We start from the raw sequence: 72,089 nt of genomic DNA on the forward strand, positions 1-72,089 counted from the left end.
CAGATATAGACATGAAACCCTAAGTTAGAAGGGAAGACAATAATGAACTTAACAACAACGACGATGAACTCAACCATGACGATGAGAAATGAAAACGAGAACATGCGATACAGACATGAAACCCTAAGATGAAGAAGACAATGATGAACTCGATCAAGAGGATGAGAAGTAAAAACAAGGTCGATTAACTCACCGGACGTTCCATTAGTGATCGATCGATCGAAATGAAAACGATCTGCTGATTCTTTGTCGATTCTCTCTTTGCCTTCTCGTTTCCACAGACGTTTGGCGTACAGTGAGCTCACGTGTTTGTTTTTTGTAATTTTTGGGCTCGCGTGAGGGCTCGCGTGACGTAAGGGTTTTTTTTGTAAATTCTGGACACAATGTCCTTTAAACTCTAAGAGTAAATATTTATGTCCTTATTATAGTTAAAAACCTTATAGTATGTCCTCCTACTCAATTTATCCATTACAGTATTTTATTGGCAAACGGGTGAACAGTTCCTCGTGTATTTCAACGAGGAACTGTAGCTCTTCTACTTCTTAGGCGAAATCCACGAGCCTGATAACACAGGGTTTTGGGGGATTTTCTTGGAGATGGCTCGTTATTTTAGTTTAGAAGAGAGAGTAGTGAGAGAGATGTGGATGCCCTAACAACCTCAAAATTTTCAAATTCAGATAATAACTCACCGGGGCCCACGTTGCCTCCCTCGTTTTCTCTCCGGCCGGCCGCCCTTACGTCCACGGCGACCCCTCCTTCAACGCCCCCATCGACCCCCCCTCCCTTCTCTCTCTATCTCTTTCTCTTCCCCCAGGCTTCTCTCTCTCTCTCTCTCTCTCTCTCTTCTCGGTGAACGTCATTGCCTGTTCGAAGTTAGCGTTTCAGTCATGAATCCCTCTCATGAATCCCTGTTATTGGCTATGGATTTCGGACTGGGTGAGGTTTCCTAGAGTGTTGGGGTTTCCTCTGATCGTCCGTCATGAAAAAAAACAATCGCTCTTCACGTTCTATTCTAATCTAGGGTTTCAGACTTTCAGTCATCGAACCTTCTCAATCCGGTCAACTGTACGATAAAATCTCTCAGATCTACACGCCCCACAAAAAATCTTACCGTTTTGAATTCGGACGGGGAGTTAGGGTTTTGAGAAAATTTAACCGTTTTGCCTGGGTCGAAATACTTGGGGTTCGGAGATGGTGAGGCCCTCCGAGAACTGGGAGCGGCTGGTACGGGCGACTCTGCGGAGGGAGAAGCTCCGCCACCACGGCCGCGGCCGCCACGAGAGGGAGCCTAGCGGCATCGCCGGCTCCGTGCCGCCGTCGCTCACCCGGGAGACCAACATTGACCTGATTTTGCAGGCCGCCGACGAGATTCAGTCCGAGGACCCCAATGTCGCCCGTATCCGTAAGTGAATTTCTACTCTCGGTTAACGTTCTCTCTTTGATTTGCCGTGGACTCGTCTATCCCTTTGATTTGCCGTGACCCTTACTCCAGCGATTAAAAGTAAAGTTTTGAAACAGCTTTACTTTGTTTCTCATGATTTTTGTGACCTTATCTTTGATTTTTTTTCAGTCGTTTTGCTCAAAACTCTTAATTTATCTTGTGGGAACAGACATTTATCATTAGCAAAATGAGAAGACTATCAAAGGAAGGACTGCAACGTACTGATAAGAGAGTTGGCCTAATGAATGAAATTTTGGCTGCCATGGACACCGTGAAGTATACTATACTGCCATCTTTGCTTGGATTGTTTGGATCTTATATAGAGTTAGAATGTTAGGAGTGATTATCTGATTTAATGCCAAACAATTTCTTTTTTGTTATGCGTGGGAAGAGAATTTCCAATCCAAAGTTCGTGGCGTGAGGAAGGTTGAACTCTCATGGTTTTCGAAAGCACAACTATTGTCAATGGTATGACAGAACTTGGAAACCATCTCTTGGCATTATCATTTTCAGAGACGCCACCATAACATTGCTTTCTTTACTGTCGTATCCATGTCCATTTTGTTGATGCACTATTCTGTTATTACCAGTTATTGACTTACTTTACTTAACACACTGTAGAATTTCCCAATTGTAATGCTATTTCACTATTTATCATTGAATCCTAGACTCAATAGGTGTGATGTACAAAAGATCTCCGTTGGCCCCAACCCATGGTGGATTACACTGAGTGTAAGGGGAGGGGCAAGATCCACGTGTGCAGTGGCTCTTGTGCACTTTACCTCCAAGACTGTTAAAAAATTTGCATCCCCTCAAGTACCTATTTTGTTGAAGGGAGTTGTTCATTTGAGCTTGTGTAACACTGGAAAACAAGATGGTTTCTATCATGTTTACATCTCTCAATGAATCAGAATGGTAAACGTGATTTGTTGACTATAAGCAATTCATGACATTTGTAGTTTCTTGCGAATTGGTTTTCACCTTCCTCTATTTACCATCTATACTACTTTTTCTCTTGATCCATGCCAATGTAGTAAATAAAAGGGAATGTGGTAAATTCAAATAGGATAAAGACAAAAAAAGGAGTGTGGGTATAAAAAAGAAGATTGCAAAAATCACTATCCTAGTTTCTTAGTAAATGCAGAATGTGTATGTTGGCCGTGGATTATACCGTACTCAACTCATTTTCCCCTGACTGCTTTTATCTTATATCTGAGCACGACTGGAAATAGGTGCATGCTACCATATCATGATTGCTTTATCTATGGCTTACTGATCAAGTACAGATTATAATCGACAGGTGCTTTACAGAAGTATATTTAATGGCATTAATGAGCCAGTTTCCCCCTACCTACTATTTGACATGAGGATAGTTCAGTTGTGCATGTAATACAAAATGATTTTAATCATTTTCAAAATCTCTCAATGAAACAACATTCTAAATGGCATTTTTCGACAGTAAGCAATTCATGACATTGATGGTTTCCGAGAGTGAATGTAAAACAGTATGTTGACCATGGAATATACCATACTTGCTTCATCTTTTCCCTGCAGTGTAACAATTTCATACTAAACAGCATTCCAGTTCTCATAAAGGTGATATCATTTGGGTTGTTCACGTTTCTTGGTGGGGATTTGACTCCTTCAAGGGCTTTCACATGCATGTCCCTATTCACAGTTCTACGTATGCCATTAAACATGCTTCCAAACTTAATAACACAGGTCTGTTCTCCTCACCTCTTTTACAGTTAATGCCCTTTCAGCATACAATTTAGACTTAGTTGTTTTGGATCCTTTTTTTTTTTTTGGTATAATTAGGTCAGTAGTAATTGATCGATTTCTTCTAGTGTGGTTATACGATATCATTAGGTCAGCTTGGGAGCTGAATGAGTCACTAAATGATTCAGGACTACATAAGAATGGAAAGAGAAATTGGAAGTGCTTTCAAATGTTTTATACTCACACATACTTTGATGCTCAAGGAGGCTTATATATGACTAGTAATTTTAAGCTGAAAGCTTGGCAGCCACTTACAGTGATGAATATGGAATCAAAGAGAAGATGTTTTATGTAGGACTACAACTGGAACTCAAGATAATACTACAAGATTTTTAGAAATACATGCCATTCATTGCTTCCTTTGTTAATATTTCCCCACAGTTGCCCTGAAGATAGTCTATACAAACTGATCTATCTGAAACTCGTGCAGGTTCAGGCGGAACTAATTGATTTGGAAAGGAAGGCGTTCTTGATGGAGGCAATTATGAAAGAAAGCATAGAGTTGTAGGACTTGACCAGATATCCTTACTAAATTTATATTGTTACTATCTACGTAATGTCCACTTGATTAGGAAGTTTGTGCATACTCTCTTCAGTTCTTTTGTAGATGGAGAAAAGGACATTGGCGGTTGGAGTCTGGACTTCATAAAAATATTTTGAATTATTATCCGGTGTTGGATTACATGCATATGTACCCGAACAAAATCATATGCTTCCAAACCAACGAGCATGTATAAATACTAGGATTTTCCTTTATGCGTCAAAATATATTCCAAAATATGAGTCCCGGGAATTGGAATATATAAATACTAGGATGTATTTATGTTGCTTTTGTCTGAACATGTTGAACTTTTGATTTGCAATTGTAATTCGAGGCATTTTCTCAGTTATGTTAGGGTTTTGTACCGGCCTGGATATTTCTTCCTAGTGCATTTGTAAGGGAGGATATGTACGGACCATCGAGTTTTCCTATTTGGGATAGAAAAAATCATGTGATCTAGGTCAAAGTTCTATAGCTTTACTTATAAAAGAAAAAAAAAAGGTTTATAGCTTTAACTTTTGGGGGTATGTTGTAACTTATGTGCCTAGATTTTGAAACAAAAGTTCTCCATAATTTCCCTTTCTTTCATGCGCTGTAATTTGATGTTAAATTTATAGTGGACCTCCAAACGTGAACTTTGTAATGAACTGAAGTTCTGTTTGCCTTTGATTTTTGGGACTGCGGAACCCATTTAACCTTGAACATCTTCTCATTGTTTTTCATGTTGTAGTCCAAAGTTATGTTTTGATCTCTGAACTAAATTGAAATTCGTGCACAAAAAAAGAGCAATCCTAGAATAGTGCATATTAGGTTTTAGTTCCCAGGAACAAAATTGGATTTTCTTAAACTGAATGCTGGTGAAAACATAAATTAAATTGGTCATACTATAGTGGAGGATTTCATCACATGGGTTTCTTGATTTTTAAAAGATCAGAAAACCTAGCCAAAGGAATTTTATGTTTTTGTAGTCTTTTTTGTTGTATAATAGCAATGGTTCTTTTAATAGGCCCGGTTGTTATTGCTGGATATAGTATGATTGAACATGAACCCCGTGCGTTTATAGTACTCTTTTTTTCCCTTTTCTTTTATCATGCTACAATGTGTAAGCTAGGTCTGTCATTGCCCATGAGACATTTAGTTTTTGAAATTCCAATTGAAATCCATTGATTTTGGGTCATATCTTATTGATGCATGTAACATATATGCAAAAAAAGTATCAGTTCCTCCATATCTCGTTGGGGCAGCTTTACGTTGCGCCCGGGCCGTCCCCTCTGATGATGCTTGTAACATGTTCGATATGTATTGCTTTTACTTGCTGTGGTGCTTATATCCTTATACTGCTCAGGGTATTTATGTGCTCTTCCTGTTAGATAGTTCTTGGTTGTTTTTTTAACTTCATTATCTTCGGGATGCAGGGAGAATTACGGCGGTGAGGTTGTGTGCTTCACTGCAGATGTTGGTCAAATAAGTTAAATGACTCATTGACACACTTCAAGTTCTTTTCGTCCATGTGGTGTTGAAATTATGTTTATTGAAAAAATCAGTTGAAGATGGCGTGATATTTTTAACTTTGTCTAAAACCTGAAGAACACATACCAGTCCCCATTTTCATCCACATGATAGCAATGCTAATTTTCTGTAGGGTACGATTGAATTAGAAGGTTTAGAACAGAAGGCCAAGGCAAGTGGGGCTTCTCAATTAGTCATCTAGGATTTGAAGGAGGAATTTGTGAGAGACTACATATTTCCTTGCTTGAGAGCAGGCACAGTCTATGAAAGGAAGTATTTGCTGGGGATCTCAATGGCCCGCCCTTCTATTGCAAAAAGTGAGCACAAGGAACAAGATGAAACTAAAGAGTGATAGTTTCTTCTTTTCAGTAGTAGTTTACTTTCGTAGATGCATGTCTGCATAATATGAGGTTGCCCCATTCAAAACCATTAGCAGTGTCAAAAAAGCATGAGGCAAAGTTTTCTCATTCGAAGAACAATCCCCTTTGTGGTATGGCGTTGCTTTCCATGATCTCTCAAGTTGGATTTTTATTACATTTGTTGGATATATTTTATAAGTTTTGCACTGATATGAACTCTCATATCTATTTGCAACGGCAGGCCATGGTTGATGTTGCTAGAGAAGTTGGATCTGACGCTGTTTCTCATGGATGCACCGGGAAGGAAATGATCAAGTACACCTTTTAGTGATCAATACTTATTTGTGACAGTTACCATGGCAGTTCTTTAATTAAATGACGGTTTCGTCTGCTCTATCTTGATATATGCAGGTCCGCTTTGAACTCAATGTTGTGGCTCCCTGGAGAGAATGCGAAATCAGAGGGAGAGAAGATGCTATTGAGTATGCCAAGAAACACAATGAGCCGGTCCCTGTGACGCACATGAAGCATGATTGCCCAGCTCCAAGTCACTTTCAACTCGATCTCTTTCTTGCTGCACTTTATGGGGTACACAAAGGTTTAAGCTTCTTCACTTTCTTCTTTGGTTTTCCGATTATCCTACCGTTAAATAATAAGGGGGAGGTTTTCGGTGTCCCAATTTAGGCCGATTTTTCCAATTGGGTCCCTCGCGTCTTCATGGCCGCGTTCTTGTTGCATGGGTATTCTGGTAGTTTCAATTCCACCTGTCCTTCGGTACACCTGGCGTCATCCAGTTCTCCCGTGGGAATCGTGTTGGATTCTGTTCATTGATTTCTACTGGCTTCTCCCACCTACCACTTTATTACTCCCCTTTTTACACAGTGAAACAATTACAGAGCGTTTTAGAGAGAGAGAGGGAGAGAGAGAGGAAGGACGATGAATGCGGCCACGACGGCGATGATGACGATGAAGATAACGATAACGACGACGAAAAGGGCGAAGAGGACGGCAACGAAGAAGGCACAGGACAGGTGATTTTGTTACACTAACTTCCCGCAAATTTCGACGAATTGCTTGTTCAATTTGCACAGATCTGTTATTTGCGATTTGTATATTTTCCTTGTTTTCTCTTCACTTGGATTTTTTCCGGTTGGCATGGACTCTAAAGAGTGATTTGGTCTCTGTTTTTGGTGTTCTGGATATTCTGCTCTGTTGGTGGCTTTGAAGAGATAACTCTTATGATCGACTCTCCTTTTTGATTTGTTGAGTGTTTCTGCTTCGCTTAGTTACATGATCCATTGTTTTGTAGGTTCCGTACTGCTCTACTGGGGGTTGTTGGCTAGGACGCCTTTTCTTGCTCTTCGGGTTCTTTTGTGTGAGATGTTTGGGGGTTATTGTTATGAGTTTTTAGTTCTTTGTTTGTTCGTCACGCATGTTCCATGTTCTGCTGTTATGATAGCTGAACTGGGTTGTCTGTGTGTAGTTTTTGGCCATTTAAGTCTGTCCGTTCAACTATAGGAGAGAAATATAACTCGAGAAAACACAAGTACGGAAATAATCAAGAGTAAGAAGAGATCTGTAGTATTTTGTGTTAGACTTAGACCATCCAGCTGGAGGGATCTTAATCTTTGGATGCGCTTAAATACTAATTTTTGGTCTTTATTGATAGAGATTAGGGGCATCTTTTGAAGCTTAAAGCTAATAAATTTTCTTCCTGTCGTGTGTTGTCCACCGGTCCATCTTTGACAATCTGTTGAGGAGCACACTAATTTTTCTATACATAATTAGAAAATGGGATCTGAGAATGGCTATGGACATGAGTGGAAGCTTCATAGGTCTATCTTTGGTTGGTTTCCTATGCCTTGTCTATTTTGGTTCTATTTTTGTTTGGTGTTTAAATTGCTTCTGTGTGATTTGTAATACTGTTAATGCCTTGTTATTTACGCTTCAATTGGAGTCGAAACATATTTGACTTTCATTTGCGATGTGCTTTGGTTAGATTGTGATAGCCACTCAATCCTGTGGTGAAAAATAGTTCCTGTGCAATCTGGTTTACTAAACATATTGGGTATTGTTTTGCTCAAGCTTGGTTTTCATGGACAGATTGCATGTTTGGCTATTTGGATGTATGGTTTATGTTGTAGGCTTGTGTGAGCACACAGTAAGAATTTCCTTCCCTTGTAAGTTTATTCTATTGATGCAGAAATTATTGAAATTTTATGACGTTAATTCTGCATTTTCTTGACACAGTGCCAGTGTTGTTCGTGTTCCATTTAGCCGCTGGATTCATGCCAACCATGATAGTCCCCCACATGGAGGGTTTTATTACCTTGTCCCTATTCAAGGTCGAAGGGTAATTGCAACTGTGGCAGACCATCGTGCCACTGGTGACTTGGAATATAAAGCTTATAACAACTTTGAAAATGATTATAAAGATATACTAGACCTTGGTGATAATTTGAGATGGTCTTCAACAAGTGATTTGATTATGTGGTTAGAAGCTCTTGTGCACAATTCGTCAATGCTGTAATACTATAGGTTAATGTTATCATTCTTGTAATTTATACAAATCATACTTTACCTGTCTTCTTGCTAATTGAAGTCATACAACTATTGCTCAGTGTTCTAAAACAAGGAATTAATCGGTGATTAATCACCGATTAATTGTTGGCGGGGCCTATCCGATTAGGTCCGACGAACGATTAATCGCTGATTACTAATTAATATGCATCGATTAATTGCCGATTAATCCGATAAATCGCTCGAAGGCGGCAGACCGCCCAACTAGCGCCTAGCGACTTTTAAAACATTTCTATTGCTATAAATGATACTTTGCTTTTTGTTTACTGTCCATTTTAATATGTCTATTAGCTTCCAAATTTATACGTGTTGGCTGATGCTGGTATCTTAGGAATTCTGGACTAAATCAATGGAAAAACTGGTTAAGAGGTCGGTATCAATACGATTTATCTAAGAGTGAGGGGTCTAGACTCTAGATTAAGAGCACAAAATGTGGGAGAAACAATGATGGCAATTGAGGTTGGTAATGTAACAGTTTAAGTGCTGCAGGCTTATTAGATTTACAAAGAAGAATGAATGAGAACATTTTTCCCCTCTTATCTTTTTTCCTTTGCACTTCACTCATCTTTTGGACGCTCAAAATCTTTTCTGAAAGTTCTAAGGGAAGCTATGGATTAGTATGATTGTGTGGGCACTTTTTTACGCTGGCACTTCCAGAGTTGCAATTCTCTTTTCATTTGAATATTTGAATTAAAATCCTTATCCCTTAGTTTATGTTGTCTGCCTTACAGTCAAGTCAGCAATGCGGTGATTTTTCTTGTTCAGATTGGTTGTTCTGTGAAGCTATCCAGGTGATGCTGGGACACTTGTGGAATCCTATATTTCTGAAAAGATAATGCAACACAAGGAGCAAATTGCAACACTTAGAAAACGCGACGAAAGGTAAGTGGTTGATGGAAGTTTCGGCTGCATGGCTTTCAGTTGACTTTAATCTAATTGGTTGAAATTGAAGCTTCTGAATGTGTTCATGGACCAGATACAAAGACTATTTTTGGCAGATAAAATTTTAGCGTTCCTAAGGGCATGCTGTGAGCTTTCTTGTTACAAGGTATTCATCTCTACTCTCTTGTTGGTTCTCCTATAACTGTCTCAACTCTGAAGTATATCCCTATAACATAGATAAGGTCTTACTCTCAAAATTGTGAGCTCTTACTTTTTTATCTCTTCATAATAATGGGAAATGGAAAAGGACCCAAAATCACATTGTACTCTTACAATATTGATTCTTGAAGTAAATATTCTGAGAATAGGCCAGCTAAGAAATGCTTAATAGGAGCTTCTGCTTCCTAACACTGTATTTATGGCCGAATAAGCTTATGTACTCTCAAACTTTTTCCCCCTTCCTGTCTATTTTCCTCAGAGCCTCTGTCGTTTGTGTTTCATGTTGGCTTTTGCCGCTGTCGTGCTGGCGAACCTAGGTTCGTAGGATGTGGGGGTTTCGTGATTTCTTGCATTTTAACTATGCCAGTTGTAGATTAGAAAGTGTTAGTTCTGATTCATTGGCTTTGGTTTTACCTATTGAGGAGTCATGGTGGACTTGAAGCAATCCATGGATTCTAAGGCCTTTGCTTCTCTGCTTAGAGTTTCAATAGCACTGTGGATTCAGAAGGTTTCATTGTCCTTAACCTTTTTCTCCTTTTTTTACAAGAACATTCTATTATTTCATGCTAGAAGATCAGCAGTTGAATTAAAACTGTATTTGTTTCCTGTCTGCTGATTTTCTTAAAACGAAATAGAAAACAAGAAACAAAAGTAATTCTGAGTAGGCCTTCTAGCTCTAACCATATGCTGATTCCTATCAAGTTCGAAATGGATTGCTGAAACTTTTGATACTCTTCTTGCAAATGCGTCGCATCAAGTTGGTATTGGTGCTTTTGTTATGAATGACATGGGGGAGGTACTACAGAGATGCATATATTCATGATCCCTTTTTCATATATCTTAGACAAGAAATCAGTAAATAAGTTCACCCTCTGAATTTTCTATTTTTTGGGTTTGTTAGGTTCTGGTAGTCCAGGAAAATAGTGGCAAATTCAGACACAGGTGTGTGGAAATTTCCTACTGGTGTCGTCAATGAGGTGAGTCCTTGCTTAATTTTCAGTATAAAATGAAAAAGCACTGCTTATATCATTGTCACTGAACTGCAGTCGAAACTGATATAAATGGCCATTGTTCAAGTTTTCAGCTAAGGAATATATGTAGAGATTAAAGCAAAAATATTAATTGGTATACCTGTGATTTTGTGATTTTGTTTCATTTTTGGGAAGATAGAGAGCCTTTTTCGGCCCCATTTTTTAGGTCTTGTGATTGAAACAGTGTACTTGCATATAAGAACAAGCTGTGGGAAGAAATTGTAGAAACAGTTTTTTGATTAATGCAAGTTGAAGTGGGAAGATAAACTATTTATAATGGACTTTTCAGTTAGGTTTGCAAACTTCTGCAACTTGAATCCATATGGGTTCAAGCCATGAGTACTAAAAGTGCAAGGATTGCTCTTATTTGTCAGTCCATTCGCTTGCTCAAACAATATGAACTTGTAATAAGTTCAGAAGCCACTGACATCAAACAGTCTGGGTCAGGGACAATTGCTAATATTTGTTGTGCATATAACACTATCTTTTACATTTTAATATGTTAGATTCGTTTCTAAGACTACTCTGTGATCTGTCATCACTAAATAGGCACGCTGTTATGACAAGAGAAAATATTGATGTCCCAAAACCCCATTGCTTGAAGAAGCATTCTTATCAGTATTCCCAGAATGCCTTGTTGAGCCAAAAGTGCTATTATACGATGCATACTCTGAAGAAGAAATTCTTTCTTGCCTCCCTGATTTTGTGTTGGACTGCATTGATAAAATAGACATGAAGATAGAACACTGTATCTGTTCGCAGTACGTGTTCTCATCCTTGAGTGCTTACTGAAAATGAGTACTTCGCTCAACCTTTTTTACTGTTTCAGTTGTGCTCAGAAGTTTAGGGTTGTAATTGGTTGTTCAAGTGAGATGTGTGTGTATACTTTCTTGCTTGCATTCATGCAAGTGTGTGATAAACGCATGTATCGTTGTTTCCAAATTGCCATGTTTACTTACTTGAGCAAAAGAGCATAATAGCATTAATGGACAGAGTTTCAAAAATTATTGCACTTGCATGTCTTTCCTTGTAATTTGTACCTTACATGATGCATTTTGAGAATTTATGAGTTGGAACTTATGAATGATTAGCTTTCAGCAGAAAAATATTTTATGCTACCTGCAAGTTGTCTTATCATGAGTTCTGATACCTTATGAATATGATACAAGTTTTACTTTTCGATTTATGATTTCTTGATTCCTAATGTGTAATAGGTGGCACTTCTTGAAGCATGTGTGCGTAGGGGCTTGAAAGTTCTGTCTGTAATGGGAGTTGGCGCGAGAACTGACCCTACAAAAATCCGTGTGGCTGATTTGAGAGAGTCAACAAATGACCCACTATCTCGAGCCGTAACTGCCATCAACTTTGCTACAAATAACTACCTCCTCCATTTGTAAATAGTTTATGCAATACATAATGTTTATGTATTGCACAAACTATTTACAGATGGAGGAGGTACTTCTACAGAAACTCCTCTGATTAAGGAAAACAAGAGCGACATTACTGGAACAAGTTAAGATGTGCCCAAATCCAATCAGTTCGACCAGCTTTTGAACCGCCTGCATCCTGGCATGGAAAAACTTCTGTTCTTTATAACTTCTAGACCAAATCTTTTGCTGTCCATATTCTGCAACCTATGAACTCCAAAACTGTATTTCCCTACTTTTGTTTTTGCAGGTTTTACATACCCTGCTGATTTTTTATCATTCTAACTCTTCAATACCGTTATATATCTGTTTGTATGTAGCGCTCATATCTTAGGTTCGTTAGAATTTGTTTCTTCTAAGGGCATGGGCAAGAGAGGATTCAGAAAATGTGGATCCTATTACAATGTTGTTAGAATAAGAGTTTAGACTCTGTCCCACATTGGTTGGTTACGTTATGTAATTAGCTCTCACGTAATATAAATAAAGCTCTCATGTGTTAGGGTTGGTTAACACACCCAAAACACTTCTCTCTCATTCTCTAAATAACATGGTATCAGAGCACAATCCTAACCCACCATAGATTCTAACCCTAGCCCAGAAATCGTTTATTGTAGCCGTCATGAACAGTGTCACGATCTGTGAACAGTAATCAGGAAACCCTAGCCACCATATCTCAGTCAAAAACTCAGATCCAGACATAACCCAGCCACTGTGGCCCTCGCCAGCCACCGGCGCACCTCCGGCGACCCTCGCCTGACTCCGGCGAACCTCGCCTGAACATCTATGACTCTCGCCTGAACCCCAGACCCTTTACCTATTTACCGACAGCCCTCAAAACTTAGACCCAACCATAACCCAGCAACCGTGACTCTCGACAGCCTCCGGCGCACCTCCGGCGACCCTCGCCTGAACCCCTATGACCCTCGCTTGACTCCACGTTTCTTACCCAGCCTTGTTTCACCCTCATCCGTGGCCCAACAGTCTTGTAATTTGGTTCGTTGATGCTTGTAAGTGATGCATCTGTCTCCGACGTTCCTTGTTTCAGGTTGTTCCATTGACAATCTCTCTGTTGGTGATATACAGTGACTTTTTTTTGGCTTACGAGGTAATGGGTATTTGTTGATGATAAGTAGTCCTGTTGTTAAAGCTTTGGTCAGTGGATTTTGATGTTGGATTTCCTATTGGTTGATGTGTAGTTGGTGGTGGTGGTTTACTCGGTTAAAATAGTTTATTCATATTAGTTGTTATCTCTCTATCGTTCAGTATAATGTCTGAAAAGAAGTCTGAGTCTGCTTCTAATTTTGTTGGTACTGATCGTTTGGCTAGCTCTTCTCGGTTTCGTGAGAGGTTGTCCATTACCTCCACCCCTTTGAATGGTAAGAATTATGCTGTTTGGGCTAGAGCTGTCGAGGTTTATTATGTGGGTCAGAAACTTTATCATTATTTGACAGATGATTCACCCACCGCGACTGTTACCACATATGAGACATGGGTATCTGAGGATGCTAATATTCGGTCTGATTTATGGAATAATATGGAAGAACATATTGCTAGCACGCTGGTTTTCTTACCTACGGCTAAACAAGTATGGACACAGGCTCAGGAGATGTATTCTGGTGTTAACAATCTCCGTCGCACATATGATCTTCATCAGTCATTCTTTTCTATCTCACAGGGGGACTTATCTTTGGAGTCTTATTATGCGAAGTTCCGTGGTATCTGTGAGGAGCTTAATATATGTGAGCCGATTTCCTCAGATGTTCAGGTCATGCGGCGCCAGCGTGAGCGTATGCAGGTTGCTCGGTTTATATCTGGTACATCATCCACTTATGGTCCTGTTCGTAATCATCTATTGGGGTCTCGTGATCTACCTTCTCTTGGCGAGGTCTTTAGTCGCATTCGACAGTCTTCTGTATCTGTGTCTGCGCCACCTCCTGATCGTTCAGCATTGGCTTCCATTGTTTTTAATGTTTCTAGTACTTCATCTAGCCGCGGTCGCGGTCGTGATTCTGGGTTTAATGGTCGTGATCGCAACTCTGGGTTTAGTGGACGTGGCTTTGACCGTGGTTTTGGTGGGCGTGATTTTGGTGTGGTTGCTCGTGGTTCTGGTATTGGTGGTTTTGGTCGTGGTTTTGGTGGTCGTATGTCAGGGGGAAGTGGTCGTGGTCGTGGCCGTGATTCCCGATTGTGTACTTATTGTGGGGGGACCAATCATACCGTGGCGACTTGCTATGATCTCCATGGGTTTCCTCAGGCTCATCAGGCTGCTATTTTTGAGGATGTTGAGCCGCCTCCTCACCTTGCTGACCCTGTGGTGACTATTTCTTCAGAAGAGTATCAGCGCCTAATGTCAAATCAGGCTTCATCCTCTACTGCTACACTCGCTCAGACCGGTTCCTCCGTTGCTTATGTTGCCTCTTCTCATTCTTCCACTCATTGGGTTATCGATTCTGGTGCTTCTGATCATATGACTGGTACATCTACTATCTTTTCTAGTCGTCGATCTGTTGGTACACAATCTCGTGTTACCTTAGCTGATGGTTCAACTTCTGAAATTACTGGTTTGGGTTCCGTTTCTATTACTCAATCTCTTACTTTGGACTCTATCTTCCATATTCCTAGTTTTCCATTTAATCTTATGTTTGTTAGTAAACTTACGAAATCTTTAAACTGCTCCATCACTTTTTCTTCTCATGGTTGTGTGTTTCAGGATCTAAAGACGGGGAGGAAGATTGGTGGGGGTACTGAACGTGGCGGCCTATATTACTTTACCAATGACATTTATCCTGCGTCTGTTGCTCTTCAGTCATCCGTTTCTCCCTATCAATAGCATTGTCGTCTGGGTCATCCCTCTCTTCAAAACCTGAAGCGTCTGGTGCCATCATGTAGTAGTATTAAGGACTTGCAATGTGAAGTCTGTGAGTTTAGTAAACACCGTCGCGTGTCTTTTTATTCTAGGGTTGAGCGTCGTGCGTCGCGTCCTTTCCAGTTAGTACATTCAGATATTTGGGGTCCTATTCATGTTCCCACTTTAGCTGGTTTTCAGTATTATGTTATTTTTGTCGATGATTTCTCTTGTATTACATATCTTTATCTTATGAAAACGCGATCAGAGTTGTCTTTTGTCTTTAAGTCCTTTTATGCAGAAATAAAAACTCAGTTTGATACTTGCATTCGTATTTTTCGTTCTGATAATGCACGTGAATATTTTCATAATGCTCTTTCTCGCTTTTTTGATGATCATGGGATAATTCACCAGTCTTCTTGCGCTCGGACTCCACAACAAAATGGGGTTGCCGAACGCAAGATCCGACACTTATCTGAAGTTATGCGTGCCATGTTAATCCAAATGCAGGTCCCTAAGTCTTACTGGAGTGATTTTGTTCTTACAGCTTGTTACTTGATTAACCGTATGCCCTCCACTATTCTTGGTGGTCAGATACCTCATAAGGTTTTATTTTCTGATTGTCCTCTCCACTCATTACCTCCTCGGGTATTCAGGTGTACGTGCTATGTTCATGCACTAGATCCTGACCGTGACAAACTTAATCCCCGCTCGATCCGGTGTGTCTTTCTTGGTTATTCACGCACCCAAAAAGGGTATAAGTGTTACTCACCCTCTTTTCGTCGTCACTTTGTGTGTGCTGATGTCACCTTTAATGAGTCATTGCCTTTTTTTTCGGGGACTCCTGAGTCTGAGTATGTCCTTTCTGAGTCTGAGTATGTTATTCCTATAGATGTTCCTCCTGTTCCTGTGCCACCATTGCAGGTATATGTTCGTCAACGGAAAAGATTAACCGCCCCACTAGTGCCTGCCGCCGCGCCTCCTTCGTCCCAAGATCCCGCTTCACCACCACCACCACCACTCCCTCCGTCACCTGGTCTTCCTATAGCTCCTCGCAAAGGTATTCAGTCCTGCACTACTCATCCTATTACTCAGTCTGTTTCTTATAATCAGCTGTCTCCGTCACTTCATGCTTTTACTCTTTCTGTTTCGTCGGTTTTTGTTCCTAACACTGTTCAGGAGGCCTTATCTGTTTCTGAGTGGCGGACAGCTATGGAAGCTGAGATGTCTGCTCTCCATGACAATGGCACTTGGGAGTTGGTTTCTCTTCCGCCAGGAAAGTCTACCGTTGGATGTCGGTGGGTGTTTACCGTCAAGTGTAATCCGGATGGCACCGTAGAACGGTACAAGGCCCGTCTTGTGGCCAAAGGCTATACCCAGACGTATGGCGTTGATTATGCAGAGACTTTCTCTTCGGTGGCAAAGATTAACTCTATTCGCATACTTATTTCTCTGGTCGCCAATCTTGGTTGGCCCTTGTTTCAGTTGGACGTCAAGAATGCATTTCTCCACGGTGATCTACTCGAGGAGGTGTATATGGAGCAACCTCCAGGGTTTGTTGCTCAGGGGGAGCGTTCTCAGGTGTGTCGCCTTCGCAAAGCTCTCTATGGTCTTAAGCAGTCATCTCGAGCTTGGTTTGGCAGGTTTAGTGATGCTGTATTACAGTTTGGTATGTGTCGCTCCCATTCTGATCATTCTGTCTTCTCTATTAAGTCAGATGGGGGAAAGTAGTGTCGATTGTGTATGTGGATGATATCATTATTACTGGGGATGATCAGAAAGGTATTGATGAGTTAAAACAGTTTTTACAGCGTCAGTTTCACACCAAAGATTTGGGTAAGCTTCGATATTTCTTGGGTATTGAGGTAGCAAGATCCAAGGAAGGGATCAGCTTGTCTCAAAGAAAGTATACACTAGATATTCTAGAGGAGACTGGTTTATTGGGAGCAAAGCCTGTAGAGACTCCTATGGACCCAAACGTCAAATTGTGTGTTGATCAGGGGGAGATATTTTCTCATCCAGACCGTTATCGTCGCTTGGTAGGCAAGCTGAATTATCTCACCAATACACGTCCTGATATCTCATTTGCTGTCAGTATGGTGAGTCAGTTCATGTCAGCCCCTCGTCTTCCACATTGGGAAGCTTGTCTTCGTATTGTGAAGTATCTCAAGGCTCATCCTGGACGTGGCCTCTTTTATCATTCAAATGGTCATTTGCGTGTTGAGTCCTTTACCGATGCTGATTGGGCGGGATCACCATCTGATAGACGGTCCACAACTGGATACTGTACTTTTGTTGGTGGAAATTTAGTTACCTGGAAGAGCAAGAAGCAAACTGTGGTTGCTCGGTCCAGTGCGGAAGCAGAGTATCGTGCTATGGCTCATACTACATGCGAGGTTGTATGGTTGAAAGCTTTGCTCAAGGAGTTGGGGTTTGGCGTACAGTTACCTATTCCTATGTATTGTGATAATCAGGCAGCAATACATATCACTTCGAATCCAGTATTTCATGAGAGAACCAAACATATTGAAGTAGATTGTCATATTGTTCGAGAGAAGATTGATAGTGGCGTGTTGGTTACCCCTTTCGTGTCTACAGGAGCTCAGTTGGCAGATATCTTCACCAAACCGTTATTTAAACCACGTTTAAAGTTATTATGTAACAAGCTGGGATTTTGTGATATATATTTTCCAGCTTGAGGGGGAGTGTTAGAATAAGAGTTTAGACTCAGTCCCACATTGGTTGGTTACGTTATGTAAATAGCTCTCACGTAATATAAATAAAGCTCTCATGTGTTAGGGTTGGTTAACACACCCAAAACACTTCTCTCTCATTCTCTAAACAACAAATGTCATACATATATATCGTGGTATTATTAGGTAACTCTCTATGCAAATACTTGTGCTAGAGTTAAACTTATTATAGACATTATTAGTATTATACTTCTAGGGCTTCCTTTTAGTTGAGAAGGCCTTAGTAGGTATTAAGTTGTTGTACAAACTTGTACATAAAATTCTTCTAGTGAACACAACATAAAAATACTGCGAAAACTATGAGACAAAGTAAAAAGATCTGTGTCGCCTATCAAAATTATAGAAGTGTCTCATAACTTGTCGCATAGAGTAATCTATGTCTCGATGAGTTTATATTACTTTGACCATCTTCTTTTTAATGTTTATTGTGGTGTAGTTTTGCTTTGTTCTCCAAGGTAAAAATCACTAAATTGTCTTTTATGTCAATTTATGTAATGAGAATGGGTGAAGTGCAAACTTTTCCTTTTGCTTTCCAACACCATATCTTGCCCTCAACTAATAAGGACTTTTCAGATGCCAATTTTCAATTTGAAACACATTTGTCCCTCAATTGCTGGGGATGCCTTCTTTACCGGTTGTCCTTGATTGTCATTCTGCTTCCTATATATTGTGGGCTACATGTCGGGATAGGAGAAGAGCTTCTCAGACATTCGCCATCTACCCATCTCCTTTTCTTTCCCCTCCCTTTCTCTCCTCCTCTCACGTAATACCTCTCGCCCACCCCCCCCCCCCCCCCTCTCTCCTTTTCTTACTGTAAATGTCTACCAGCAAAAATAAAAAAATGATGACATTACAATTCAATGGGCACAACACTTGTGCCATGCACGAGACCGGACATAATTTGAGAAGAAATGCTAGACAAACCTATTGTAAAGTAATCGATAGATATGTTACATGGGACGAGGAAATGAAATCAAGGTGAACACAAAAAGATTAACTGGACATTTTATGCACAATATGCATGTAACAACTCCAGGTAATGGCCCATCTATCCAATGTAGAATTCCAAATCACTGTCCCAAAGTTTCCTTCTTTCTTCTCACTTGTGAAAGAAACAAGCGTGAATTTCCAACTTAGAGGAAAACACAAAGCATATCACAGAAGTTTTAATAAGTAGCTGCCACATTCTTTCTTTCTTTTTATTCACAAGCATGTTTAAATAGTTGTCGTCATAATTGCTTTCCTACTTTTGCTAAGTATGTTTAAATAGCTATCATGTTAATTGCTTTCCTATTGAAATCTCAATACTTATTTGAAACCTTTTCTTCATGCAGTTCACAGTCTAGGGTAGATCTATTGACACTTGGTTTGGTTGCAACCAATATACTAGCAGGACTTGTATAGTTGTCAATCCGGCCAAAAACTATCGTAGCGGTGAGGACTCCACATTCTTTTTCTTTCCGATTTAATTTCCCTCCTCCCTTGGTTGAATTTCCACCAATTCAATCTTAGAAAGCTTAAAATTTTGGATGCAGGTAAGTCCTCAAGGCGTGGAGTTTCTAAGGCTAAGTTCCCATCTTCTAGATTTGGTAATTTTTGAGCTGATATGGTATGAAGCTTCTGTAACTCGTGCACTATATCCATCTTGTTTAGTTCCGGTGAATCTTCACATCATTATAGGAAAGTAACATAGAAGTTCGAACACAAAACATAGCTGTATTCTTGTCCATGTGAAAAGCTAGAAATGTTTTTTTTTCTAACTGATGAGTTTCTTTAAATATCATAAGAAAAATAGAGGATCCACGCGTCAACATCTATTTTAGGACGCGAACACATATCACACATAGTTACCCTTCTGAAACTACTATCTAGATTTTTGTGACGTTATGTGCCGATGGATTTTTCTGAGTTTTATTTTGGGAGTTTATAAATACAACTGCAAATTTACTGCATGCAACTTGTTTTTAAGTAAATAATATTCGGACAAAAATGCCATTATAAAAATGGACAAAAATACCCCTACTTTTATTACATACAACCACAAACATATAATCACATATTCACATCCAAAACACATACACCCCATAACCCACATTTCCCTCCATTTTTTTCCATCTTCTTCCAGGGAAATTTTTTTTGCTTCTGGTTCTTCTGGCCGTTCCAGGTCACCACCATTGTTGAGCTCCCACCTCCCACCATAAACCCAGTCGACATCTGCCTCCAAACTCTCACCTCACACCTCACACCTCCTAATTCTCAATGGAAACCTCCATTGTTTCCTCTCCCTCCATTGGTAAAGAAGAAGTCTTTGACCCAACATATGAGAGCAATGTGCATTTTAATTGGGGATTGGAAGGTTGTGCAATGGAAATGGAAGTTGACAAGGAAGAGGGAGCCATGGATGTTGTAATTTTAGAGCCGAAATCACAGCAAGAGGTAACTCAACACTCCATTTTTAGCCTGGTTCTGTCCTGACATTGTCATATTCTAAAACTTGAAATTACGTCACAATTTCAAACTCTAGAGTTTAAAAATTGAAAACAATATCATATTCTAAAACTTGGAATTCTGCCAAAATTTCGAACTCTAGAGTTCGAAACTTGTTGACAATAATCACTCCATTTTAAACCTGGTTCTAGCACGACATTGTCAGATTATAAAACTTGAAATTAGGCCAACATTTCAAACTCTAGAGTTTGAAAATTGAGGATAATATCATATTCTAAAACTCAAAATTTTGCCGAAATTTCAAACTCTAGGGTTTTTAGAATTGGGTTTCAGAAAACAGAGAGTGAACGTTTCAAAATTTTGCCCGAAATACTTGGTTGGAGGAGGGAAGGATAATTTTGGAAGTTCACAGCTATTTTGAAGTTGTATGATAGCAAATTTTTATAAGATTTGTGGTTCAAGTTAGCAAAAGGCTACATGCAGTAAATTTGCAGTTGTATTTATAAACTCCCATTTATTTTATGTTTGCCTTTTTTAAACTAACTTGCTATGTTTCTGGCTCATAGACATGATTTCAACTCATCCCAAAACTGTCTTACAATTGTTCGTTTCAAATAGCTGGATTTGATGAGAAAGTAAAGGATTAAGGGCTAAAAGTAGAATTGGTTTTTTATGGAATCAATTATACTATATGTGGTATTGATATTGTTTATAATGGGCAGATCTCTATGTTTGGTTGAAGCAATTGACATATTTTAGCAACGCATTCTCTAATGGTATGTTAGATGTCGGTTGTTGATATCCTAGAACTGGTAAACTTATTTATCCTTCATTTTTTCCTCTAATGTCATTGTTTGTTGGTGAATTCTAATTTCATTGTCAAATTCCATATAGATATTTCATTTGACCAAAGAGGTGATGAAAAGTCATATTTCTGAGATATTCATGAAAAGTAGCAAGTGTGATCTTAAACTAATTTCCTTCCACTTTTACGTAAGAGTTGTGTCATTTTTCAAATTGCTTTGGTTTATATACTTTAGTTTGGTTTTTTTGAAACGGCAAAATATTATTTAGAAACTTGATAAGGGTACATTAAGTGAGGGGAGAGGGGAGGGAAATCCAATCGAAAGTTAAATAATGGGCTGAGGCTCAAACACCTGTAGGGCACAGCCCAAAAAAATGGGCCAAACCCGAAACACTTATGGGCCTAAAACCCAGTTCAGACATTACAATCAAATAAAAGGCCTATCAGCCCAAATATGCAACAATATCTCAAAAAGTATTGGGCCTGGCCTAGCCCAAAAAAACGGCTGAGCCTAGAGCACCACCCTGGAACCCTAAACTTATGCAGACTCCACAGCTGCTGCACCTCAACTCCCCCCGCAAGCCGTCCACCACCACAAACCCTTCCAGCCGTGAAACCCAAACCACCAAACCTGCAAACACCGACAACCACGACGCCCGATCCCCACACACTCCGAACTCCATGAATGGCCACCGAGAAACCGGCGCTCCGATCCTTATAAACAGCCTGAAAATCTGAGAGCCAGAGATCCATGAATGCTGTAGTTACCGCCGCCTCGCCGTCACCCGTTAAAGCTCCGAGTAGAACCTCTAATCCACCAACCCAACCAAACAAGCCTGCTGTAGATCTCCACTTTCCGTTAGGCCAAACCAGCAACACTCAAGAGTGTTACATGGTGGGAGAACTACAAGAACCAGCCCCGATTGATTGCCACAAACCATGCCGTTAAGCCTACCAGCTACACCCCAGAGTAGAAGTTAGTGGAAGCGGAGACCAAGAGTAGATCAAACCAAGGAGAAATGGCAACCGGTTGAGAATGAAGCAACTGAGAAGAACTTGCATAGAAAATGGCCCAAAAAAAAGAAGAGAGAGGCCCAGGGGGAGGAGGGATAAAGGCGGTGCCTCCCCCCCAGATGGCGGCAAGATCTGAGTAGGTTTTGAGAGGGAGGCGAACAGAGAGAAAGCTCAAATGTTTCTATGTTAGGGGTGGTTTATATACTTTAGTTTGTTATGCTTTCGTTAGAAGCGTTTCCTTATGTCTGAGCTATACCTCCTCATATTTAATTTTAAATTAAAGGTCTGTCATTTTCTTTTGATTCTTCTAACTTATTTAAATTCCTTTTCCAGGCCTTTCTCTTTGGGACTTTAGTACTAGCGTGAGGAATACTTCGCCGTAACCTTTTGTCAGGTAAGGAGTGGGGCAACTATAGCCCATAGCACTTTTAACATGTTATCTGATCGAACATTAAACCTTTACCTTGGGTGTTTATTTTAGTCTATGACAAGAGGCAATGTTGTGAGATGGCTTAAAAGTCATGGGCACCATCTGTTGTACCCATTCACGATATTGAATCATTTATTGAGTTTATAGTGGCAACAACCCAAATGAATGTTTACTGATGGCCCATGAAATGTTTATTATCCATGTATGTATGGGGAGTGGCTTTCCTGGACATGCAATTTTCGTTTACAATGTTGGCTTCAGTCAATTTTTGTGAAGAATTGTAAATCGTTGCTTATGAATTGATGATATTGAGTTTATAGTGGCAGCAACCCAAATGCATGTTTATTGATGGCCCATGAAATGTTTATTATCCATGTATGTATGGGGAGTGGCTTTCCTGGACATGCAATTTTCGTTTACAATGTTGGCTTTAGTCAATTTTTGTGAAGAATTGTAAATCGTTGCTTATGAATTGATGATTGGTTTACATTTCAGCCAGCTATTGATATTTTTCTAGAGCACTCAAAACAATGATATGACTCATTTCAAAAGTTATTCTCTATGATTACCAACCAATGGGCATACAAAAAATATGTAATATGCTGCCATCTGACCCTTTGCTGCTTCAACCAGTGCATGTAATATGCTTCTATGACTATTTCAATTTGCTTCCTGCCTTCCTAACTCTACCATTATAGGCAAAACTAATCTGTAGTAGATCAAAGCCTATTCTCTTTACCTCAAATCAACGGGCATGACATTCGTGCTGTGCAAGAAGCATTTGATCTAGTAATTATGTAGAGTATCTCACGACATGTTGATAGATATTTAACGTCAATCATATAACCTTTAATTGCATACAATAGAGTTTCGGTGATTTGCATTTCTTTTATAGTCATGAATCGCATTGAAGGAAATATTTAGATAATGCTGTTGAAGTTCCAACTTCTAACTGTTCAGATTAAAGCAACAATTCTGTATAGTGATGAACATAAGTAGATTTAATTAGAAACCTTGGCGATGATTATACATGTTCCAACTAGGTGACAAAGTTCGAATCTTCCGGTGATAACTTTTTATGTATGGCAGTAATGGAAGTTCATTTTTTATGTCGAAGGTTAGTGAAAATTCATTATTTGGTTGTAATGCTTTGGAAGTTCTAAGGGAATAAAACATCACTGCCTTTTTTGTTTCCAAGCGGTTTTGTAGTTTTTACTCTTCAAATTATGTGTGCACGTTTGTTAAAGGGAGAGCATTGCCTAGTTTTTCCTCTTCAAGACCCTTCCTTTTGTGTGCTTTGTGAGGAAATGTACTCTTAGACCATCTCGTGGCGCCGGATCAGAGTAAACTAACCTGTCTTCTCCGAAACTTCTCAAACACCTCTTCGGAACTGCTCCAAGCTGGTACGTCTCTCTCTCTCTCATCTGCTTCAAATGCTCATGAACAATCCACACCATATAGGCCCTATTCGGTTTGGATTTTGAGGGAGGTTTTTGAAAGTATAGTGGAGAGAGATAGATAGAGAATTTATTGGGGACCGTTTGGTTTTTGAGATCCCAAAACGAACAAGGCCATAAGGATTTTCGCTTCAGATTGACGATGGCTGTAAATTTCAAGTCTACACTTTCCCTTTCGATTTCATATCGAATATAGGAATGGAGCAACACAACGAATTAGAATGGGGTTTGATTTTTATTTTATCTCAAAGGCTAGGGCTTTCTCTTCCCTTGATATTTCTATTGATTAGTGCGATTTCTGAACTTTGAAATTGGGTTTTTGTTGGTGACTGGTTGGATTTTTTTGGCGTGTATAGGTTTCAAAATTGATCAATTGTGGTTGGGCATATTAGATGCAACTAATAGTTTGTTGTCCCTGTAGTTTAAAGCAATGAGATTCATTTGATGAATATGGTGATTGATGATAATACCTAATTAGTTTGTAAGTCCTAGAAGCATGGCTCTAACTTTGTAGCATCTTTACTATCAAATACTAATTAACTTGGTTGTCACCATTTTTAGTGCCGGAAAATGGATAGGAAATCCTCCAACTTGAATACAATTCCAGATCCTCTAGGCAGTTGACAGGCACAAGAGTTCTGTATCTGGGTTATGCAATCAATCTTTCTCTTCTCTCACAAATGAAGACAATTAATATTTCATCTCATTCTAAATTATCTGCACACAAAGATTTTGAATTGTTGCCTGCTTGTGTAGCCATTCGTGGGGAGCTTATCTAAGTGCCCCAAACATGGTCTACACAATCCATTCAAATCACCAGAGGTTTTTTTTTTGCTATTTTGTTTCTAGATGGTTGATAGTCACAAAAGAGTTCTGTACTGGTACACAAACATGGAATTTAAGAACTTTTTCTTCGTTCTGAAGTAAAAGTTTTGCTATGATAGTCCTGTTACTTGAGAAATTTAAAGTGGAAATAAAATCAAAATTTTCAAGAATCTGATGCTTCGAGATGTATCTATTTATGCAGCTCAAGTGCTTTCCGTGCCAAAGGTAATATTTTGAAAGGAAAAGAAGTGCTCCTTTCTTGTTTTACTTTTTACTTTTTATGAGTGCAGATAATTCCTTGTGCAATGATTTAACCTGCGGTGTGCATTTTTAGGTTTAGGAGTTCTTCAATAGGTTGATACAAAGAGTCTCTACAAAGAGCTATATCAACAAACTATTGTTGAAGTTTACCTTACTCGTAAATTTGTTCATAATTTACATGGTGAGCAGTTTCTGGGAGATATATCTTACCAAAAGATGTGGAGAAATTTTCTCCTACCATAATTCATAACCTCCCCTTTAAAAAAAGGAAGACTTCGGCAATTGGATGGGTTGCCACTTTTTGCCCGATTTTTTAAATTTTACCCCCTAATTGAGGGACATGCAGTGTTGTCTGGTTGGACATATAGTAATTTTGGCCACACTTCTTCTCTTGGCCAGAAGTTAGCCACGTAAACAAGCTTTAATTCAACACTTCTTCTCCTATCAAGATGTACTCACCTCGATAGATCAAGAATTGCTTGAGCACCTCTCACTCTCCCCCCACCCACCCCATTTCTCTCTCTCCCCCTCTCTTCTCTCTCATGAGCTCCTTCCACTTCGAAGCTAACCCTGACCCAAATCCTGAATCAAAGGTTTCCCATCACCGAAAGGGAAATCCGTTGGGCTGAAATCAAGGCCCAGATCAGACGGCTTTAGTCGCGAGATTTCATGCGACAGGTTAGGATCCTAAAGCGTGGTGACAAACTGAGGCTGCCCCCTACGTATTTGCTTCTAGGCCCTAGGACGGTTGGGGCCCGACTCGGAGGCGGTCCAAAAGCAGATTAGGGTTTCCGTTCCCGGCTTTCTTCCATTCACTTGAATCTTTCCGTGTTGTCTGGCCCTTGATCGAAGATGGATGAGGTTCAAATGGCCATAGATTGGTAAATATGCACCTTACTCAGACAAGTTTGTCTATTTCAATTTCATATTTATTGATTGAATCTGATGAAAAAGAGTTGGAAGATTCCTTGGTTCCACCATCTAATTGGGATTTTAATCTTAATTTTTTCGTGCACGATACTTTCCTTCTTCAGATTTTCTGTGTGCGGATGTGCCTTCAATGGTTACTTAATTTTCAAGGTCAAATTCTCTCTCTCTTACACACGCACACACACAACCCCCTGTATGTATATATATAGGCATGTATGTATGTATGTATATTTATATGGTTTGTTCCTCACACACATTTTTGTCTTGCCATTCATAATCCTTGTTTATTTCATGCTTTGTTATAGTGTTGATTTTTTACTTTCCCTTTTCGTTTTCTAATCAGATTGCATTTATCCATTTTTTTAAAGGTATATTATCCCATGGTTTTGGTTTATCTTTAGTTATGGTTCATCATTTCATTTTAAATTTAGAATGTGGCCCAAATTTGTTTATTTGAGTGTTAGGGCTGGTTCAAGAGACATAACAAATAACAAAGTTTTGACACAACATCTCAGCCATCAAAACTAATGGTTGAGATTAGAAGTACTCCTCCTCTATCCTCTCTCCATCTCACCTGATCTCTCTATCCCCCCTCAATCTCATGTTCTGCTCTCTTCCTTCCCCCACCTTATGTGTTCTCTCTCTCTCTCTCGTACATCACCATCTCTGGCGAGCCTCTCCTCTCCGGCAAGCCCATCTCCGGTTTTAATTTCTTGATCTGTTTTTATTAAAGATCGTCTCTTCCCTATTCTGATTAGGTTGTTCCTTTATTTGACGAACATCTTGGGGATTTTTTGGCCATTTTCGGAGGTGTAATTGGGTCTGGTAAGATAAAAAAGAAGAGGAGGAATTTGATTCATAATTGATTGTTTCCTTCAATTTAGGGTACGAGATGCAGAAAACTTGTGAACTAGAAAGCATCTAGACTACCATGAATTTCTGTCTTGACATCACAAGTATGAAGAACCATGTTGTACTAGTTCTTTTGCGTTTGCAATTCCAGCCAGTGATAGTGATTTTTTTTCTTTCTTGATTTGCTTTTTAATTTGAAAATAGGGGGAGGCCGGGAAGGGAAGATGGAGAAGAGAGGCTCGTTGGGATGAGTACGCCGAAGAAAGTGATGTGTGAGAGAGAGAGAAAGAGGGGGAGAAAGAAAGAACACGTGCGATGGAGTAGTAGAACGTGAGATATAGAGAGGGAGAGCACAACTTGAAGTTCTAATCTCAGCCATTCATTTCGATGGCTGAGATGTTATGTCAAAACTTGTGTTTTTTGTTGTGTCTCTAGAACTGCAACCCCCCCCCCCCCCCCGAGTGTTATGTTATGAGAGTTAGATAATGGTGCATAAATGCTTATGCCTCTTACCTTATCTTTTTTATTGGTTGTCTATTTGTGCATGTGTGTTGTTATTCTAAGAATAATGGATGTAGGTGTTCGTCTCCACAAATTACTGGTGTTGATTAAAAAGCATGAAAATTTCTACTATTACGGTATCCGGTTAAGAATATAGGTTTAGTTTTGAAACCAGAATGCACATTCTTCTCTTTATAGTTGGGCTTATCTTATGGGAGTTTGAATGTAAATGATCCTTGGTACATTATGAGTGTCTTATATTGTGTCCTAGCCAATAATGCAGGAGCTCGATTTATTGAGTGCTTAGCAAGAAAACATTTAGATCATTGAAAGGTCCATTACATGAGGATACAACTGCTTTGGTGGTCTTGCTACATCTAGATACATGGACGCATTATTCGGTATATTTATGCAAAAGTTTATTCCCAAATCACCGACTACTGCAAAAAGAGTATTGTCAAGTGTCAACCCTTATATCTTGTGCATTCTCTATTTTATGTCTCCAAATGTTCCATTATAAAACCTATGAGCACCAGCTACTGCGGCGAGGTTGTTGAATTCGCCGATGCTTCTGTCTTTATGGGTCCCTTTTTCAACGATTACAGCTTGGTCGGATATTCTTTGCTGATCAAGAAAGAGAAATCTGTGATAGTGTAGCCCAACCACGTGACTATTGTTAATGGGCCTTCATTGGGTTGGGTTTTCATGCAAGATTTCTTGACTGCTTTGGCCGAGAACCTTAAGGACAACAACACAGCTTATGAGAATTGTCGCCGAATATTTGTCCCTCTTGGCATTGCTCTGAAGTGAGAATAATGAACCTTAGAGTCAACATACTTTTCAAGTACATTCAAATAAGCAGAAATGTGACAGCTGTGTATTTCCTTTTTACCGCTCTTTCTTCTTTCCAAAAGTTCTGTGTAGAGGGTTCTATTAAGGTAAAAGAAAATGCAAAGATAACACAATTTAAATATATGAAATATAGTTCATTTAATTTTATCTGCCCTTCAGAAAAATCCCTAGACAAAACCTTGATCCAAATACAGCTCCGTGTGCTTTACTTAGCATATGATGGTTGACCTTCATGGACATTCCTTAAAAGTATACTTCCAAAACATTGTTACAGTATAACAAAACATGTTTCTTTCAATTTAAATTTTTTGATTTCTTTCTATTTTCCGTCTCCAATCTATGATTGTCGCCTGGAAAGGATTTGATCAGTAATGTCCTAGTTAATAAGACCTCTTTGGTTTGGATTTGAGATAGATTCAGGGCCCGTTTGTTTGTTTGCAGTAAGTAGATGGATCAAGTGCTATCCCAAGGGCTGTTAATCTGTCTTGCCTATATTACTTGCTAGGTGGAGACACTACAGTAATTGTAGAGACGAGGGACTCGTGGTTCAATTGTCAGAAGCTTTGTCTTCCTGAAAATTAAGGTACTGGTCACATTTTTATGTGATACAAAAGTTCTGTTTACTATATTATTTTTGTTCCTTTTCATTTGGCCACAATAACAGCCAAGAAATGTTAGTCATTGGGGCTACGTCGTTTTGTCAAGTGAATGAAATTTAGGGGACTGCATTGATGTTTCATTAAAAAGTTGCTATAATAGAAAGGAACTTTTAAGATGCTTAATTAACTATTCAAAATTTCACATCTTATAGAGGTATTTAAGTCAAATGGCATGTATCGTTCCATTCAGGTACAAATTTCAAATGCAGTATGGATTAAGTGGGTAGTCTATAGGTGCTACAGTCGATTATGATTAGGCTGCGAAAGACAAGCATGTGATTGCTTACATTGATGATGGGAGTTTCCAGGTCTGTTACCCATTGGAGTATCTAATTTCTAATCACTAATTAAATAAATGTTGTAATTCCGTAGCATCAAATGGTAAAATAAGGCTGTCAGTCAATTGGTAAAGATTGAGTAGTGTTTGCCGATGAAAAAGAATTTTCACACTCCCTTTTTGGATAAATGCACTCCAAAAACCATAACTTTGATACATTTCATGATGAAACTCTAAATTTACTTTGTGAAATAGTAAAGTGCCCACGGCCAATGCTAGACTGTCCAAAGCATAATGTTGATAGGGAAAAAAATACATAATCGACTACCAAGATACCCATTTTTACGGAACAGAGGTTCTATTTTATTTTTATCCCTACAATTTATCATATAATATATCAAGCTCATATAAGAACTTTGAGTGTCCCTCAGACCCTGGTGGTTAGATCACGATCTTGGTTGAGTTGGAAGAACCACAAGAACAAACGAATCTGAGTTTTGTTCCCTTTTTGTACAGGTAACAACACTGAATATATCTACAATGATTCAAAGTGGGCAAAGGAGCATTATGTTCCTCATCAACAATAGAGAATATACTATTCAAGTGGAGATTCATGATGTGCCATAAAATGTGATCAAGAACTGGGACTATACTGGCCTTGTGAATGCTATTCACAATGGGAAAGGCAAAGGTTAGCACACATACTTAAACTTACGTAGGATGATTTAGAGTGATTAAACAAGTTTGGGCAGATGACGAATTTTGTTTCTTATACTTTGTAGCGTCCATGAGTGTAGACACACATCTCTAGCCCATCTAAAGAACTACTTAAACCTTCTTGGTGCTATCAACTCCTTTGCCCAAATTAAGTTATAGATTGGGACATTAATTCTAACGTCATGCATAAAGATGTCAATAGTGATTGTGCATTTGCTTTTCCTACATGTCTTATGAACTTATCAATTTCTATTTTCTTTTTGGAGCGAGCATCAAATTATGGATGTATCGAATTTGAGAAACCGAAGGGGGTTGCAATGCCACAAATGGTAAACTAGTTTCACCCTCATTCTCTCCCAAGTACACCAGAAAGGCCCCCCCCCCCCCCCCCCCCCCCCCCCCCCCCGCGGATATTGCACTTGTTTAGTGACGTGTCACAACATACAAAATAGTTGGGTTTATACTTATTCAAATGCTTAAATTATTAGTCATTAATTCTTCCTATGTTTTCCTACATCAAATTCCATGACGATCTCGAGTTTTTCTCTCCACTTCTTTTGTTTCATTTGTAACCTCAAAACTAAAATTTTGAATCCTGTAGATATGTTTTCAATATCTAAAGAAATCAATCCTGTTACTTTTTGTAATCTAGCAGGTTCGTTTTCTGGCTTGGTCTTTGGGGGTACCTGGAAATCATCTTGGGCCACAAAGTCATGATTTTTGTTGGCCTTACGGTCCTGTAAGACTTTATTTTTTAGACTACCTATCTCGTATTGTAACTTGCATGCAGAGGCAAAGAAGTCCTGCAAAAAAAATTGCATGCACAAGCAATTAGGATGATGTTTTCATAAATTATTTAGACAATTAGGGCCATTGAGGATCTTTTGTGAAGGATTGGAAAAAGATCACAGGTGAGGAAACATCCCACCTTATAAGTAAAAATAGTGTTTTATCTGTTCATAACATTCAACCAGCAAAAAGGCTTGTATATTTAGGTACAAATGGTTAGAATGTAATGACTATATTGGGGATTGGTTACAATGTTCTTCCGAAATAACAAGAACCACTTTGTTTGTTTGTGCATTTGTTGTTTTACCTAAAAAAAAGAATCAGATAAACAGATAGCAGAGTTTATTTGTTACTTGAGATCTTCTTCAATTTTTTAGATTTAGTTGATTATTTCTAGTTATATGTCCTTGCTAAACTTTGGTTTTGAAAAATATGACAAAATTGGTTAAACAATTTTGGGATTGATTACATCGCCTTTTAGTGGTTTTCATCCGTGCACCCGGGGTCCTTTTCTGGGTTTTCAATACTTTTACGTTGGTTAATTTTCTTTATGAGTCTTTCAATTATATTGATTCTGCTATGCAGTCCCACCAATCACTCCTTGCATAAGTTGATTAGTTAAGTGAGATATCTATTCGGGTTTCGTATCAATGCTTGTCTATTGTTGATTGTTATGGGATTGCTATATCAAAGCCTTAAGTTTTGGTTGTTTCAATTATAAATTATATTTGAATCTCTTAACATATGATAATTGGATTGTATAATATCACTTCACAGCTTGTAAAAATGGCGAAAAAGGAGTCCTTTGTGACTAAAATTGGTTAATTTTCAAATATAATAATGCTTTAGAAAAGATTTGTTCAATTTGATCTACTAATGACATGCCAATATCTGTCGTGCTTAGAGTTTCCTTGTTGCATTTGTATAAGTTATAAACTTATTTTGGGATTGTTGGCTCAATGTTTATGTTATGATCTTTTGGATGCGAATTGGTGGAGCAAGCGATCAACTGACTATCCGTTTGTTGACCAGAAAATGAGCTAACACAAAGGTCTTTTTTAAAGGATGGCGGTTAGAGCTACAAAAAGCATTAGACCTGTTGACCTGTCACTAAGCCTAGAAGTTCTAAGCCTAGAAGTTCTGTCTCCTTACCTCACAATTTCGCCTGGGCTCAGTCCCACACCCCTACTAGAATCTCTAGCTTTCCTCTCAAAACCACTGGTAAGCTTAAAATTTTTGATACTATGTTGCTAGTCGTTGTAAGATTTTTCTATTGTTTCTTTTTGTGTTTTTGATAGACAAACCTAATGATTTTTTTGTGATGAAGGCCGGTGATTCTTAATATCAATCACCAATTTTCGGGACAATTCCATTTGCAGCTTCTATTTTCCTTTTAGCTTTTATTGGATTTGGGGCGATTCTGGGTTTTTTCATGGGTCATGGTTGTGAATTCAGAAGATTCACTGCTCACTATTACATTTTTTGTACTTTTTTTTCCCTTTTAAGGTTATTTTTTTCTTTAATCTCTAATTACTGATTTTCTTTTCAGCAAGACAAGGACGGTAGTGAATGCAACTGTTGTTTCAAATTACGTTTTGGACCATCCTATGATGAACATAAGGTGAGCTTCTGGTCATTATTATAGGCGTATTGTGTTAATAATCGAGTATGAGTATGCTAATTTATTTTTAAAGATCCCCTTCCTGTCTCTTGGCTAGCCTAAATTTTAGATTATACTGGTTTTGTAAAGTTGAGAGACGACAATATCGATTTGTGGAAAACCCAAAAATTAGGGTAACTTTCATTAAACTGGGTATATATACAATGCAAGATACAACAATTACAATGAGGTCCTAACTAATTAACTATTTACATACTAAGGATAAATAATGAAACTCCATACAACGAACTAATTCAATAATCTAACACTCCCCCTCAAGTTGGTGCGAAGATATCAATCAAGCCCAACTTGAATGCAATAGGGTGGAAACTCTTGCTGCCAAGTCCCTTTGTGAATATATCAGCCAACTGATCTCCAGATCTCACAAAAGGCATACATATCGAACCCTCGCTCAGTTTCTCCTTGATGAAGTGTCTGTCAATCTCAATATGCTTCGTTCTATCATGTTGAACAGGATTATGAGCAATGTTTATAGCAGCCTTATTATCACAGTAGAGTTTCATGGGACCACTGTCAATGAAACCCAAATCACGCAACAAGGTTTGGAGCCACAAGAGCTCGCAAACACCATGAGCCATGGCTCTATACTCTGCCTCTGCGCTAGATCTAGCAACCACTGATTGCTTTTTACTTCGCCAAGTAACCAAATTCCCTCCAATAAAGGTACAATAGCCAGAGGTAGAGCGTCTATCATCCACAGAACCAGCCCAATCAGCATCAGTAAAAGCCTCCAACCGCAAATGACCATGATTAGAGAACAGAATTCCTCTTCCTGGAGCTGATTTGAGATACCTCAAAATACGATAAACTGCATCCAGGTGTGAAATACGAGGATCGTGCATAAACTGGCTAACTACACCCACTGCATAGGTAATGTCCGGTCGGGTGTGAGCTAAATATATCAGTCGCCCAACAAGTCGCTGATACCTCTCCTTATCAGTACTGTTGAAAAATGTATGCATTATAATTTGTGAAAATTTATATGCATCTCTATTAATTATTTTGATGATTAATTCAATGATATTTTTATTCGGCAAATACAAAATTATCGAAAAGTCGATTCCCGAATTAAATATTTTCGTGACCTTGAAATATAGCATAAAGTCTCTTGGATTCATAATTTATATTTACAAAGACTTTATTGAGCTCAATACATGCTTTAACGGTTTATTTAGATGAAATTGTGAGCCACAGGTTGACGAACCGGCTGACAAGCCGGCTGTCTGAACAGAAAGCTGTGACAACCGGACGACCACCCGGATGACCACTCTATCAAACGGCTAGTTTCCAACGGCTAGTTTCAAACGGCTAGTTTCCAACGGCTAGTTTCAAACGGCTAGTTTCCAACGGCTAGTTTCCAACGGCTAGTTTCAAACGGCTAGTTTCCAACGGCTAGTTTCCAACGGCTAGTTCCAACGGCTAGTTTCCAACGGCTAGGAAGCATATGGATGGCTATATAAGGCATCAAGAACTCATTAATGAGTACATACACAAGCTACAACATTCCATATTATTGCAAGAGCAAATTCTCAAAAGATCAAAGCCAAAAATTCTCATTGTTCTTCCACTTTCATATTATTCTTGAGAGAAAATTTGTACAAGTCGTGAGCGATAATTTTCATACCTTCTTCACATACTTGTATTTCCTAAGTGAGTGTTTGAGTCAAACACTTGAAAGCTTAGAAGACCAAATTCGGGTTGGAATTTGGGTGTTATTGTTTTTGAGAAGTTTTCGGAGAAAATTCTTGCGGTTGTGCTAGCTCCTCGGGAAAGCTAGAGGCATTCGGTTCTTGTAAGCACCCGCAAGACTTACAAGTTGTAATCTTTTAAAGATTAGTCTAACCTTCAAGTAATTGCTTGAGGAGAAGTGGAGTAGGGCCGGACCGTGGACAAATCCGGACCGAACCACTATAAACGGGTTCTATCTCTCTATCTCTCTATTTTGATTGCATACTTATTGTTTGCATATATTGTTAGAGATAAATTTTTATTGGTAATTATTACTAGCAATCCTATTCACCCCCCCTCTAGGTTGCATAATTTGGGTAACAATTGGTATCAGAGCCTCGGCTCTTGTTTGTAGATTTAACCATCTAAGAGTTAAGATCCATGGCAACCACTAGTAATGTTTCTTGTATCGAAGGTCAATCGTCCAATAGACCTCCCTTGTTCACCGGAGAAAATTACTCTCATTGGAAAAATAGAATGATGATCTTTATTCAATCCACGGATTATGATCTATGGAAAATTATCAAAAATGGTCCCATTATTCCTACTAAGAAAGTTGGAGAAGAGACTATGCCTAAACCAGATTATGAGTGGAGTCATTTGGAAAAGGCTTCAATAGAAAAGAACTATAGAGCTATGAACCTTCTTTTTTGTGCTATTACTCCCAATGAATATGATTGTGTTTCCGCATGTGAATCGGCTAAAGAAATATGGGATAAGTTAGAAATGTCACATGAAGGAGATAGTCAAGTTAAGGAGTCCAAAATTGATATTCTTGTGCATAGCTATGAGCTCTTCAAAATGAAACCGGATGAATCTATATCTCAAATGTTTGCTAGATTTGCTAGTATTACTAACGGTTTAAAAGCTCTTGGAAAGATTTACAGTCAATCCGAAATGACAAGGAAGGTGCTCCGTTCCATGCCAACCAATTGGGACACTACCACCTCCATCATCCTACAATCCAAAGATTTCTCAACATACACGATGGACAAGCTCATGGGATCTCTCATGACGGAGGAAATGCATCACAACCTCAAGGGTGAAAAAGAGAAGAAAGTTAAGGATCTTGCCTTCAAAAGTACAACAAACAAATCAAAAAGCAATGAGGATTCAAGCAACGAAAGTGAGGATGATGAAATGGCGCTCATCACAAAAACGTTCAAGAAACTCCTCAAAAATAGATCATCTCACAAAGGCAGAGGATTTTCAAGAAAAGATGGAGGCAAAGAAGAAAATAGTAAAAAGGATCCAATCATTTGCTACGAGTGCAAGAAGCCCGGCCACATCAAAAGTGAATGTCCATATGCAAAAAAATATTCAAAGAAGGACAAAAAGAGAGCTATGATGGCCGCATGGGACAATAGTGACGATAGTAGCTCCGATGAGGACGATGAGCAACAAGAGGTCGCTAACTTGTGTTTCATGGCCATCGAAGAAAACGAGGTAGATCTCGACTCATCCTATTCCTTTGATGAATTATTTATTGCCTATAAAGAGTTGAAAGTAGAATTTGAAAAGGTTGTTTCTAAAAACAAATTTCTTAAAAAGGTTGCTAAAGATCTTTCACTAGAAATAGATGATTTAATTGAAGAGAAAGATATTTTGGAGGAAGAAAATGAAAGTTTAAGAACCTCTTTGGAAAAAGAAAAAGAGTATTTGAAGGATACTTCCAAAAACGAATCTTTAGAAAAACAAATTGATGATTTAACTAATTCTCTTTCAAAACTCACTAATGGAAAAGAAAGTTTAGACATTCTTCTTGGAAAACAAATGGTTTCTTTTCACAAGGCCGGAATTGGTTATAATCCCACTCAACACAAAAATCTTTTTGAAAAAGATGTTCCTCCTTCTAGCCATTCTAAATTGACATGTCATTATTGTGGTAAAATTGGTCATATTTCTCCTACTTGTCCTATGAAAGGATACTCATCTTCTAATGCAAAAAAGGTTTGGGTTCCTAAGAACCGTATCAATGCTAACCTTCAAGGACCCAAGATGATTTGGGTACCAAAAGTCAAGAATTGATGTGCTATTGTAGGTATGCTTCAAAAGTTCTCTCAAGGAAGGAAGTTGGTACCTTGATAGTGGATGTTCAAGACACATGACCGGTGACAAGAGGGCTTTCAATTCTCTTTCGTCTAAAGATGGTGGACATGTCACATTTGGAGACAACAACAAAGGCAAAATCATAGGAATCGGTGATATAGGTAATTCTCCTATTATTGAAGATGTTTTACTTGTTAGTGGTTTAAAACACAATCTTCTTAGCATAAGTCAATTATGTGATAGAGGAAATCGTGTTATCTTTGAAAAATCCAAATGTATCATTGAAAATGTCAAAAGCAACAAGACACTCTTCGTTGGACAAAGACTTGAAAATGTATATGTTTTTAATCTCAATGATTTAAGTAATTGTGATATAAAATGTTTTTCCGCTTTGAGTGAAAATAGTTGGCTTTGGCATAGGCGCCTAGGACATGCAAGTATGGATGCTATTTCAAAACTCTCTAAAAAAAATTTGGTAAAAGGTCTTCCTAAAATCAAATTTGAAAAAGATAGACTTTGTGGTTCTTGCCAACAAGGAAAACAAACCAAGGTTTCTTTTAAGTCCAAAAATGTTGTTTCAACTACTAGACCTTTGCAATTACTTCATATGGATTTGTTTGGACCAACTCGCTCTCCAAGTCTTTGTGGAAACTATTATTGTCTTGTTGTTGTTGATGATTTCTCTAGATATACATGGGTGATGTTCCTAGCTCATAAGAATGAGGCTTATCCTAATTTCACTAAACTTTGTAGAAGAGTTCAAAATGAAAAAGGATTTGTTATTTCTAACATTCGTACGGATCATGGAAAAGAACTTGACAATTCTTTATATGAAAAGTTTTGTGATGAACATGGTATTGGTCATAACTTTTCTGTACCTCGTACTCCTCAACAAAATGGAGTAGTTGAGAGAAAGAATCGTACTTTGGAAGAAATGGCCCGCACTATGCTTTGTGAAAACTCTTTGCCAAAATATTTTTGGGCGGAAGCCGTTAATACCTCATGCTATATTTTGAATCGAGTTTTAATTAGGCCTATCCTCAAGAAAACTCCTTATGAGCTTTGGAATGGTAGAATACCCAACATCAATTACTTTCATGCCTTCGGTTGTAAATGTTATGTATTAAACAATGGAAAAGATGACTTGGGTAAATTTGATTCAAAATCGGATGAAGGCATCTTTATTGGTTACTCTCTTACTAGCAAAGCATATAGAATTTATAATAAGCGCACTAATCTTGTTGAAGAATCTATTCACGTTTCCTTTGATGAATCTAATCCTTGTGCTACTAAGGATGTTGTTGATAATGATGACTTAGAAATTACACATGAGATTCATGACTTGAAAATTCAAGAAAAAGTTGATGGTGATACTCAAGTAGAAAGCTCTCAAATCAAAGAAGATGAAGTTATTAATCAACCTCAAGATGCCATGGGAGACAACCAAGATCTTTCCAAGGATTGGAGATTCGTGCAAAACCATCCAAAGGACTTGATTCTTGGAGAAGTTTCGAAAGGGGTAACCACTCGCTCGTCTCATAGAAATTTTTGTGAAAATCAAGCTTTTGTTTCTCAAATTGAGCCTAAAAACTTTCCGGAAGCTCAAGATGATGAAAATTGGATTTTGGCCATGCAAGATGAGTTAAATCAATTTGAAAGGAATAAAGTTTGGGCATTAGTTCCTAAGCCTCTTGATCACACTATTATAGGTACTAAATGGGTTTTTCGTAACAAGCTAGATGAATCCGGAAATATTGTTAGGAATAAAGCTAGACTTGTTGCTCAAGGTTATAATCAAGAAGAAGGTATTGATTTTGAAGAAACTTTTGCACCGGTAGCTAGATTAGAGGCTATTCGCATATTACTTGCCTTTGCATCTTTCAAAAATTTCAAGCTTTATCAAATGGATGTGAAAAGTGCATTTTTGAATGGGTTCATAAATGAAGAAGTTTATGTCAAACAACCTCCCGGCTTTGAAGATCATGTATACCCCGATCATGTTTTTAAACTCTCAAAAGCTTTATATGGTTTGAAGCAAGCACCACGTGCATGGTATGATAGACTTAGTTCATTCTTGCTTGACAATGGCTTTACTCGTGGAAAAATTGATACTACTCTTTTCATTAAAGCCAAAGGTAAAGATATGCTCATTATTCAAATATATGTTGATGATATTGTCTTTGGTGCCACTAATGATAATATGTGCAAAGAGTTTGCTAAGTGTATGCAAGGTGAATTTGAAATGAGTATGATGGGGGAGCTTAACTTCTTCCTCGGACTTCAAATCAAGCAAACTAATGAGGGGATCCTAATCAACCAAGCCAAGTATGCGAAAGAACTTATTAAGAAGTTTGGCATGGAAGGATCAAAGCCAACGAGCACACCAATGAGCACATCAACTAAGTTAGACAAAGATGAGAATGGTAAGGCCGTCAATGAAAAGATGTATCGAGGTATGATCGGCTCATTACTTTATCTCACTGCAAGTAGACCGGATATAATGTTTAGTGTTTGCATGTGTGCTAGATTTCAATCATGTCCTAAAGAATCGCATTTAAAAGCTATTAAACGTATCTTTAAATATGTTGGCGGTTCTCATGACTTAGGATTGTTTTATCCACGTGGAGTTGCATTTGATTTAATTGGTTATTCGGATGCGGATTTTGGAGGTTTCAAAGTTGATCGTAAAAGTACAAGTGGGACTTGCCAATTTCTAGGGCACTCTCTAGTGTCTTGGCATAGCAAGAAACAAAATTCCGTAGCTCTATCTACCGCCGAGGCGGAATATGTAGCGGCCGGAAGTTGTTGTGCCCAAATATTGTGGATCAAACAACAAATGGAGGATTTCAATTTGCAATATGATCATATTCCTATTAAATGTGATAATACTAGTGCAATTAGCTTAACCAAGAATCCAATTCAACATTCTCGAACAAAACATATTGAGATTAGACATCATTTTATAAGAGATCATGTTCAAAAAGGGGATATTGAACTTAACTTTATTAGTACCGACAAGCAATTGGCGGACATTTTCACAAAACCCCTTGGTGAAGAACAATTTTGTTTCATTCGACGAGAACTCGGCATGTCTAATCATTTATGAAAAAGTTGTGTTCTTGATGTCAAAAGTTTTTTTTTGGATTCAATGTTGAGTTGATTGAATTCGTAAATATCATACTTGATGGAGAGTACAAATGATCTTGATAAAGAAATCACCCTCCAAACATTTTATCATATGATTCATTTTCCTGTGTTTGGTATGCAGAAAAACAGTTTTATGGTCTTTAATGCTACTCCTCTTAAACGTTTTCTGGACTTAACCTGCATTTGTCAGTGTAGAGACCCGTATTTTATTTCCATAATTCTTTATGTTTTATTAAGGCATGAGTTGTGATATAAAATGGAGAATGAGTTCGGATGTCGAATGTGCTAGAATTTAGAAGTTCGGGATGCAAGTGTAATATGCATGGGTGTATAAGTGAAGGTGTGTGTAGGGGATAATTCTCCCCCACATATATTTCTTTTCTTTTCCGGGCAGACACACACACGTTTCTCTCTCTCTACTCCCTCGACCGACTCTCTCTCTTTCTCACCTCTCCTCCAAACTTCTCTCTTCGATTTCATCGCCTTAGAATGAGATTTCGGAAAAATCCCAAGTACTAAAGTTGTTCTACGCGACGAGATCTTCCTATTGATCGAAGAAGAATCATGATCGGAGCACTTTGAGGTTTCCTCCATGTTCGGGCTTGCTTCTAACCCTCGAGGTAGGGATCTCCTACCTTCTTTACATGTTTAAGTGTTGGTTAGATGTACAAGAATCAAGTTTGATCATTTATTTTGAGTCTTGAACAAATCTGTTATATGCTGATAATTTCGTGGGTTTTGGAAATCTGTCTTTTGGGAGCCCTCTGCTAGAAATCACTGGCATTTGTCATGATTAAGACCTCAAGGGGCGGGTCAGGGTCGTGACAGTCAGTCGGATGTCCAAGCGGATGTCCAACCGGACAACCGTGAGGTTGAGACTTATTCAAGCTTTTGCGTTGCTAACTCTGATTTATTAAGTCTGTTACACTTAGTTTGTATGAACTTCATGGCTTAGTGCTTAAATTGTCTCTTATATACTTCGCCGATATGAATTTCTTGTCTCTAAGCTTGCAGGGATAATCATTCTCGGTAATACCCCTCGCATTCTTTAAAAAGCTCTCTTTTAGGGGGAGCATGTATTAAGGGGACACAACAATAAACACCCGAACACAATTTTCTTCCCCTATTCTTGTTCTTTTCGGCGCCACCCCTATTCTTGTCCTATTCGGCGCCGCATCCCCTATCCTATCTCTATTCGGTGCCGCATCCCCTATTATCTCTCTTTCGGCGCAGCAATTCAATCAATTCGGCGCACCATTTCAAACAATTCGGCGCAGCATTTCAAACAATTCGGCGCAGCATTTCAAACAATTCGGCGCAGCATTCCAAACACTTCTCTCATACTCTATAAATTCCACAACACTCTCTCTATCTCCTCATCTATCTATCTCTCCTTCTTTCTCGGCCTAAAACTCTCCAAATCTCTATCCTTCAAAATCGAGCAATGGCAAACATACCGCAAGGATTACCGATTGAGTTTTACGAAAGAGATGCCGAACGAGCAGAGTTCAGGTTGTTTATCCAAACCATTTGGATGCAACTCTTTATCTTCATTCTGCTGTGTGCGTTACTTACCATGAGAATACCACCATGGTTCGGATGGAATGTAAATGTGGATACTCTGTGGTATTGGATTGGCATTATAGCTGCCGTTGTAGCAGCCATTATTCGAGAATACGAAAATCAAGGACGCCAAGCTCTCAATGAACGAAGATAGAGTGCTACAGGGCAAGAGCGGCATGGTGCTGGAACCATGGCCCTATTGTTTTTCTCTTTTTAGTTTTTTTTTATGATGTCACAGGGGGAGAAAAAGCCAAGTTTTAATTGATCTATCTTGCCATTTTGGGCAAATTTAAAAAATTGCTTGCTATGATCTGATGATTATTGCTATTACTCGTTGATCATAGATAACTGCTTTGGTGCATGTATTAAGGGGGAGATTGGCATAGCTCCTACTTGAATAAAAACTATCATTTTGTGTCATCATCAAAAAGGGGGAGATTGTTGAAAAATGTATGCATTATAATTTGTGAAAATTTATATGCATCTCTATTAATTATTTTGATGATTAATTCAATGATATTTTTATTCGGCAAATACAAAATTATCGAAAAGTCGATTCCCGAATTAAATATTTTCGTGACCTTGAAATATAGCATAAAGTCTCTTGGATTCATAATTTATATTTACAAAGACTTTATTGAGCTCAATACATGCTTTAACGGTTTATTTAGATGAAATTGTGAGCCACAGGTTGACGAACCGGCTGACAAGCCGGCTGTCTGAACAGAAAGCTGTGACAACCGGACGACCACCCGGATGACCACTCTATCAAACGGCTAGTTTCCAACGGCTAGTTTCAAACGGCTAGTTTCCAACGGCTAGTTTCAAACGGCTAGTTTCCAACGGCTAGTTTCCAACGGCTAGTTTCAAACGGCTAGTTTCCAACGGCTAGTTTCCAACGGCTAGTTCCAACGGCTAGTTTCCAACGGCTAGGAAGCATATGGATGGCTATATAAGGCATCAAGAACTCATTAATGAGTACATACACAAGCTACAACATTCCATATTATTGCAAGAGCAAATTCTCAAAAGATCAAAGCCAAAAATTCTCATTGTTCTTCCACTTTCATATTATTCTTGAGAGAAAATTTGTACAAGTCGTGAGCGATAATTTTCATACCTTCTTCACATACTTGTATTTCCTAAGTGAGTGTTTGAGTCAAACACTTGAAAGCTTAGAAGACCAAATTCGGGTTGGAATTTGGGTGTTATTGTTTTTGAGAAGTTTTCGGAGAAAATTCTTGCGGTTGTGCTAGCTCCTCGGGAAAGCTAGAGGCATTCGGTTCTTGTAAGCACCCGCAAGACTTACAAGTTGTAATCTTTTAAAGATTAGTCTAACCTTCAAGTAATTGCTTGAGGAGAAGTGGAGTAGGGCCGGACCGTGGACAAATCCGGACCGAACCACTATAAACGGGTTCTATCTCTCTATCTCTCTATTTTGATTGCATACTTATTGTTTGCATATATTGTTAGAGATAAATTTTTATTGGTAATTATTACTAGCAATCCTATTCACCCCCCCTCTAGGTTGCATAATTTGGGTAACAAGTACGTTCGCCCATATCTCCACTCAAGTGATGATTTAGCTCAATAGGAGAATCTGCAGGTTTACAACCCAACATGCCTGTTTCTTCCAAAAGATCAAGAACATATTTTCGTTGAGAGATAAAAATACCTCTATCAGATCTTGCCACTTCCATTCCAAGGAAGTATCTCATCGCTCCCAAGTCCTTAATCTCGAATTCTTGGGCAAGTCGAGACTTCAAATTATGAATTTCATTCATATCGTCACCTGTCATTATTATATCATCAACATAAACAATAAGGATAGCAATCTTACCATCACTCCTCTTAATGAATAGAGTATGGTCAGCATGGCTCTGTTTGTAGCCGAAACTCAGCATGGCCTTTGAGAATCTGCCAAACCAAGCCCTAGGTGACTGCTTCAAACCATACAATGCCTTCTTCAATTTGCACACCTTTCCTTCACTTGCAGCGGAAGAAAAACCTGGTGGAATATCCATATACACTTCCTCATCCAGATCACCGTGGAGGAATGCATTTTTTACATCAAACTGTTGAAGTGGCCAATTCAGGTTAGCTGCACAGGAAAGTAGAGTTCGCACAGAATTCATCTTTGCTACTGGAGCAAATGTCTCCTCATAGTCAATACCGTAGGTTTGAGTGAACCCTCTAGCGACCAATCTAGCTTTGTATCTATCAACTGTACCATCTACATTCTGTTTAACAGTAAATACCCACTTACATCCCACTGATTTCTTTCCTCTAGGAAGTGGTACTAGCTCCCAAGTGCCATTCTTTTTCAAAGCTGTCATCTCCTCTACCATAGCTCTTTTCCATTCGGGTATGACAAACGCATCCTTCCAATTCTGTGGAATAGATATAGAGGAAAGCGACGAAACAAAGGCATAATATGAAGGAGATAAACGATCATAAGACACAAATTGGGAGATAGGATGTAGAGTACATGATCTTTTCTCTTTTCGAATAGCAATAGGAAGATCATCAATAACAGGAGGTTCAATAAGAGAAGAATCACTACTAGATAAGTTAGCTGAGAGAGGAGAATCATTAACAAGAGGAGAATCATTACCAGATGAGTCAGCTGAGGAGTCTGGAACTGGAGTAGGCAACGGTGATTGACAGAGCGGTATCACATGGGAGGACTTCCTATCTTTCTGTCTAGCATAGGTCTTCAAGTTACCTTGCAACCGTGCTGGAAGTTCATTAGTGTCATTGCCCATGCCATGTGTTGCCTCTTCAGCAGATACTGTTTCTTTCTCTCCCTTAACATGATTATAAAATAGGTGCTCCCCCTCACCATGATTATACATAGTAAACATCTCTTCCTCCTGATTAGACTCCCCCTGAAGAGATGACTTAGAGAGGGAATAAAAAGACTCTCTTTCCCAAAAAGTGACATCCATGGAGACTAAAAACTTTCTAGAATGTGAATCATAACACTTGTAGCCCTTCTGGGTAGGAGAGTATCCAACAAAAATACATTTATGGGCTTTATGACCCAACTTACCCCCGGAGGGGTGGGGTGTATGGACAAAGCACACACAACCAAAAACTCTAGGGGGAATAGTGATAGCATGATAACTGCTAGGAAGACACTCTATGGGAGTTCTGAAGTTGAGAACACTGGATGGCATACGATTGATAAGATAAGCGGCAGTTAAAATGGCTTCTCCCCATAAGAATTTTGGAACATTCATGGTAAACAAAAGAGACCGAGCAACCTCAGCCAAATGACGATTCTTGCGTTCAGCAACTCCATTTTGTTGTGGAGTGTCAACACAAGTCGTCTGAAACAGAATACCACGCTCATCAAGAAAAGCCCTAAAACCTTTATCAATATACTCAGTGCCATTATCACTACGGAGAATTTTAATTTTTGCATCAAACTGAGTACTCACCATCGCATGAAAAGATCGAAAACAAGAAAAAACTTCACTCTTTGATTTAAGTAAAAACACCCAAGTAGCACGAGAATAACAGTCGATAAAAGTGACAAACCAACGATACCTCTTAAGAGAAGTAACAGGAGAGGGCCCCCAGACATCAGTGTGAATAATCATAAACGGGGACTCACTTCTTTTGTTAATAGGTGCATAAAAAGAGCGCTTATGTTTTCCAAGCTCACAGGCTTCACAAAAAAACTGACTCCGATGACAATGTTTAGTTAGATTAGGAAAAAGTTTTTCTAAAATCTCATAAGATGGATGACCCAATCTACGGTGCCACTGATGTAACATGGAGAGACTTGGACTCGTATCTACCTGCAGAGCCAGACCACTTGGCATGGGTGAAGGAGACGGACGAGGAGCAGACTCCAGATAATAAAGGCCATCACATGATCTACCACTGCCAATCACCTTTCCTGTACCCAGTTCCTGAAAGACACAATGTGTAGGAAAAAAGGTTACTGAGCAATTTAAGGATTGTGTAAGACTACTAACGGAGAGAAGATTAGTAGAAAAATTTGGCACATGAAGAACTGAAGAAAGAGGAAGGGTTGGAGAGCAACGAATGGAACCTTTCCCTGAAATAACACCAGATAGGGATCCATCTGCCACTCGAACCTTATCCTTACCGGAATATGTAGAGTAGGAGTCGAAAAATGAAGAACGACCTGTCATATGATCTGTGGCACCAGAATCTATGATCCACGGAAAAGAAGATGCATTAGCCGGAATACTTGTAGAGAAAGCTGCAGTGGAGGTAGGAGCTATAGTGGATGGAGTATCAAGCCTAGCCAATAGGCGCCTGAGAGCTTGTATCTCTTCCCAAGAAAGAGGGCCAGTTGGAACATGGTTGGGATTACCCGCCATATCAACAGAAGCTAGTGAACAAATACCAGACAATAACAATTCCCAAAAACAACTCCAATCAAGGGAATCAACTCAAAATAAGCAATACCCAATCAATTGGGGTCCCAAACTTCAACAATCCACGAACAATCAACCACCAATAACCAGAGATAGTAGTAACAATCGACTAAAAAATGCCAAAACGCTACAACCAGCAGCAAACAAGAGAAGACTAAACCAGAAATTGCAGAAAAGGTGCCTAAACTCACTGGGTCAACTCAAACTGACTCGGTCAAACTCAAATAGCAGCAGCGGAAGCCTGAAAGTACCTGACCTGAACGTGAAACGACTTGGAAAACTCCGGCGAGCTCTGGTGAGGGAAGGCGACGCCAGAAAGCAGTGGTCGGAGGTCTGAACAGGGCCAGAAGACTGTCGGTGAACCCTAGGTTTCAAATCTGAGTGGCAAATAGGGCTAAAACTGGTTGATATAGCAGAATGCTACTGTTCACGCGACACTGTTCACCGTACTGTTCACACTGCACTGTTCATCTGGCTGATATAGCAGAATGCTACTGTTCACGCGACACTGTTCACCGTACTGTTCACACGCACTGTTCATCGGTTACTGTTCACGCAGCACTGTTCATCGGTTGGTGCAAGGGAAATCCCACGTTAGGGTTAGGATCTCTGCTCTGATACCATGTAAAGTTGAGAGACGACAATATCGATTTGTGGAAAACCCAAAAATTAGGGTAACTTTCATTAAACCGGGTATATATACAATGCAAGATACAACAATTACAATGAGGTCCTAACTAATTAACTATTTACATACTAAGGATAAATAATGAAACTCCATACAACGAACTAATTCAATAATCTAACAGGTTTGTACCTTGTTAATTTGATGGTATGAAGTTTGGGTTCCATCAAAGTGAACATAACTTGTGAGGGGTGTAAGCTCAATCATGGGTAACACTTAGAGACAACATTTTGTTTAAGACTGGCTGTGTCGTTATGTTCACATTTTTCTACTTTTTTGCGCTATTTGATGTAGATATGAAGAAAAACAAAAAAAGAAACAGTTGAAAGATGAAAGATAAGAATATTATAGCCTTGAATATGTTCTTATCTTAATAGTGTTCGTTCTATTGTCATTGAGATTACTTGCAGTTAGTTTTTCTCATTTCTTTTCTTTAGCTTTCGTGTTTCGTATACCCATTTGACTATTTTTTCCTGGTCCTTTTTTCCCTAATTGTTTGGATTTGTGAAAAATTGTTCTTGGCAAAGTGAAAATCTATAGCTACTTGTTTCGGTTTCTATCTCTCTATTGGTGAGGAAATAGTCATATATGTGTGCATTTGTTATTTTAGAGCTTCAAATCTACCTTTTTTCTCAGACTCATGTAGAGTTTTTTCAGGGTCGTAGAGTTCTCAAGTTGGGCATTTCCCCTCGATGGGTTTTGCGTAGCATAGAGTTCTCTACAGTTGTTACCAAGTGAGTAACTTATCACAATAGAAGAAGCCATCATATGCTTTTTATCTATGCAAGTGAGTCAGTGATGATTTTGCTGACTTATTCAGTTAATATGGGTCGATTTACCTAAGGAAAGCCATAGTTGTGGAGTTAGTATCATTTTCTAGGTGGAAGGAACATTTTTCCTTAGCTTGATTGATAATTTGGCATTTGTGTTGCTTCACTTTTTCTTCTTATCCTTATGGTGGATATTCTTTGCTGCAAATTTGTTGAATGCAGTGTGTAGCATACCATGGTTTTTGTTAGGGCTATCATTCAAGCATTTTACAACTTCGATGTTGCATTCTTTCCTCTCTTATCTGTTCTGTCATTTGGTCATACTTAATTATCCCCTTTATACCATCGTGTATTTGTTTGGATTTGAAGTTCTCATTTTCGTTAACATAGTGATTCAACTCTTAAAGGATTTGGAATCATAAATTGTAATTGTCCTAATTTTCGAACAATTCGTTTTATTTAGTTGCATGTTTTTTTAATATATGATATCTCATTAAATTTCATATGCGTACATTTGTGTGAATACATAATAAGTGGGTGTTGCATATCTAGTACACTATAAAGCACCGACACCTCTAGAGGTTGACATATTGCAGTGTCGGACACGGGAACATCGTGTCCCATAACACAGGGACATTGTGTCCCATAATTTAATTTAAATTTTTGAGAGGGACACGGGAGAACAGTTGGGGACACTGTGGGGTCAAAGTGTATTTTTTTAGAAATTTTGTGGGTGAAAGTGTAATTTTTTTAAAAAAAATTGGGTTCAAAATTGTACTTTTTAAAATTTTAGGAGTCAAACTGTAATTTTTTTTAAAATTTAAGGGTCAAATTGTAATTTTACAATTGGGTTGTATTGAACTTATGGATGTTTTGTTTTGTTTAGTTTTGTTTGAATGGTATTGAAACTATGGATTTTTTCGTTTTGTCCACATTTTGCCATTTAAACTAGGGAAAAAATTGAAAAACAAATGTAAATAAAAAAATTTACACGTGGTGTGTCCCCAGCCGTGTTTGCATCCCCATTTTTTTAAAATTTCCGTGTCGGTGTCCGTACCCGTGCGCCATAGCTAGTAGCCTAGTACTTTATGTGTATATATTCATTCATAAGTGTACATAATAAATTGTATATAAATATGTATATGTGCGTTGCTCTGTGTGTGTGTGTCTATATATATATATATTTATTGAGTTTTGTGTATATATATATGTATTGAGTTCTTAGTCAACTACCCCATAGAAACATACTTACCCTGTAGACTAAGACCTAACCACCCTTTATCCTCAAAAGTTAACCTCTTAAGCCTTCATTTTGCCTCTTTGTTTTCTTCTACGTGTAACCCTCCTAGCCAATTCTCCCAACTACCACCAAATCTTCTTTCAAAAGCCTAACCCAAGACACCTCATCTTCTTTCCATTTTCGGCAAAAACTCAAAGCAGAACACTTCCTATTTTTCCTTTAAACATTTCGGGCAAAGTGACCAGAGAACAAACCCATTACTCCTTTTTCCCTTCCACCCAAACCACCATTTCGTTTCCCTTCCTTATCCTTCATTCACGGCAGAGGGGAAGAAAATGGAAACACCCTAAATCACCTCTATTGATCACCACCTTACGCACCCATTCCGGCCCAGAAAAACAGTCTTGAACCTCTCCATTTTGGTTCCAGAACCAGCTGAAAATCAGCCCGAACCGAGTCCCGTTTAAGCACCGAAATAGCCCGTAACCTGAACAGCCACGTAGCAGCTCTGTTTCACTCCCAATACAGCTCCAAAACCAGCTCGAATCGACCCAGACACCATTTGCAAAACAGCGCTGTTTCCGCTGCAAACAGCTCCGAACCAGCCGCAAACGGAGTCCTGTCGCCGCACGTTCAACCCACCAACTTCACCGTCGTTGCTTCCCGATAGAAGTACCAAACCGAGGTAGTTAAAACTTACCTTCCTAAGTATATATTTGTTGCTAAGATGATATTGAAGTGTTTGATGATTTACCCGTGGTTAGATGGAAAATACGAAGTGGAGAACGATGGGCTAAGTAATGTTGATTAAGAGAACCATTTATGATTGATGAAATAATTGGTTAACCCCATTTAGTAATTTTCTAATTTCATGTTCTACACCCATGTCCTAATAGAACCAGTGTGTGGAACTGTGGATAATCATGTTCTAAATCCACGTTTCTCAATGTTTGCTAATATCATCTTAAATGGCCATTTTGTATTCTTTCCCTCACTTGAGATATGTTGACCAACTTAATTTAATAGGGATGTGATCAAATGAAAATATATGTTAGTGCTGATCATTATTAGTATTGATATTCATCCTTATTATGCTTAATGTTTTCATTGGTATATCAAGTTAACATTATCCCTTGTGGATTGATCATCTACTGGAAAAAGGGGAACTAAATGGGTAAGTATTCATTTTTTTTATATTTGTCATTATTAATATTGCCAAAGTTGGTCAATATTATTGTTATTGTTTGTCATGTTTTATGTTAACGCCTGCGAGAACCTAGACCAGACATTAGGGCACAGGTTGGTGACGAGGAATCGAGGGAAAAACATATGCGAACATTAATGGAGAATTAATGAATGAGATAATGAGATGAGTTTTGTATTGTGCGGGCATAGTTAGGTTGAGTCCGGGCTCCGGAGGTGAGTCTCGGTAGACATCTGGATGGGTGGTCACGGGACCCTGGATGTTTGAGAACTGTAACCCTAAGTATGGCACGACTGTCATTAACTTTAGAGAAACAAGATTGAAGCGCAAGGGGTGGCGTACAGCAAGGGGTTGGAATTTACCGTGTTTGTTTTCATTGTGTTAGAGCAAGGGGTGGAATTTACCGCGATGAATTCTACTAAGTAGATAACTTTGAGTCTTTCATCCGGGCACAAAGAGGGAGTTGAATCATGCCATGGTTGTTACTTGGTGGTTAAGGGTAGTATGGATCTCAAGGTAGAGATCCTAGATTTGACGTAGGTGGAAGAATTGTAATAAAAATCAAGGGATGTTATTTAAATTGCATTCTATATCCTATTTTTTTTGTAAATTATGGGTTTCGGGTAAATTTTAGCAACTGAGCGTCAATCGCTCAAGGTACTACGTTACCCTAGTATTCAAACACTAGGTATATGTTTTGAAGGAGTAGGAGTGTCGTGCGATCCGATTGAAGTCAACGCTAGTGAGGAAGGAGCCAAAAACCTTGGTGTCCGTGCGCACGGTCGCTCTGATTAATTTAAGTTGACTTTATTTTGGAAGCTTCAAAGTTTATTTAGGAATTGTATTATTTTGATTTATTCGAAACTTGAATTTAATTCGATACGGTTGTAATATCATGACATATGCTTTTAGAATGGTGATGTAATAAAGTCTTCTGGAAAATTGTTCTAAATGTTTTATTAATGTCTCCGAAATTCAGGGCGTTACATAAATTGTTTGGATCACTAACTAATTAGATTTTGAAATCTGCCAAGAAAAACATAAGATAACGACATTATGACTTTTCTGGTGCATTAGACTGTTCCAGTGTGTTTGACCATATAATTTAGGTTGCTTAATTTTTACGCATCTTAGTGTAGGCTGTTTAAGGTGGTAAGAGGGAGAAGTTTTTGATATGCGATGTTGTTGTTGCCTTGTTGGTGATGTTATACATCTTAAGATAGGTGATCATGGGAGCTGTGAGTGTGGTCTAATTAGTTGGTTTGATTAGTCAAGCATACAAAATTTGCTTTTGCCCAATGTTATTGATTATATTGCCCTTGTTATTGTGGGTTCTGCGATATTCTTTATAGTTGTGAATGTGCAATATCTCTTATTTTAAGTTCATGTGTTCTAGTGGCTTTGTCCTGAATTCTGGTTCGTTTTTGCCCCCTAACTTGGTTTTCTTTATGGACGCTTTAGCCTTGGTTTTAGCTGCTGCTTCTGGAGTGATTTTTGGGAGGTCTTTTAGACATTGCTTTTGTCGTTTCCATAACGTCTTAATTGTTTGTGTTGTGATTGGATGGGTTTGATTCGCCTGTAAGGTTGTTAGCTTTATCCTGTTTAATTCACGACATTGGAAATGTTCGAGATCTCACATTCTATGCATTGCATGAAACTAGGAAACTAAAGAAATTATTGTAATTTATTTCTTCATGTGCAACCACTCTTGCATCATCTCTGTGTAGAGACATCTTATTAAAGTATGGTATCCAATTGGCCAATTAGTTATGGGTACGTAATAACATCAATGACTATCAAGGGAAGTTGCATTTGAAAGACCAAGGTAGTGCATATTGTGGCTTGGTTGGGATATGGAATTTTGATGCGTATAATTTAAGGAGAGTGTATGTGTGGGAAAGATGTTTGTGAACAAATGGAGTCAGGAAGGAGCAGAAGAGCTACATTTTATCTTACAGCTTCAGCTTTTGGGGTTATGACTTGAGTAAGTTTCCATACCCCTGTTTTTGATCAAGTTTTCATCTCTTCTTTGATCATGTTATATTATTTGAATTTGCGATAGATAAAAATAGTACTTGGTTTGTTTTTTTTTTTTTGCTATTTTGTTTCTAGATAGTTGATAGTAATAGAAGAATTTTGTATTGGTATAAAAACATGTAATTTAAGAATTTTTTCTTCATTCTGAAGTAAAAGTTTTGTTATGATAGTCCTGTTACTTTAGAAATTTAAAGAGGAAAAAATCACGAAAGTCAACACACACTCGGATTTGCCCATTCTTCTTCTTCACTGGGACGATGCTTGAAATCCAAGTGGGGTGTTTGACTTCTCGAATGAAACTAGCTTCGATGAGTTTATTGATCTCTGCTTCGATTTTGGGGACCAAATTTGGTCGGAAGCGTCTTTGAGATTGCTTGATAGGTCGGACGCCATGTTTTACCGCTAGATGATGGACTGCGACTCTTGGGTCTAATCCAAGCATCTCCTTATAACTCCAAGCGAAGACGTCCTTATACTCACGTAGAAGCTCGGTGTAGGCAATTTCTTCTTCAAGGGTGAGGAGAGCGCTGATGTAAGTTGGTCGCGGGTCATCTTCAGTCCCTAAATTGATCTCCTTTAGATCGTCGATAGTGGACCTCACTCCTTCTAACTCTGGTGAAGCATCTTCAGCATCTTCTCCTACTTGAATTTCATTACAAGTTGCCGTGATATGGAAGGAGTAAGTGGCAGACTCTTCATCAAGACAACGATCCAATTCCTTAGAAGGTACTCTGGTCAGCACCACAGTTTGTCGACTTACTCTTAGCAATGCATCATCAGTTGCCACAACGAGAGTAGTTTGGGGCTTCATGCGAGAGGGTATTTTACTCTTCAATTTCTTGTCATCTTCTGACAAAAGAGCAGTCCTCCGTTTTGAAGCCTTCTCGATAGCACTGCTTGAAACACCCAATTGACTTTGAACAGACTTTTGTAGAGCGTTTGTTGAAGATATCTCACTTGGTAGACCCAATCTACTTTGTATAGAGTTACACGAGACAGAAGGTGTGGAGCTCTTGCTTTGTGGCCCTAATCTATCTTGAATGGGTCCTCTCATGGAGGTTGGTGAGACAACTTCTTCTTGAGAAGTCAATCTGTCAAAGACTAACCTTTGTGATTTTGGAGCACTAAAGCGATAAAAGACCGATGCCTTTGGTGACGAAGTACATTCTTCCGCCGTAATGTGGTTGTTGCTTGACTTCTTTATAAAGATGCGAGCAGGAGCAGGTGCGGTGTATCCAAGGCCTGCTTGGGACTCCTTGATAGTATATCCCTTCTGCTTGAGCATTTTCTGAGTTGGGTTCAAGCCGTGTATCTTTTCGCCAATCACTTCAGGCAAGAGTCTCCCTAGAGTGGTTGAACTTTTTGGATTATGTCTAGCCTTTGCAAACAGCTTGTAGGCATTGGGATCAAAGCCATTTGTCCGCTATGAAGGCAGGTATTCATGCTCCACTTAAGGGCCATGTGTGGCTCGAACGAATCCTTTTAAGAGTGGAACAATCTTTACCTCGTTAAAGTCGGTGACTGGGAGTGTTAATCCTTTCAAGGCCGACTCTTCATTTTTTTGCAACTTTGGTACATAGCGAAGTATTGGCGTGCTTTTCTTCTTTGATGGATCTTCCACGTGATGCTTGCCACCTTGACTATTTTCCTCCTTTGCCTTAGTAAGAATGTTGGTTTTACCAATTCGAAGGTCATTAGCTTCAGAGGGTTTGTAACTTGATAAAGAGGCAGCTGGCACTAATTCTGTCAACACCATGTTTGCCAAATAGAATTTAGCATCAGCAAAATGGGATTCAACCTCGCTAAAGAGTTTGTCATCGGCTACCACCTTCTTTGTCACACCATTTTTGCAGTACTTGAAGCATTGATGAAGGGTTGATGGGACAACGCCATTCTCATGGAGCCACGACCGCCCTAGCAATACATTGTAAGAGGTTTTGGCATCAATGACATAGAGCAGTGCGCTTGAAGTCACATCATCGATGACTAGGTCTAGACGAATGACGCCAACGGCTCTTTGCCCCCCTTGATTGAATCCTTGGATCATGAGACGGCTAGGTGCTAGATCTTCCATAGAGATTTCGAGTTCCTTCAGAGTATGAAGAGGCAAGATGTTGACCGCAGATCCGCTATCCAGGAGCATCCTATTGATTCTTTGTTCTCACATGTATCCAGAGACTAAAAGCGAACGATTATGTGGAGTTGCGCTCAGCAATAAATCTTCGTCGAAGAGTGTAATGGCTCCAACGCAAGCAGACCAATCTTTGGCACAAATGGTAGAGTCAAGATGGATTGGAGAGTGCTTATATGCAGGAGGCGACTCTAGTTCCGTTTCTTCACAACTCACAGTATTGCATGAAGCTTCAAAAAGACTGGTGTTGCGAATTGACTCGGGCAAGAAGTCCCATAAAGTAAATGGAGTGCGTAGTCTTTGGACAGGGATGCCTTCTTGCAAGTTTGAAGCTATTTTCTTCAGCTTCTTCCTTCCTTGTTGCCTTCTTGTATGCTTCCTTCTGAGACTAGGCTTTGGGGCCACGGATTGAGGATGCTTCGCACTTGGCTCGTGCTTCTTCTTTCTGCGAGTAACAAGGGTCCATCCTTCATCTTTCATGTCATCTACTTTTGCCTTGGCATAGATGCTGCCCCCAAGTTGTTGAACAGAATGACATCGCACTACCTCAATTGGATCGAACGACCCAAATTGAATCTTCACACTTTGTGGCGCTTCAGGCTGTTGAGTCTCATCATGTAAAGTAGCCACAATTTGATTTGTAGCTACGGTTTCTTTTTCTTCCTCTAAGACAATCTTTCCTTGGCTAGCGAGCTCCACTACCTTCTCTTTGAAGACGAAGCATCACTGGGTTGGGTGACTAACCAAACGATGGTATTTGCAGTAGTTTGGATCATTAACATTGTTAGCTTCCTTGGGGTGCTTCATCTCAGGGAGCTCAATGAGTTTCAAATCTAACAGTTGATCAAACATTGAAGGGACCTCTGAATCGGGGAAAGGATACACCTTTTCTTGCATCTCCTTCAACGTGAGTCTTTTACTGTGATTCTGGCCTTTTGAAATACTTAATATTTTCAGGGCAATGTTTTGCTTCAGCATACCATGATTCTGATTGTTACTGTTGTTTGCTTAAAAAAAAAAAAACGAGCTAGGAGCACCATTATTTGAGATGACTCTTATCTTGGGTAGATATTTCTTTTTTAGGCCATATGAGGTAAATCAACTAGGACTCACAATGGAATTGCAATATGGCACCTTTCCAATCTTAATTTCTTTTTTATTTATTTACTTGCTTAAAAAAGAGTTGCCTATAATGTAGGGGAGGATGTGCTTGTTGAATCTTTCCTTTCAAATCTTATACTCCTGTGATCAAGTTTGGGAGATGGAGTGGAACATGAGTGGAATGACACTAGCAACCATTGGAGGTGATGGCGTGGTGAGTTTGTGGCAGTCTAACTTAAAGGGTGTTTGTCTACAAGTAGTTTTTGAATGCACCACTTGGCCCACTTTTCTTCTTTCTTTTGCCATAGCTTACTGTTGTATTCTAGCTTTTTGTTTTTTAACCCACCAGCCCACGTTTCTTCTTTCTCCTTGGCACAACCACCCTTTTAACTTGAAGGCCTACATGTATGATTATGTAGTAATCAACCGATGCGTTTTCACTATCAACTCAATCTCCGACCCAATCAACATCGAAACCAACTATAAAGCTCTAAAGTTAGCTCATCAACATGCTACAACGACATGGAAGAAGATGAATCCGTGAAGCCTCTGAAATATAAACACAAGAAAGAATAGTGCTCCCACCTAATGCCATCAAGTAATCTTAGCAAAATAGACATCAAGGCAAATCTTTTGGTGTGAATAATTTGCAACTATGTCTATTTTAAATGCATAGGCACCATCTAGCATATGTACAAATCTTTTGCTATAGCTATTAGCAGTAGACAACAAAGCAAATCTTTTTGGTGTGAATGATTTGCAATGTTGTTTATTCACCAGACAAAATCTTTTGGTCCAGACAATTTGCTACTGAACTTTGAAATTATTCAGTACTTGTAAATTTCTATAAATCACTTCTATGCGTAGTTCTGCTTTCCAGCTCTCCTATTTTAGATATTCCACGGGCACGAAATCCTCGTGCGAGCATGACGGCCCGCACCTAGTTAGCTATAAAGTGACATGTAATGGGTTTGTACTTATTTAGATGCTTAAGTTATTAATCAGTAATTCTTCCTATGTTTTCCTGCATCAAATTCCATGACAGTCATGAGTTTCTCTCCACTTTTTTTTTTTTTTTTCGTTTTTAAACCTCAGAACTAAAATTTTGAAACCCATAGATATGTTTTCAACATGTAATGAAATCTTATTGCATATTTTTAGCGTTTCGTTCTCTCACTTTTTGTAATTTGCAGGTTCGTTTTCTCGCTTGGTCTTTTGCGGTACATGGGAATCATCTTGGACAACAAAGTCATGCTTTTCAGTGGCCTTATGGTCCGTAAGCCTTTATTTTTTAGACTGCCTATCTCCTATTGTAACTTGCATGCACAATCAGGGCCATTGAAGATCTTTTGTGAAGGATTGGAAAAAGATCATCAAAGGTGAGGAAACATTCCACCTTATAAGTAAAAAATAGCTTTTTATCTGTTCATAAAATTCAACAAGCAAAAAGGCTTGTATACTTTATCTTATTTAATGGGTTATTACTTATTACTTGAGATCTTCTTCAATTTTCGAGATTTAGTTGATTATTTCTAGTTATATGTCCTTGCTAAACTTTGATTTTGAAAAATATGATAAAATTGGTTTAATGATTTTGGGATAGATTACATCTCATTTTAGTGGATTTTATCCGTGCACCTAGGCCCCTTATAATGGTTTTCAATAATTTCCGTTGGTTAATTTTTTTTTGAGTCTTCCAATTATTAGATTGATTCTGCTATGTAATTCCACCAATCACTCCTTGGATGAGTTGATTTAGTTAAGTGAGATACCTATTCGGGTTTCGTATCAATGCTTGTCTACTGTTGATTGTTATGCGATTGCCTTATCAAAGCCTTAAGTTTTGGTTATTTCGATTGAAAACTATATCTGATTATCCTAACATATGATAATTGGATTATATCCTGTGACTTCACAGCTTCTAAAAATGGCGAAAAAGAAGTCCTTTTTGGCTAAAATTTGTTGATTTTTAAATATAGTATTGCTTTAGAAAGATTTGTTCAATTTGATCTACTAATGACATGCCAATAATTGTTGCGCTTAGAGTTTCCTTGTTGCATTTATGTAAGTTATAAACTTATTCTGGATTGTTGGCTCATTGTTTATGCTATGATCTTTTGGATGTAATGTAAATCAGGACTGCTTCTGTTGTATACACCATCGTGATTTCACAGCTGACCTGATTTTGAGCTGATAACTGCTGAGGAGGATTAGAAATACAATGGGTGGATTTGATGACAATCTTGCTATCTTGGGGCGATGTTAATTCAAGCCCCGGACCTTTTTGTCTCAGCTGGGTGGGGTGATGATATCAGCCAAGATCTATTTTAAAACCTATAGCAGAAAACAAAATTGACGAAAAGGATTGGATGCGAATTGGTGGAGCCAACTGACTATCCATTTGCGGACTAGAAAATTAGCTAACACGGAGGTCTTTTGGGATGGATGGCGGCTAAAGCTTGGTTTAATGTTTCAAGGTTGAATTCAAAAAGCTTGAGACATGCTGACCTGTCATTAAGCCCAGAAGTTCGGTCTCTTACATCACAATTCCGCCTGGTCTCAGTCCAACATCCCTGCTAGAATTCCTTGTTTTCCTTACGAAACCACTGGTAAGCTTAAGGCATTGTTTTAGAACTTAGGAAAAGTGAGAGAAAAGAAAGGCAAGTTAGAAAAAAATTTCTTCCAATTGTTTGGATTGGGGAGAAAGAGGAGAGAAAATAAAGAATTCAAGTTTTATGAATAGTGAAATTTCCCTCCTATTTTTCCCCAATTTTCCTCACTTTGTTTTCCCCAGTTTTGTGAATAGTGAAAACAAAGCCTAAATTTTTTGATACTATGTTGCTAAGTCATCAGATTTTTTTATTGTTTCTTTTTGTGTTTTTGATAGTCAGACTGAAGAGACCCGTATTTGAAATTAATTTTTATTTAATAGTGTGGTTATGCGTAACTATATAAATATTTTGTGGGCCATAGATTTTTGTGTGTATAGGTGCATATATATATAGTCAGTCTCAAATGAGGTGGTTCGCATTTTAGTTAAAATGTGGACCTCCTCATTTGTCCCATTTTCCGATTGAATTTCGATAATCCGAGCTGTTCAATGTGTTCAAAACGTGCTTTTAAGGGTACCCGCAATACGGTTAAAACAAAAACTGCTCGGATGAAGCCCTTTTCGGTCATTTTTTTGCTGATTTATCGCAGGTACCCTTAAAAACACATTCTTAACACATTGAGCGGCTCATATCATCAAAATTCAATCGGAAAAAGGAGGTCCGCATTTTATTAAAATAGGTGGTCCTTACGGGAAACGGACTCTGTGTGTGTGTATATAACCTCTAAAAAAAAAACCCCAAATCTTAATCTCATAGTTTCCGATCAAATTTTGATGATCTGAGCCGCTCAATCTGTTCAAAACGTGATTTTAAGAGTGCTTGCGAGAAATTGGCAAAAAAAATAACCGAGAATGGCTTGATTTGAGCAGTTTTTTATTGAACCGTTCAATAAAGTTCAATAAAAAACTGTTCAGATGAACCCCTTTCCAGTCATTTTTTTTGCTGATCTCGTGCAGGTACCCTTAAAATCACGTTTTGATTACATTGAGCGGCTTGGACCATCAAAATTCGCTCGGGAACTTTGGGAGGGTTTTTTAGACGTTAAAATCAATGGCTGAGATTAGAACACTCTATCCCCTCACTCTCCATATCACCTCATAGGATCCCTCCCTCTCTCTTTCCCCACAACATTCGCACGCTGTGGACCGCGGTTGTGGGACGCACTGGTACAATGCGATTGTTAAGCCTTAGAGTTCATTATGTTACTTTATTGGTAGCTTTGGGGGCCTTAGTGTGTTGGCTTGTAACGTATTAGGAGATGGGGCAATAATTAATTTCGTGTAGGGGGCATTGTACAATTTTTGCCCTTAAAAACTTAAGATCAGAGAACAGCGTGAGTTCTCTGCTTTTCTTTTCTTTTTTGTTTTTTGCATATCGCTCTCTCTTCCTCTCCAACTACACAAGACCCTTGTGTTTCAACTTACAAATCGAAGGTCGAGGCTCAAGAATCTCACAACAAGGTAAGAGGAAAAATTGATCTACGTATAGAGGGCTACGCACCGATCCGAACAAAATCTTGATCAGTCAAATTTGGAGTTCATAGCATTTTCGGGATTTGGCTCCTTTGAGGTAGGATTCTTGCTAAAATGCTTAAATATGAGAAAATATAGTGAGATGTACTTAAAGTTCATGATCTATGATGTTCTTTTTTCCAATTTTAAGAAACCCTAACATGTTCTAAGTGTGTATGTTATCATGTTTAGTGATTATTATGTTTGTTCATGAATTGTTGAAGTTTGATCAAGAGATGGAAACAAAATAGTATTGTGAGTCTAGAATTTCTGGGAAGCATGAAAAAACTGCATTTTTGTTCAATTTTGGTATTCTTAAATTGACTATATGGTTATAGGTCCTTATGGGTTTCAATTTAGGTTTTCTTAAATTGACTGTATTGGTTGAAAACTAAACTGAAGGAAGAACAGTTATGATTTTAGGGATTTATTCGACCGTGCTTTTGTTCTCCATTTAAACTAAAAAATTTAGGGTTTTTATATGAAGGTGTTAGCCTCATGCATGTTAAATCTCAGTTCAATTGTAGTGGTAGTTTGCTCGTTATAAATCTTAAAAGGCAGTAGGTAAAATTTGAGATTTCAATTCCTGAGAAGGTTCACTTACTTTGTGATCGTATTTGATAAGGTATTTGTAATTGTAACTAGTAAATTCTAGGAAAATTTTAAAAGGAAGTTTGAGATATTTGGGTTTCATGATATAAATTTGGGACCTTTAGGACTTCAATTGACGTTTTGGTGAACTTTTCAAATTCGTGTGTTAGTGCTGAATCTTGTAAGTTATAGCAGACTGGGTGATATTGATTTGGAAAAAATCATTGAGGTCTTATTTATGTTTTATGTTTTAAATGCATGAAATTTGGTGAGAATGTTCCTTATCATGTCTAGTTTCATTATGATAAGTATTACTCTCAACTTGTGATTGATTTTAGATAAATTCTTCATTGAAAAGTCAGAATTCCCAGCTGTTTAGGACATAATTACTTCAAAAAGAACTCTTCTTGAAGTTTTGGATGATTATATTTGGTTTGGATGCATGGTTATGAGTTTGGTATGATTGGTTTATTGATTTTAGATTTGTAGTACTGTGAGCATGGTTATGGTCCATAGGGATCACAAATGGTGAAAGTCCAGGGAAAAGAGTCATGGTGATTCTAAGGGCAGTGTTGGATCCAATAGTCTAGGCCTTGAGAAAACATTTGGAAATTGGTAATCGGTTCTCACACTAGTTTGGACCCTCCAATTATTGTTGTTCGTTGTTCTGATATTTATGTGGCAAATTGTTTGGTATAAATGCTGTTTAATGTGTGTTGATTATTATTCTTGTGTTATCTCATCGACACAACTTGTTGAGCTATTGACGAATGTTATTTGAAACCCATTTGGTAGGGATTGCTCCTCTCTCTGTATGTTTATGAGTTTGACTCCTTATTCCTTTGATTCCTTCTCCATTATTGTCGATTCTAGTCTTGTTTGAAGAAAACCCCCTTCTTGTTTGTGAAACTCTAGATTTTGGTAAGGGTTCTTGAAGTTTGTGTATTCTCACTCCTAATTGAAGCTCTTAAATATGTTGTATTCCTATTTTCAACACTTTTTCATGATTCTTAGTTGTATCTATTTGAGAAATTAAGAAATACTTGAGTTTGAGGACATTGCTATACGTTTGACACGTGGTATATCTTTTTAATTTGACTTGAAGAACTTGCTAAATGTTAAATAAGAACTCATGACTAACCACTGATTGGAATGGGATACATGAAAACTTCATACAAATGAGAACATGAGCTAGACCCACCAACAAGGGAGGTGCTAGGCAGGGGGTTTTGGGATCCCTAAACAGGCCTGGCAAGAGCAATCGCTCGTAATAAATTCTAGACCTATCAATGGGTGAGGTGCTAGGCATGTATAACGGGATATCCCTAAACAGACTCAACTAGAGCATTCGCTCATGACACATAACGATGAAATGACAATGTGATATTGACGGACATGATAGATGAAACTTGAGATTTATAATGAATGGCATGGGTGTATGAGTTCCTTGATGTCTGTAGTTGTGATGTGTCGTATGTGTTGTCTTGTTCAAAGTATCTTTGCTCGCATTATAATTTTCTTAGTATTTGTCATCTCATATGCATTTAGAATTTGGATTATTATTATTGTGTCAGATTATTTTGTTTATTATTTCGGTTGGATGCTTGAAAAGAAAAAGTCACTATGTATTCATTTGTTCTATGTTACGATATATTCAATTGTTATCTTTTGGGCTTATTCAGAGGCAAGTTTTCTCAAAATATTGAATATACTCACTCAAAATCCGACTTGTTCAAAAAAAGAAAAAGTTAACTTCATGTGTGTGCATTTTGCTTGTGTTTTTTTATCTTCGCATTTGGCATGTTTCCTATTGAGTTTCCTATATCAAGTGATGAGGAGAAATTTATGATTTGAGAAAATCTGTTGGACCTACACTTTTGGAAGTGTGATAGAAATTTGGAGTTGTTATGTATAGGCATTCTAACTTATTATGAGAGAATTGTAAACTCTTAAGAAAATGTAACTTACTTTGAATGTGAATCAAGTTTGTATTTTCCATTGAACATGTAAGATGCTTTTTGAGATAAGTGGATAGAGATATTAAATTTTGTTTATAAGATTTGTTTAAGGCAGACCGCAAATTCTAAACTCATATGTTATATATGTAAAATGCCCAGGTTTTGTTATTGAAGGCGACTATTTTGAAAAGTCCTTGAAACCAACACACTCTTGCACATCTTTTTATGAAATCTTCACATATATACACAATTTGAATTGGTATTGCAGCTTTTGACTTGGACCTTGCTATAAAGATATTAATTCTTCTATAATTTATTGGTGATGTGTCATTGAATTCACGTGCTCAAATCGTGTGAGATCCACACAAACCTAATGATTTTCCTTGTGATGAAGGTTGGTGATTCTTATTATCAGCAATTCTCGTGACAATTCCATTTGCGGCTTCTATTATCCTTTTAACTTTTATTGGATTTGGGGCAATTATGAGTTTCTTCATGGGTCATGGCTGTGAATTCAGAAGATTAACTGCTCACTATTACATTTTTTGTATTTTTTCCCCTTTAAGGTCCTTTTTTCCTTTTATCTCTAATTACCGATTTTCTTTTCAGAAAGACAAGGATGGTAGTGAATACAACTACTGTTTCAAATTACGTTCTGGATCATCCCTCTAAAGAAGATAAGGTGAGCTTCCAGTCATTTTTATAGGCGTATTGTTTTATAATCAAGTATGAGTATGCTAATTTATTTTTAGAGATCTTCTTCCTGTTTCTTGGCTAGGCTAAATTTTAGATTGTATTGTTTTGTCCCTCGTTAATGTGAACGGTATGAAGTTTGGGTTCCATCGGTCCTGAAAGTGAACATAACTTGCGAGGGGTGTAAGCTTGATCATGGGTAACTTAGAGAGGACTTTTTGTTTAAGACTGACTACATTATTATGTTCACATTTTTCTACTTTTTTGAACCATTTGATGTAGATAACAAGAAAAACAAAAAAAGAGGAACCGGAAGATGAAAGTTGGGAATATTACAGACTTGAATATGTTCTTTATCTTAATTCTATTGTCATTGAGATAAGTCACAGTTAGTTTTCCTCATTTATTTTCTTTAGTTTTTGTGTTTCATATGACCATGAAAATCTAGAGCTACATGTTCCGGTTTCTCTCTCTATTGGTGAAGAAATACCCATATCTGTGTGCGTTTGGTATTTTAGAGCTTCAAATCTCTCTTTTCTCGGATTCGTGTAGAGCTTTTTCGGAGTCTGTAGAGTTCTCAAGTAGGGCATTTCCCCTTGATGGGTTTCACGTAACATAGTGTTCTCTACAGCTATTACTATGCGACCTACAAATCATGATAGAAGAAGCCATCACATGCTTTTTATCTATGCAAGTGAGTCGGTGATGATTTTGTTGACTTATTCGGTGAATATGGGTCAATTTACCTAAGGAAACCCATAGTTGAGGAGTAGTATCATTTTCTGAGTGGAAAGAACATTTTTCCTTAACTTGATTGATAATTTGCCATTTGTGTCGCTTCACTTTTTCTTCTTGTCCTTATAGTGGATTGATTCCTTGCTGCAAATTTGTTGAATGCAGCATGTAGCATACCATTTTTTTGTTAGTGGTCTCATTCAAACATTTTACAACTTTGATGTTGCATTCTTTCCTTTCTTATATGTTTGTCATTTGGTCCTACTTAATTATTCCCTTTATAAGTGTTGACTATCATGTATTTGTTTGGATTTGAAGTTCTCATTTTCTTTAATAGTGTGGTTCAACTTTTAAAGAATTTGGAATCATGAATTGTTTGGATCACTGACTAATTAGATTTCGAAATCCAACAAAAAACATAAGATAATGGAATTATGACTTTTCTAGTGCATTAGACTGCTCTAGTGTGTTTGATCATAGAATTTAGGTTGCTTAATTTTTATGCATCTTAGTGTAGGTTGTTTGAGGTGGTAGGAGGGAGAAGATTTTGATACGCGATATTGTTGTTGGTGATGTTATACCTCTTAAGATAGGTGATCATGGGAGTTGTGAGTGTAGTCTAATTAGTTGGTTTGATTAGTCAAGCATACAAAATTTGCTTTTGCCCAATGCGATTGATTATGTTATTGCCACATGTTATTTTGTGGGTTTTGTAATATTTTTTATTCTTGCAATATTTGTGAATGTGCAATATCTTTTAATTTATGTTCTAGTGCCTTTCTCGTGGATTCTGGTTCTTTTTTTCTCCCTAAGTTGCTTTTCTTTATAGATAGCCTTGTTTTTAGCTGCTGCTTCTGGAGTGGTTGTCGGGAGCTCTTTTAGACATTGCTTTAGTCGTTCCCATAATGTCTTAATTGTTTGTGTTGTGATTGGATGGACTTGATTTGCCTGTAAGGTTGTTAGCTTTATCCTATTTAATTCACGACATGGGAAAAGTTTGAGATCTCACCATTCTATTCAGTGCATGCATCAAGGAAACTAAAGAAATTATTGAAATTGATTTCTTCATTTGCAATCACTCTTGCATCATCTCTATCTAGAAATATCTTATTAAATATGGTATCCAATTGTCCAATTAGTCATGGGTACAAAATAACATCAATGACTATCATGTCTAAGGCAAGTTGCATTTGGAAGATTAAGGTAGTGCATATTGTGGCTTGGTTGGGAAAGAAAATTTTGATGCGTATATAATTTGAGGAGAGTATATGTGTGGGTAAGACGTTTGTGTTTGTGTAACACAAACGTTTGTAAACAATGGAGTCAGGGAGGAGCAGAAAAGCTACATTTTATTTTACAGTTTCAACTTTTGGGGTTACAACTTAAGTAAATTTCCATAACCCTGCTTTTGATCTAGCTTTCATCTCTTCTTTAGTCATGTTATGTTATTTGAACTTTTGATGAATTGGAGTTTGTGATAGTGGGTACGTTAACCTATATAATAAGGAAGCTCAGTTTTTGAAATCCCTATATTTTGAATTGTATCTGAGACCATCATCCTACACGTGCAGTCTTGGGGAAGAAGTTCAAAAGTATTATTATGTTTTCCAATTTATGTGTTCGTTCAAAAGTACTCGGTGACAAGTTTTGTCACATTCATTTTATCTCGACCAAAGTAATGCCATCATTTTCTCTTCATTCGTTCTCTCCCTTTCACATAAGATGATGAGCTTATGAAATGCATTTTCAATGAGGATTATTAATAGTTGTTGATGTTTCCAACAATGCATCATCATTTGCTTTGTTTTTAGGTTTTCTTGTGAATGTTTGTATTGGTGTGTCATAATAACTGGTGTAATGGTTAGTAATAACAATAATTGGTGTCTTGTAATGTTGTCAGTAGGTTTGCAGATAGACGTAGATTGGAAGACTAAGAACAGTGATGTTCAATTATGGGTACCATCTGTATTGTCTGTACTCCCCTCCTTGTGTCAATAAAAGGAAGGTCTCCCGATGTAAGAGGCTAAGCTAGTAATCAAGTCAGTGCTTTACTAATATATCATGTGTCTTGTATTTATTCTCTTTGATCTTAATCTACTTTGTGTTTATATCCACTTCGTGTCTGCCCTATTATTCAATCAAAAAGCATACTATTTAAGGAGTCGTCGGTTTGAGGTTTCTAAAGGTTGGCATCAAAAAGCACACTGATGATGGAATGTTTTTTTATCAACTTACTCAGAATGTCGTTGCTTTATTATACAGCCTATTCTCACTGCTTGTTTCTAATTTCAAAGTACTCTCTTTGTGCTTGGGTTTATTGGGTTGGATTTGAACGATAATTTCTATTCTGATAATTTTCTTTTTTTGTCATCACTTTGAAATTGGATATTGCTTGTGATCTCATAATTGATTTGCAGGTGCTGATTACTCGAGCCGTGTCTGAAAGCTTGAGCCTTGTGCCTTCAAGCACGGGCATGCGCTAAGGATTGAACAAAATGAAAATAAATTATCATAGATGTAGAGTGTGATGTTTGTCTTGTATTGTATTATTTTTTCCATATTCATTGGTGATTTTCTCATGTACTATTTACCCGACATATAGCGTGGCTAGGCGCATTTTGTGGGATTTTGCAGAATTTCCTAAACCACTCTGTGCCTCATTGCTTTCTCAAGACTGTTCATTTTCTGTGCTTTGTGAGGAAATGTACTTACACCATCTTGCGGCACCGAATTAGAGAAAAGTAACTCGTCTTCTCTGGAACTTCTCCAACGCCTCTTCGGAACTACTCCAAATTGGTACTCCCTCTGTCCATTTTTAAGTGTTCTACTTCGTAATTCTAACTTATTAAAAAAATATTATCATTATACTTTTCATATCAACTTTTATCTCCACTGTCTCTCATTACCCTCTATGAAAACATCATTACATTTTTATTCACTAATTTTTTAAAATGGAATCTATTTTTAGGAACAAAATGGAAAATTCACCAATTTTTATCTACTAACTTTACAAAATGAACACTTATTAAGGGACAGCCCAAATGGAATACTGGACTCTAAAAAGGGGATGGAAGGAGTACAACATCTCTCTCTCTCTCTCTCTCTCTCTCTCTCTCTCTCTCTCTCTCTCTCTCTCTCTCTCTCTCTCTCTCTCTCTCTCAAATGCTCGTGAACAATCCAAATCATGTAAGGATTTTTGCTTTAAATTGATGACGGCTATAAATTTCAAGTCTTTACTTTCCCCTTCGATTTCATCTCAAATATAGGTATGGAGCAACACCACGAATTAGAATAGGGTTTGATTTTTATTTGATCTCAAATAAAATTTCAACTCATCACTTTCCCTTTCTCTTCCCTTGAAATTTCTATTGTGAGTATTGCGATTTCTGAACTTTAAAATTGGGTTTCTGCTGGTGACTAGTTGGATTTTTGTGTCGTGTATAGGTTTCAAAATTGTTAAACTATGGTTCCATATTAGATGCAGCTAATAGTTGTCCTTGTAGTTTAAAGCAATGAGATTCATTTGATGATTGATGATAGTTACTACTCCCTCCGTCCTAATTTGTTGTGCCCTTATTCTTTTTTGGAATGTTCCAAAATGATATGCTTGTGTCAAAACTTTCTATTTTTGGATATCCATATTACCCATTTTACCCTTCATTTGCTTTTACATTTAAAAAGGTTAGGATTTCAAATTTGATATTCAAAGGACATTTAAGTGTGGAGTTTTAGGCACCATTCTCTCCCAAGTCTTGACAATTTAATTTGGCTCCAACACCATAATCTTGGTTTAGTTATTTTTATTTTTTATATTATTTTAATATTTTGACAAGGGGTAAAATGGTAAAATTAACAAAAAGTCAACATAATTATGATGTCTCTTTAAATTATGGGAAAGTCAAAGTAGGTGAAACAGATTGGGACGGAGGGAGTAATTAGGTTGTCAGTCTCAAAAGCATGGCTATAACTTTGTAGGATCTACTTTGTAGCATCTTTACTATCAAATACTAATTAACCTGGTTGTCATCATTTTTAGTGCAGGAAAATAGATAGGAAATCCTCCAACTTGAATACAATTCTGAAACCTCTAGGTAGTTGATAGTCACAGGATTTCTGCAGATCAAGTGCTTTCTGCGCTAGAGGTAATATTTTGAAAGGAAAAAAAAGAGCTCATTTCTTGTCTTTCTTTTTTGTTCTTATGAGTGCAGATCATTCATTTGTGCAATAATTTAACCTTTTGTGTGCATTTTCAGATTTCAGAGTTCTTCAGTAGGGCATTTCCCCTTGATGGGTTTTGAGTAACAAAGAGTTCTCTATAACAGTTACCAAGCGAGTAACTTATCACGATAAAAGAACCATCACATGCTTTTTATCTAAGCAAATGAGTCAGTGATGATTTTGCTACCTTATTCAGTGAATATGGGTCGATTTATACCTAAGGAAAGCCATAGTTGAGGAGTTAGTATCATTTTATGAGTGGAAAGAACATTTCTCCTTTGTTTGATTGCTAATTTGCCATTTGTCTTACTTCACTTTTTCTTCTTGTCCTTATAGTGGACTGATTCCTTGCTGCAAATTTATTGAATGCAGCATGTAGCATACCATGATTTTTGTTAGTGCTATCATTCAAGCATTTTACAATTTCGATATTGCATTCTCTTTCCTCTCTTATCTGTTCCATCATTTGGTCCTACTTAATTATTCCCATTATAAGGGTACATGTAACTTTCAAATTTAATGAATAAAACAAATTATTTTGATTAAGTTTTTAAAAGACTTTTTCCAACAATTGAAGCCCCATGTAATGGGGCACCCAGTTCGGTGAAAACGATAGTAGAAGAATTGGTAACAAAAGTGGGAAGATGGACGGTTTGAATGTGATTGAAGCCGCTTGTGATGGGGCACCCATGATAGTGTAAACAAAAAAAGGAGTCAGCATACAAGAGGGAGAAGAAGGATGATTCAATTATGGGTGAAGTCCATGGAGGAGTGATATTTGATGATCAGATTGTTCAGGAGGGTCTAGAGATGAGGAGAGAGACAGTTACATAGAAAGTTTGGGTGGAGGAGGTGGGGTAGGAGGTATGCGATGGTGAACTTAAAGTCCAATGGGTGGCGTGTGGGTTGCAGACTCAGGGTGGGAATTCTTGGATTCAAAAATAGGTGGGGATCAACCCTAAGTGATAAGTGGCAGAATTAGTATTTACCACCGAGTGTACAAGCAGCATTTAAAGGGCACTAGTTGAGCTGAGCTTATAGAAAAAGAGACAACAAAGAGGAGGACGGGTATACTGATATGGGCTCTCAAGACCATGGATCTCAGTAATTTGTTTCAGATTTCTTCTCCTTCTTCTTCTCCAAGACAATTATACGAGAATTCGGTTGGTATGGCATTAAAGGATCAATGCGTGGAAACAAGAGTTGCTGTAGAAGACGATATTCAGCTAGATTAAAAGATTGAGAAGAATTGTGCAAGTTAGTAAAACATTGGGGCTTGGATTCAGAGGAATTAGACGGGATGATCCTCAACTATTGGAAAAGCTAGTAGAAAAAATGAAAAACCTAATCAGGAATGGGGAATATCAAATTGGGGTGTGATCTTCCTATCCTATTTAGCAGGTATTTGAGGTGTTTTGAATGTGGTTTGGGGGGAGGGGGGGTTTTCCTTTTTGATTATGTTGCTTTTAGTGAAAAAGCTTGTTGCAATGATTACATTGTTTTAGGTTGGAACTGTCTGATTACTTATGAATTTTTATACTAATAATAGTGTCATTAGCTCATTCACCCTCATTAGTACTCAGTGATGTATGACAGATACTTCCAGTTGAATTCAAGACTTGGCTCCTCAGTCACAACTTGGTTAGTCATCATCTTTAGCAGCCTCGTCATATTGTGCAAGATTACCCTCATGGTGGCAATTTAGACCTATTGGTTTATGCAATGTTAGCTGCAAAATCATTTCTAACGTGCTTGTCAATTGTTTACAACCTCTCCTTGATAAAATTATAAGCCCTTATCAAGCTATCTTTGTTCCTCGCCGCCAAACTTCGGATAATATGTTATTTGCTAGGAGTAATACTTAAAAATAATAAAGGTAAGGAAGGAGTTCTCATCATTAAATTGGATTTTGAAAAGGCTTGCGAACACATTTGTCGAATTTTTTTGCATGATGCTCTATTATTCTTCAGATTTGATGAGATTGGATTAATCTTGTCATGTGTTGTAATGGGGAGCAACTTCCCCCCTTTAATCTAGGAAAATGGGTCAGATTAGGGGACTTTATTTCCCCTTCCCCGATTAGATGTGAGATGAGTTTTTAAAGTATTATTTAGAGAGAGAGGATAAAATAGTATGGTGTATTATTTATGGAGGGTGAGTCCACATCGATGTGATTTTTATGAAGGATGGATAAAAAGGTAGTTGGTTTTGATAAGGTATTAAAAAAGGGGATAAAATAGTACTTGTTTTAAATGATAGATAAAATTTGGGGATAAGATTGTTTTGTAATTGAAATGTTAGGGAGGGGGATGAGAAGGGCCTCATCCACCCTTACTAATTAATAACCCCCCGAAACCTCATCGCCAATAGTGTAGGGGGGTGATTTTATTCGAGTGCCCTTTTGTTTGCCAAACCAAGGTAAAAACATCCCATCAACTCATCATCCCCTCATTAGCTCATCCACCCTCCTAATATCCGGACCCAGAAATGCTGTCATCCAGCAGTTTATCTCAGCACAGACGGCTTGGATTGAATTTGAGCACATTCAAATTTGAGCAGTCTATTGCTTGGCAAAGATCCGAGCCGTCTATTACCGAAATAAACGACCGGATAGGGTGCTCGGCACCGTTGCCAAGCACCCCGTTTGGCAGCAACACCATCTAATCGGGCCCTAAAGATAAGAGTTTAGCCCTCTCAAGTAAGATGAGTGAAGTTGATGGACAATGATACACGGCCACAGCACTAGACCTACCTTTGACCTACCCTCTCTCCCTCTCTATATGATTGATTTCTATATGGTTTTCATGATTTTTAATTTTTGTCTTTCATTTAAATGGTTCTTTATGCCAACTGAAATTAGCTAAAATAAGTACATCTATAATGGTTTTCACATTTTTTGCATCAACTCCACATGAAAGGAGACTTCAAAAACCAGGATCCATTGACTATTTCTCCTGTGGAATACTGTAAACACCTCATTCTGGACCATCCAGATAACGCTATTTTTCGGTCTTTTATTTCCCCAATGATGATTATGATCAAGAACAGTCTGAGAACGATGGTGTGTTTGAGCTGTGAGCGTTCCGAACCTCATTCAAACCCATTTCAAACCCTTTAAACCAGAACCAAACGGCCCCAGCAAAGCCCAAACTGGCTTACACCAGTTCTGAGCTGACGTACGCCAGTGAACTGTCACGTGTCAGTCATCGACCGTTGACTCAGTTATCATTGGCGCACGCAGGTCCAAACATGGCGCACGCCAGTCAAGCCCAGTCAAATCAACTTTATTCAGCCACATGGACAAGACTTTTGTGCCACCCTGACGTGGGCTACAGTCCCCCTGATGATTACACTCAGCAGGGACGTTCCCCCTCTCTCCTACACCCTCCATCAAGCCAAGTCCCATGCATTTAATGCATGGAAGGCTTTCCCCTTAACCAAACCAGCCCTAACCCAACTGGTTAAGGCCCTCCCTCAGTCCTTCTCTCCTCTATAAATACCCCCCCCCCCCCCCCCCCCCCCCCCCCCCCCCCCCCCCCCCCCTACATTCATTTGCAAGGGCTTAACCACATTAAAGAATCCAACCTTTTTTTCTTTACTCTCCTCTCTTGCTCTCTACCTCTTCTCCTCCATTGAAAGAGAAAGAAGAGGAGCCCACTTCCATACACCCCATTGTCATTCAGTCACCATCCAACCTCCATCTTCAACCTTGAAGCTCAATACCACCTTTGTGTGGCTTTCTGTTTTCGACTCCTGAGGGGAACCAGTAAGGTCCAGGCTAGTAAGCAATACTAGTCCTGGCCTTAAACTGGTGAAATATAGCAACCGTGTGAGATCAAACATGGCGCACGCCAGTGCCGTCATGCCGTACACCGGTCATGACAGTATGTGCACCACTGGCGTGGGGATCATTGATCACTATTTCCTACTTGTATTTTGCTTTCATCACCTTATTGCATGCTAAAAACCAATCTTCTGCTCTTTTGTACTGTAGAATTGTTTAGCTGTAGCTCTTGACATGTGTTCTTTGTTTGATCTAGAAGGCCTCTGGGATCATTCTAGTCATGTTCCAGAGCCCAGATGATGCAAAGCCAAACACTGGACTAAAGTGAAACTGGCGTACGATCTTTTGAGACTGGCGTACGGTTGTCATATCAGGCTCCAGTGGCTGGCCCTTGCATTTAGCTTAGCATTGGCCTCCTTTCATGTCCCCACACTGTTTTTGGGGTGTTTTGTTATCTTTCGTGGCTTGAAGCCATTTTATCTGTCTGTAACTGTATATACTCTGCTCTATCAACTGCGTGGTTTGTGCTGGGTGTGCGCTGGTCCCTTTCCAGAGCCCAGAAGGTTGCAAACAAAGACTGTGAGATCAGATAAGTGGAGTACGCCAGTCATGTGGTGGCGTGCGCAGGTCGTATCAACATGCAGTGGTTCAGCCAGTGCATGCTGGTGCGGTATCTGCTCATGTCCCTTCAGAGCAGTGTGCCCAACTTATTCAGACTGTTCTCAGTGCTTGTTCTCAATCTATGTTCATCATTGCAAATAAATAATCATCCATAAACATTTTATCACATAATTGCAACTTGTTACAGCTTAAATCCCCATTAACTGTTCCCCCTCCCTAACTGGCTAAAAATGATTAATGAGAGAAAAATGCAAACGTTTTACGAAATGCCTGAGTAGAGATCGATCTCCGGATTAGGCGAGAGGGGTGCCATAAAACCCTTCCCCTCTCGTAACCTGGCTCCCGAACCTCAGATATCGAAGGTGACGACGGACCAGTCTACACCTTTTTCAAAAATCAAACAAACGTAGCAAACGTTTTCGAGTTCGGTTCCTTGGGTGTTTCACCGCTAAAACCCGAGTGGCGACTTTGAATCGAGGTGTTTCGCCGCGCTTTTTCAAAGAGGGCCGCACCCAATCTCTTAAAAGAACAAAATCGAAAATTTTGGGGCACGTGCCCACAAATACACAAGTAGGTAGATTGATTGATCAGGTTGATATATCGATGAATGCTGTTATTTTCAGGATTTTTAAGTAAAAAAATAAATTCTTGAAAATAAGGTAGCAATTAGTGCCACAAGACTGCTCTCACTACAATGCTCCCAAGTGGTATGGTTGATGGTAGGTATAGCCATATAACGTAGTAAGTGTAACCATATAATACAGTATGTGTCGCCATACTTCTATCTAATTCTTAGATTTCATAAGAAAAGAATGGAGAAAATGACGGTCAATGACTTGTTTGATAATTAATACCAGCCAATGACATTTCAGCATTAACAAATGTTCTTAGCATGTCCTTGGCAGGTACTCCCTCCGTCCCAAAATGGATGACAATTTTTGAAACTTGTGTCATTTTTCGTCGTTTATATCTTTCAATTTATAATATTTTTCATTAGTTTGAAAACTTTGTATAATAGAACTAATCGAGAACTATCAAACAAGATTCATATTGCATATTTTTTGAGATCCATATTGAAAGATATAAGGAATTGAAATTGACACAGATATCAAAAATTGACATCCAATTTGGTACAGATGAAGTATTAATTATCAAAATACGTCCTGGACCGTCATTTTTCCAAAAGAATGAGATGGGGCCAAAAAAGAGAGCGTAGGTTTGTTATGTTGGGTCTTTGTTTTTTTGTTTTAACCGGGTTGTGTTGTGCTGTTGCGATGTATGGTCGGTAGGAATGTACTTTCTTATTTCATATTAATGCAGTTTATCTTTGGTTAAAAAAAAAAAAAACACGTGGACCATTTGAACACCCAATACTTTGAAACAAAGCAGGCCTCGTTCTGCATAAATATCTGGGCCAGACCTTAAAAAGCCC

At 38.3% G+C, this 72,089-nt stretch overlaps 3 protein-coding genes and 2 long non-coding RNA genes across 5 annotated transcripts; all 5 read left to right on the forward strand.

Moving 5' to 3' along the window:
* Positions 1–474: 474 nt before the first annotated feature.
* On the forward strand, positions 475–1,874 carry LOC131299215 (callose synthase 10-like). The gene is made up of 2 exons (XM_058324833.1): positions 475–1,402; positions 1,571–1,874. Exons 1-2 carry the CDS (start codon positions 1,192–1,194, stop codon positions 1,630–1,632), a joined length of 273 nt encoding a protein of 90 aa, XP_058180816.1. The 5' UTR covers positions 475–1,191; the 3' UTR covers positions 1,633–1,874.
* Positions 1,875–13,263: 11,389 nt separating this feature from the next.
* Positions 13,264–14,891, forward strand: LOC131299213 (uncharacterized). Its single transcript, XM_058324831.1, has 2 exons — positions 13,264–14,242; positions 14,479–14,891. Exons 1-2 carry the CDS (start codon positions 13,303–13,305, stop codon positions 14,514–14,516), a joined length of 978 nt encoding a protein of 325 aa, XP_058180814.1. The 5' UTR covers positions 13,264–13,302; the 3' UTR covers positions 14,517–14,891.
* Positions 14,892–18,268: 3,377 nt separating this feature from the next.
* LOC131299216 (uncharacterized) lies at positions 18,269–29,368 on the forward strand. Its single transcript, XR_009190661.1, has 7 exons — positions 18,269–18,800; positions 18,902–18,955; positions 21,967–22,027; positions 23,273–23,466; positions 28,183–28,324; positions 28,591–28,708; positions 29,194–29,368. It is a non-coding gene; the product is annotated as an uncharacterized LOC131299216 (long non-coding RNA).
* LOC131299214 (uncharacterized) lies at positions 29,369–31,920 on the forward strand. The gene is made up of 4 exons (XM_058324832.1): positions 29,369–29,723; positions 30,050–30,133; positions 31,248–31,404; positions 31,733–31,920. Exons 1-4 carry the CDS (start codon positions 29,674–29,676, stop codon positions 31,826–31,828), a joined length of 387 nt encoding a protein of 128 aa, XP_058180815.1. The 5' UTR covers positions 29,369–29,673; the 3' UTR covers positions 31,829–31,920.
* A 13,672-nt stretch (positions 31,921–45,592) lies between these two features.
* Positions 45,593–67,676, forward strand: LOC131299217 (uncharacterized). Its single transcript, XR_009190662.1, has 3 exons — positions 45,593–46,117; positions 61,872–62,599; positions 67,022–67,676. It is a non-coding gene; the product is annotated as an uncharacterized LOC131299217 (long non-coding RNA).
* The last annotated feature ends 4,413 nt before the right edge of the window (positions 67,677–72,089 follow it).

This window comes from Rhododendron vialii, chromosome 8a (genome assembly GCF_030253575.1).
Source record: "Rhododendron vialii isolate Sample 1 chromosome 8a, ASM3025357v1".
NCBI classification, from domain to species: Eukaryota; Viridiplantae; Streptophyta; class Magnoliopsida; order Ericales; family Ericaceae; genus Rhododendron; species Rhododendron vialii.

Bases quoted from the DNA above. Each gene is read 5' to 3' on its own strand.
- LOC131299215 (XM_058324833.1), top strand. From the start codon at position 1,192: ATGGTGAGGCCCTCCGAGAACTGGGAGCGGCTGGTACGGGCGACTCTG. The intron at 1,403-1,570 runs GTAAGTGAATTT...ATTTTTTTTCAG, and splicing joins CCCCAATGTCGCCCGTATCC to TCGTTTTGCTCAAAACTCTT.
- LOC131299213 (XM_058324831.1), top strand. From the start codon at position 13,303: ATGGAAGAACATATTGCTAGCACGCTGGTTTTCTTACCTACGGCTAAA. The intron at 14,243-14,478 runs GTACATCTACTA...TGTGTGTTTCAG, and splicing joins TGCTTCTGATCATATGACTG to GATCTAAAGACGGGGAGGAA.
- LOC131299214 (XM_058324832.1), top strand. From the start codon at position 29,674: ATGGATGTATCGAATTTGAGAAACCGAAGGGGGTTGCAATGCCACAAA. The intron at 29,724-30,049 runs GTAAACTAGTTT...GTAATCTAGCAG, and splicing joins GGGTTGCAATGCCACAAATG to GTTCGTTTTCTGGCTTGGTC. The intron at 31,405-31,732 runs GTAAGCTTAAAA...TTTTCTTTTCAG, and splicing joins CTTTCCTCTCAAAACCACTG to CAAGACAAGGACGGTAGTGA.